This window comes from Pelodiscus sinensis, chromosome 5 (assembly GCF_049634645.1).
Source record: "Pelodiscus sinensis isolate JC-2024 chromosome 5, ASM4963464v1, whole genome shotgun sequence".
NCBI lineage: Eukaryota > Metazoa > Chordata > Testudines > Trionychidae > Pelodiscus > Pelodiscus sinensis.
In genome coordinates, this window is record NC_134715.1 from 12450406 (window position 1) to 12522494 (window position 72089).

General features: G+C 44.0%; 1 long non-coding RNA gene across 1 annotated transcript; it reads right to left on the minus strand.

Moving 5' to 3' along the window:
• Positions 1-13372: 13372 nt before the first annotated feature.
• On the minus strand, positions 13373-44859 carry LOC112544895 (uncharacterized). The gene is made up of 3 exons (XR_003088256.2): positions 44765-44859; positions 40710-40844; positions 13373-13739 (listed from the first exon to the last, which is right to left on the minus strand). It is a non-coding gene; the product is annotated as an uncharacterized LOC112544895 (long non-coding RNA).
• Between the last annotated feature and the right edge of the window lie 27230 nt (positions 44860-72089).

Here is a 72089-nt window from a genome sequence, read left to right on the forward strand (position 1 = left end):
AGAAGCCGTGGGAGTTCTGTACTCTTAGAAACTCTGTATCAGTGCACACTGAGGTCAAAATGTGTGTCACACAACTCCAAGTGTATGATATTTAAGGCACTAGCAGGGGGCTCCCCTGTGTTTGGGGATAAGCAAGCCCAGCTCTCCCCAGGCAGGTGGGGGCCATGCCAGCCCCGGCCGCTCAGCTCTCCCCCCCTTGGCTGCCAAAGAGGGGAGGGCCAGAGGCCACACCAGACCCAGCCACTGGGGAGGGGAGGGCTGGGGACTGTGCCAGCCCCAGGCTCTCGGGCCCCCCTCTCCCCGGCTGAAGCCAGCCCTGGCCTCCTCGCAACTCCCAACCCCCTCCCCGGCCTCTCAGCCTTCCCACCCACCTCCCCAGTCACAGCCAGCCCTGGCCTCTCCCCCCGTTCCCCAACCCTCCTCCCCAGCCTCTCCCTGGCCTGTCACACACACCCCTTCCCAGTTGCAGCCAGCCCTGGCCTCTTTCACAGCCCTCCTCTCACTCCCCAGCTTCTCCCTTCCCCTCCCATTTCCTCCCTCCTGGTTGCAGCCAGCCCCAGCCTGTTCCCCGGCCTCTTGGCCCTCGTCTGGCCATCGGAGGAGGGCTGGGGCTGAGCCAGGGGGCAGCAGGAGCAGCATCAGTGTCTCCTCGCTGCGCTGAGGGCCCCAACACTCCAGGACCCAGCAGGGAACCACCACCTCTGCCTGCTTGGGCCAGGTGCTCTGTGACCACTGCATGCCTGGAGCTCCAGCCTGGAATCTCCTGCAATCTCCCTGCAAGGTTAGCATGCCAGCACCGGCTTCTTCCTGGGAATGGGGAGAGGAGAAGGCCCTGAAGCTCTGTGCCCCACAGCTGGGTTTCCGACAGTGGATATCTACTTCACGAAGGTAGCTACTTGATGATGTCAGTCTGTCGCCTGACAGGAAAAACTTTCTTTAATATATAGAGAGATTTTTGTAGAGGGCTGATGAATAAACTATATTTGGCATTTATGCAAATGCAACATACCTCTCCAAAAAGGCATCAGAAGACTTTTCCAAAAGTGTAAAAGCCTCTTATTCTTCTAATACCTATATGTTAGAAATACCATGTCTAATTTATTTCAGTTTTAACTTATTTTTGGCCAACATATATTCACCCACCTAAGGACCATACAAGAGAGGTTTCAGATGGATTGATTTCCTTCTGGCAAAGTGAGGGGATGCCTGGGCATGTGAGTGATCACAACTGGGTCTATAGTGGTGAAAATTAGTTCTGTTTTAAAATCTGCTTCCTCTGTACCTTAGGAACTCTTCATTTCGATGTCAGAACCCCACATGTCTAAGTCTGACTCCCCTTTTATGATCTCTAGTTTTAACAGATCACCTAGACTACCTGTAACTTGTCAATAGTGTTTTCTTATGTTCCTTTTTCTGTAACATAAAATATGATCAACGTTGGAAAAATTTAGAAGAAGATTCTCACAATTTCCAAAATCAAATAAATAAGCCAAATGTGAAGCATATAAACCTTCTTGCTATGATATAACCAAAACTTCCGATTCGGGGAATAGAGTGAAGCTCAGCAGTTCCACTGATCTGCCAGCATAATTTGGCCATAAAGCCAAAGTAACCCAGTATGAGGGCAGAGAAGGGGCAGGGAGGGGAAGAGCAGAGGAAAGGCCTGGATTGGTGAAGGGCTGTCCTGGCCCTTCTCCAGGCTGGGGAGGGGGTCACATGGCTGGTGGACCCTCATCCCTCTTCACCGATTGCCTCTCAAGGGAAGGGTAACATGGGAACTGACCTAAAAAGCTGTAATGAAACTGCGTAGTTTAGTATGATCGCTGGAATTAGTTTACCGATCGAATGACTGAAGTTCATAGAGACATGGTGAGTGAAGTAATATCTTTTTATTGGACTAGCTTCTGTTGGTGAGGGAGACAAGCATTCACGCTACACAGAACTCTTCTTCAGGTCTGGGAAAGGTATTAATGTCACAGCTAAAGACAAGATCAAACAGTTTGGCATGAGTCGTTAGAATGTGTTCTAATCTGAGGCACCATTCAAGGTGAAGTTCAAAATATTAAGTAATAGCAGCAACTGTTCTGTCTAGAAGCTGGGCCCCAGAACATCCCTGCTGTACTTGTTGTGCACTCATGCTCTGTTTTGTTTTGCTTTAAGTAGCAGGAATGTGATGAATTGGGGGGGGGGGGGGGGATTTTGTGTGACTCTTCTGAATTGTGAATTACTTTATGAACTTACTGTCCTGAAAAGCTGTGTGTGTGTGTGTGTGTGTGTGTGTGTGTGTGTGTGAAGGATGACACCTGACAAGGGCATTGCCTTTGGGATGTTTTATTGTTTTTGTATGATCTGTATCCCTGGGCTTTATTCAATTAAATATAAAGAGCATAAAGGTGTTGAAAAGCAGAAGCTTCAGGGAGTCTGAAGGGTCAGTGCTGTTGTAACTGGCACTAAAGCAGATTTGAACCTGAGACCTAGAGCTTATAGTATAGGAGCCCCTACAGCTTGAGCTTTAAAGCTAGCTAGCTTGCAAGCCCTGCTGTAGATGTCTCTGGCTCTTATCTGTTGCTGTGTTCTAGGTGCCACTGCATGGGACAGTGAAGCACACTAGGTATGTACATTACACTGTGCCCAGAGGGACTAAGTGGCTGGACAGCAGGTTCCACACCCACAAGAAGTGCCCCCCACTTTGTGCTTAGAGTCCCTGAAAATGACACAGTGGATGGGCTCCATTCGGGTTCCAGGAGCTTGAAACACCCTGCAGGTCCAGAGTGCACAGGCTTGGATTCCTCTCTTGCAGTCCGAACGGGTGGCCAGGAAGGGGCGTTGGCTGGGATCTGTGATGAGCCTTGTAGAAGTTACAGGTGGCATCAGCAGCAATCTAGAAGCTGGTAGAATGGGTGAGGAACGGAGATCGTCTCCTGGCTGCTGTAATAGATTAGGCAAGTAGAAGAGTATTGGAAGCCTTGCACACACTTTCAGCAGTACGAGGTTACATGTAATTTGCAAATGAACTTGCACCCAGGGTTTTTAAACAAAAATAAATGTGCACTGCACAAGCATTCCCTTCCGGCTGGACCGTTTTGTCATACAAGAATAAATCATTTATTTGACATTTCCAAGAAAATGAGCCTGCAACTGATCCACTTTGTCCTTGTCCGTCTTGCTAAGGGAACAAGGACTAGGTATGTGCACCCTGTGAGCTACATTCTTAGGAGGAAGCTCTCTCCTCAAGCCCTGAAGCTACCAGGGAGGATCCTGTCCCCACCAGCAGAGAGTTGCCTAGGTAGGACCAAATCTTTGCCCCACCTTGGCCTCCCCTCCACCCCCAGTTTTGAGCACCCTCCTGCACCCCAAAGCTTTCATTCCTGACTCCACCCAAAAGCCCACACCCCAAACCTGGAGCCTCCCTCCCGCATCTCAAATGCCTCATCCCAGCCCTATCCCAGAGCCTGCACTTCTCAGCCAGAGCTCTTGCACTCCAAGCCTATGTCCCACCCCTGTGCCACTCAACCTCAGCCCTACCCCAGCACTCATGCCCCCAGCCGGAGGGCTCACACTTTGGTACCCCAACCCTCTGCCCCAGCCCTGTGTGTGTCTAGACTACGGGTTTTGTTGACAAAAGTGGACTTTTGTCGACAAAACTATACCTGCGTCCACACTACCGCTGAGTTCTGTCGACGAAACGTCGACAAAACTCAGCAGTTTTGTCGATGGCGGTAAATCTCATTCTACGAGGAATAACGCCTTTTGTCAACAGAGTTCTGTCAACAGAAGGCATTACTGCATCTACACTGTCCTTTGCGTCTACAGTGTAGATGCAGCTTGCTTTGTCGACAGAACTGGCTGTAGTCTAGATGCTCTTTGTCGACAGAAGCTTTGTCGACAGTATTTGTCGACAAAACTTCTGTTGACAAAAGCCTGTAGTGTAGACGTAGCCCCTGAGTCCTCGCCTGCACTCAGAATGCATTGCTGCCCCTCCGCCACATGAATTTTGTTATGTGCACCATATAAAGGTGACGTGTCACACATCACCGCCACTTTAGTGCACATAAGAACATTCATTCTGCTCACAGTGAGGAAAATTAGAGGGAATGCTAAGGTTTAGTTCTTGGATGTATCTCAGCTCACAGAATAGTCTTTGTACAATTATAATGAGCTGTCCTCACATTTCTGTCTTCTTTGCATTCTCTGTTTCTAAAGCTCTTCACCCTTCATCCTTGCCCTCTCGAGGTTTGTATCTCATCTTTTGCTGCTAGAACTCACTTTGCTCACTCTGCCAGCTACTTCTTTATTTCCAAATCACTTCCTCTTATTTTACTTCTGAGTCCTCCATTTTTAATGTAATATCGGTGGGAGAGTGCGTGTATTTTCATCACATTTTTTCTCCTGCTTCTGCTTTAATAATCTCAGTGCCGCCACCCAGGGATTGTTTTATGGGCTCTTCCCCTGCAACAGATTTTGTCCCCTGCAACAGATTTTGCATGTTTCTTGTATGTTCTATAAGTGTTATCCATGAGGAGTAACGGTAGTTCAGAATAGGAAGCCTACATGCGGCACGGAGTCCGCACTAGCGGACATTTAAAAATGGCGGCGCCCGGCAAGATGCAAATGAAGCCCGGGAAATTCAAATCCCGGGCTTCATTTGCAACTCCGGTTGCCTACATTACCACCCTAGTTCGAACTAGGGTGGTAGTGTAGACATACCCTAAGTAGTTTAAGGAGATTGTACAGCTCTGTAGGCTAGTACCATGGGATCAGGGCCTGGCTTGGATTGTAAACAACAGTTTTGAAGGGAAATTGTGGAAATATTTAAGCTTTACTGACATATCAGAAGAAAAGCGAAGTCACAGGCCCTGTTTTCTGTCTTATACTAATGTAAATCCACTAACATCAGCTGCTGTGCCTCATTTGCATATGTCACAGGCCCATGTGTCTCATATCCTTGCTCAGGAGGGAATTCAGGGGTTCTCTGGTTCTGTGCTTTGGGGGGTGGTTTATAGCTACAAGAGTTCATCACTGTAGAAAGGTTTGATTTGTTTCTCTTTAAATTCTACACAATACTGACTCTGACTTAACTTTTCTACCACTGGTATTTGAATAGTACTTTAGGCCTGGGACTTAACAGACCCCTATGGTGTGGGAATACACTACATGTCTATGACTTGGATTCTTAGTAGGGGTGGGGCCTAGTCAGACTGGAATGAACCTTTTCTAGGTGTTCCTTTTTGACAGCATGGCAGTCGCTCTTCAACAAGTGACTTTTTTCAATGATTTTTCACCCACCCTCCGGAAGGAAAGCGGGGTTTAGTTGTAGTCTACACACACACACACACACCCACACACACAAAGATCATGGGAGTGAGAATTAGGCACAGTGAGTGCCCTTGCGTGCATGAGTGAAGGAGTAAAAATACGTTGTGTATGTCATGAGTAGGTGTGAACACAGCAGGAAGCTGACAGTGTGTGCCAGCGTGTCATCTGATGTAAATAAACATTGCCACATTGAAGTCAATGGAGTACCACTGACTTACCCCAGCAGAGGATCTGGCCCTGAGTTGCCATGGCCACCCTTGATTCTCCCCACTTCATGCTAATAGGCCCAGAGAATCAGGTCTAGATATTCAACCTAACCTCACCCCTGCAGGAGCAGCCCGTACCTCTGGCTGGCACATGCTGCCATCTCACAAGCTACCCAAACAGTCAAGGCCTCAGCTGAGCTGTGGCACACGGAGCAAAGAGGGAACCAAAAGCACTTTGCAGTCTTAGAGAGAGTTGATTCCCTGCTTCCTTCAGAAGCACCAGAGTAAGTTCCTTTCGCTCCGCCGTGCACCTGAGTTGCAGAGGGCAGGATTTTGTCCTTCCGCAATTACACAGAGAGCTGTGGGTGATATTTCAGCCTGATTTAGGTTTATGACAGTAGTGCATTGAGGGCCCCAACTGACATCAGGGCTTTGTCATGCTGCCTGCCATCCCTGACAGACCCTTCTCCTTTTAATTTGATTTCAGTGACTTGGGGGGAGAAAGTAAAGTTAGTTGGGGGAAGAAGGAACAAGGAGGAAGAGAAATGAAATCTGGCCAGAAGGCTAGAGTCTTTTATCAGGTGCATCTTAGTTTTTCAAGTGCCTATCATATCACACAAACTGCTCTTGAAGAGCCCTCCATTTACCCTCTCCCCTAATTAAATGTGCACTTCATTAATGTAAATTGGGGGTTTAATGCTCTTGTTGAAATTCTGAAGAAAGTGCTATGGCCTTGTGAAATGCTTAAGCATCATTGCAAATTAGATTAGGGACCAAGAAAGGCAGTAAAATTAGAATGATAATGGTTGATGTGGCTTCCTGACAGGCATGACTATTCAGGGATCAATGGGATGGAGAACAGTTTCCCTGAGCCTAAAGTGAAAGGCAGGGACAAACGTCAGCCTACAGATGTGGCTTTTGGAAGCTCTTTCAATTAGTTTAATTTGGTAAATGGTGGGGATTTAGAGGCTCTTAGCCAGTCATACAAGACAAGAATACATTGAAATGTTTTTCACTTTTAACATAAAATAGGATTGGCTACATTTGCATTTCTTAAAGTTTGGGGGGAGGGAGTCTTAAGTGTTTCTGCAAACTTAAAGATTTAAAACAGAACTACGGCTTTCTGAGTACATTAGACTTTTTAAAAATTAAAAATAAAAATGGAGGTAGGATCAGTAATTCTCCAGCTCTTCCCTCGCCTCTTACATTCTCCTCCCATGAGAGAGATCTGCTAATGGACCAGCATCCCCTCCAAGCACCTCTCAATTCTCAAATGATTTATTTAGCCGACCACCAGGAAGGGCTCCTTGGACCATAGCTTGGGAAGTACTGATGCAGGGTGTTTCTTCTAAACTCCTTTCACTGCAAAGCATGAGGAAATGAAACACAAATGCTTTGAGCATTAGACCCGGTGAGGGGCTTGATCCAAGGCCCATTGAAGTCAATGAAAAGACTCTCGTTGCTATTTTTATTTTACTTAAATTCTTTAGCTTTAAATAACTCTCTGTGCAGCATCTGAAAATAAGTTGGCCTTAAGATTCACACCAGCTGTGCTAGGCATGATTTTAATATCCATAGGCTCTTTTCCAGATTGGTAAACTGAGGCATAGAAACTGTGACTTTTCCAAGGATACACAGCATGTTAGTGCCAGAGGAGGACTTAATTCTGATTGCTATTCTTCATTCAATCACTAAAAAATGCTACAGCGTGCTTTTCTGAAAAGCTGATGTCCCAGAATCCAATAGACTGTACATGCAACACACATTTGGAGCCCTAAGGTCTGAAAACAGCCACAGCCCAATATTCCATTAGAGGAACATGCATAACTCATTGAAATCAGTAGGATTTGCATGTGCCGGAGTAGACTGGTGTACATTAAGATGGCTAGTTGCACTGAAGTCAATAGGATCTAGCCTACAAAATTGAGCTCTCTGCTGGAGTTTGGCCTCTTTTGACAAAAGAAATCACCCTCCTCAGGATGTTTGCAAGCATGACGCATTCTAGTCACAAGACTTGTTTCCTATCTGTAACTCTTGACTGAAAACCTTGAGGCTATGTCTGCACTACAAGGTTTTTGCGCAAAAACCGGCAGAGCATCCACATCTCAAGCGCATTTTTGTACAAAAATCCCCCAGTAAATTGACAGGACAGAGGGCTTTTGCTGGTAGAGCTATTCCTCTCCCCACAAGGAATAACTCCTTTTTGCACTACAGCTCTTGCACAAAAAGGTGTGTGTAGATGCTCCTGAGGGGTTTCTTGTGCAAAAAGAGACTATCACAAAAAGCACAGGTGCTCTGAGCTTTCTTGCGCAAGAGTGTCCATACAGTGTGGACGCTCTCTTGCGCACAAGTACATAGCTTTTGCAATGCGCTTTTGAGGTGTGGACGCGCTTTTGCGCAAGAAGTTTTTGCAGAAGATCTTTTCCGCACAAAGCTTCTTGCGCAAAAACCCTGCAGTGTAGACAAAGCCTGAGTTGCTGGATGCTGACAATGATCCTTCAGCTTTACCTGAAGACTTTGGCACTTTTCATGAGAGGAAAGGTGTAAAATGACGCATTGAGAGAGTAGGTAAATATTACCCCCTCCTTTGTGGCTTCCAATACATGTTCAACCTTGTGAAAGTCTTCATGTTTTGCTCACCAATCCATATATTTCTTTTTACAGATTCACTAAACGTTTACTAATGGGCTCACCTCAATCTCTTTTAAGATAATATTGCAGAGCTGTAGCACTGAAAGAGACAAAGCACTAATTGAAAGCTGACTGCCAAACATCTTGAAACAGATGCGCACAGCTTAAAAAGAAAAAATGAGATCTTGTGTCCAACTTGCCAGATCTGACAACTAGTTCTCCCTTTGTACAGTAATTTTAACGCACTAACCTTTTAACTAAGGTTCAGATATACTTTTGTTCTCCTGTTAAATTAATTAGTCCCAGGAGAACATGTAACCATCTCATCAAAGAGAACCTCCCAGCTGGTAGTCCTAGCTCAGGAAAGGCCTAGATTTAAAACGGCAGTATTTTTGAAGCTCAAGAATGAGCTGCATTGTCAGCAGAATGAAGAGACTTGCACAGTGCCTGACTCTAGCTAGCGCTATTGGTCTTTCAATTTCATTAGCACTAAATTCACCTTTTAAAAATTTAATTTTTAAAAACTGCTTGACTTGGCAAGGGCACCAGATAAAAGATCAAGTTACTGTTTGTAAATGCCAGACATGAATTAATTCTGCAGTGCACTTGTTCTGACTTTATGAAAACATATCCCAATTATTAAGCCTTATTTAAGCTTTGATCCTTTGTCTACAATGAAGCTTCTGTCTGGCACAATCAGCAAGCATTCTGAGCCACTCCAAACCTTTTCCTGGGAGCCCTGTGGCGGTTGTCATCAAAGTATGTGCAATGAGTTGCCAGATCTCTGCTGACTACTAAGTCAGAAAACGTGGCACTTATTGGTTGCCTTCTAGGGGCAGCTACTTTCAGGGCAGCTAGGGAAACCCCGAGATGGTGGGAATTACATGATTTTGTCAGTTTACACCAAGTCAAAAAAGTGGCTGATCATGAACTTGGAACGAGAGTTGACACAGGAAGGGGGGGGGGGTCTGTACTCCATTTAGCTTGAACAATGGAGGCAACTGGCGTTCTGTCCAATGGCAATTGTGCCATGTCATCCCCAGAGTGAAAACTGTCACTATAAAAAAGGCACAAGATGTAAAAAACAACACATTTAAAACATATAGCCTCCAGCTCATGAGAAAAGAATGTGAATGTGCTGTCTTCTGTGTCCCTCGCTGTGCTGACAACCATTGCTACAGACAAACCAAACAGGTGAACGTAAGCCATATACAACAACCAGCAGGCAGAGCAGATGGAAAAATAAAAGCTATTTATCCCAAGTGTTCTTTACACAAGTGGTAAATAATGTGCTGTTGTACTCTCTCCCCTGCTACCCTCGGATGGTTTGCTCTGCTGAGCTGAGGTTCTCCCTTGTATAACTGGATGATTAGGTGTGGCCCTGTGGATCACTCTCACTTATTCAGCTGTTAAAGCAGCTTAAACCCTCATAAGAACATTAACATTTGGGTGCCAATACCAGATTGACCTTTATTCATAAAGTGCAAGTAGTTTGGAAGTAGAACAGATTGGTTGCCAGCGATTGCCTTTTATGTGCAGTTTAGAGGCTTTGATTTCTCTCCCCTTTCTTCCTTTAATCTGACATCACTGGCTTGAATATGTTTGCACTCTAAGTAAACAAGGCCAAACCAGGCCTCCCTTTTTGAAGAATAGGTGGGTGGGAGGGGGGAAGATGACTTTAAAAAGGTTTGCCTTGGGAATTAAATGACTTAAGAATGGATTGGAAACACCAGCCCTGAATGGAGCTGTATGTAGATCTTCAATCTGAACTACAAATGAGTCTTTACCATACCCAGCTATTTTGTGAAAACAGCCACGTACATGGAGAATAAGAATGTAAGGATTTATATGAACTTGCCTGACTTCTTTACTTCATGACATACACAAAAGAAAAACTCAGACTAACATATAACAAAAAAGCCAAGGTATTTGAAACTGCACAGAATGCACTGCCTTTCATTCCGGCTATCTAGAAGTAATGTGTTGCTTAGTTAACTATGATGTGGAAGAGGCAAGGCTGCTTAACAGAGGGTTTCATTCTGTTGTCCCTAAGGGCATATTTACATTGACTGCAGTCCCTGACTTTTTCCCCTCTTTAATCATTTTGCATGATGATAGGCCGGGTCATGGCTGTCCCTTATGCAACTGCCCAGGGAGCCTTTTGAAATAAAATATCCTTTCCTGGTTAACCAAAATTAACTATCATGATTTCAAAACTGATAAGCACTTCTGCTGGATTGTCAAATGTCCTGTGGCAGTCAGATCCTTAATTCCTATTGGCTTTGCGTGATTTAGGTGTCTAACTCCAAGAGCAGGGGTGGGGAACCTTTTTTGGGTCGGGGGCCAATGACCCACAGAAAAATCAGTTGGGAGCTGCACACACGTGAGAAGCAAAAAGAAAAAACCAACCAAACCCTCACTGACGTGGCCCCTGACTGAGGAGAAAGACACTCCCCACACTCTCCTTGCACACCAGGGCCTACGGGGGCCCAGATTTTGTGTGCTCCAGCCCCATGGAAGTACAGCAGGGGGTCTGGAGTGCCAGCATGGGCTCCCCAATGCTGGGGGGCAGCACTGAGTTTCAGAGACAGGTTCCAGGCAAGCCGGGGACCACATGCAGCCCCTAGGCCTTAGGTTTCCCACCGCTATCCTAGAGGCTCCATTATTAAAGTTTGGAACTACAGCCGAGAAGTCATATAGCACTTTGCATCCCTAGATCTCAAAGCACTTTACAAAGCTGCACTTTGGCAGGGCCTGACCTTCTGAAATGTACCTGTGAACATACATCCTACAGACAATATAACTATTAACATGCTTGAAGTTAAGCATGTGCTCAGTTGCCTTATTTTACTCTGTTCTGGCTTAGTCCATAAACTGCAGGAATTATTTTTCTCAGAATAAAATTGTATTTATCCGTGCACTTTTGCAACAAATTGCTCTTTCCAGTGAGACTAACTACAGTGTATGCAATTATCTCCAATGGGAATTACGTTAGAAAACTGTCTTCACCACCTCTAACTTACAACGAGTTTTCTTAAGATCATCATCAACCCTTCTGAGAAAAGATTTGGGGGCACTGAATTATTTTGTCAAACATTTCACTGCCAGAAGCACGTGGCAGCACCTGCCACACTTGAGATTTGTTTCTGTGATAGTCCCCTTACTGCCATGTGTGACACTCCCTGGTACAAGTACTCCTCTCGTAGCCTATGCAGGCTCAGTCCCTCTTGCAGGCTAGCAACAGGCATGCTCTAACCCCTGCACCATCAGAGTATCCCGCCTGTGGTGTCGAGCCCTTGTTTCAACTAGTCACCCACAGAATTTCCAGCTCCTCTGTTCGCAAAGGAACAGTGCATACCAACTTACCCGTTATACTGCAGGCCAAGGCACCAATCAGCTTAACACACAGCACCTCGACTTGCTGTCTCTGCAAAGAAATCGGTTTGTTTAACAAGGAACAGAGAGTCAAATGAGAGAGAGTAGGATTAATGGAAATAACGGGTTACATATAAAATCGTAGCATGCATTCAGAGTAACTATCAAGATGCCCTCTTGTCTGAAATATTGCTTGCCCCAATTTCTTCTTTCAGCGTTTTTCAGCTGGGATGGCTGAGAAGCTCCTTTCATGAGACCTGCTGGAAGCGTGACTCCCCCGGTCAAGAAAGCCAGATCATCTCTCTGCACTTTGAGATGAACCAGACCAGTCCTTTGTTGTTCCTCAGTAAATGGGCCCTTTCCCGGCCACTTCTCCTGAGCTTCCTGCAGTCTTGTCATTAGCATTTGACTCTGTATGCAAATAATACTTTCATTGTAAGAGATACAACGATCAGTCAGGGAGCTGAGTGATTTCCATCTCCTTCTGCTAGAACCTGCCTGACCGTATGTTAGCTGTGAATGACCTTCTTTAAACTACAAGGCTGTAAGACAGTGGTCTCCGTCCTTTTTAAGCATGAGATCACGTTTTGAATTTAAGTGCAATCCAGGATTTACCTCAATCCCAAATACCCTTGCTCCGCCTCCGTCCACCCCTTCTTCAGGCCCCACCCCTGCTCACTCCATCCTCCTTCCCCCATCCTCACTCACTTTCATCAGGCTGGGGGCAGAGGTTTGGGGTGCAGAAGGGTTTCAGGACTGGGGCCAGGGTTCAGAATGCTGGCTCCAGCTGGGCACTGCTTACCACAGGTGGCTTCCAGGAGGTGGTGCAATGAGGCTAAGGCAGCCTTACCCCTTCTCTGGCCCTGCACCACTCCCCAAAGCAGCCAGCAAACTCTCTCCATCCCTGCCCCCCTCTGCTCTGTGGAGATGGGGTACAGGATGGAGGAGAGGGGCACTCTGACATCAGCACCCCCCTTCCTCTTCTTCTCATGCCCTGCACAGCAAGCAGGATGCTCCCAGGGGTGAGGGTCACCTCCAAGGCAGAGGGCAAGAGCAGCACGGCAGTGCTGAGTGGGGCAGATGAAGTGCCAACACTTGATAGCCTCCCAGCCAAACCTGTCAGGATCCCCTGTCAAAGGTTCCAAGATCTACCAGTAGATCCCAATCCACTGGTTGTTGACCACTGCTTTAAGAACATAATTTCCAGCCCACATACATATCGCCTTACATGATCCAAGTGATGTAAGGCTTTCAGCAGAAGCCTTACATGACACTTTTAGGTGAACTAGAATGTAAACACCAGACCATGAAGATCCCTGTAATCCTTCTACATGCCCTTGGCATCAAGAAATCCTGGGGTCATACTCGATACAGCTGAAGTTAATATTAAAGCATGGGCACAGACTTCAGTGAAATTCAGCGCCTTTCTTTGGTTCACCAAAAACATGACCATCTGAAAATAGCAGTGAATGTAGTGTTGACCTTTTGCAGGGTGGGGTGGCGGGGAATTTAATAGCGACCATATTATCTTCTACAGATTATTCACAGGGCTCCTGCCAAAAATATTCATTCCACTAAAAGGGTTTTTTTAGAACTGAGGAAATATATCTACATAGCCAAAGGGAAGGCCTGAATGAACATTTCAAGTCTTACTTGTCACAAGCCATTAGCTGAATTGCCTAAAGAAATCCTTTGACAAGTGTAAGTGCTGGTCATGTGTTACATAGCTTCACGATATTGCTCACAAGAAGAAATTCTTTTACAGAAGCCCCTTCTGTTTAATAAAGTGATTTGTTCCAGCAACAGTGATAATAAAATTGCTGAAATGAAACAGGATTGTTCAATAACGACCTGAATCCAATTTGCTGTACTAGTACGATTACACTTTTATCTCTGTGTTTACTCATTTGTAGAATTGCTACCAGTCTTTTTATATGCAATTAATAGGATTAATGGTTCTCAGACCAGAAAGACAGTGTCCAGGAGCACGGCACCTTAGTTTGCATGTCAAAGACATGTTGGCCTCACTCAAGGTATCTTGCTGGAGTACAGTGCAGATGAGCATGCTGCTTTCCTCATTACTCGACATAACCAGAGGGTATGTGTCATGGAAAATTAAATTAGGCCAAGCAGATCTGGTCAAATTCTGTTCTTTGTTGGATCAGCATAAAGTCCATGGAGTCACTCCAGATTTGTTCCTTTCTGCTGTACCTGAGAACAAAATGTGTCTCATTGTTATTAGCTATTAAAGGGGATACAGTAATTACTCGTTTAACACGTGCCTACTTAACATGTTTTTGCAATAGCATGATTTTTTTTAGGGAACATTTTTCAAATAACACAACCGTCCCCGAAATAACACAAACATAATCAAGTGGTGGACTACTTCGCGTGGCGGTATAAGTTGGTGAAAACAGTGGTAATACGCACGAGCGGATGAATACACGTGGCCACAGCACTCCTCCGCTCACTCACATGTTTATCTTTGTGCTTTAACAAACCGCGGGACTTGTGTTGGTAGATATCTTGTGTCGCTAGATATCTGATGTTGACGTTGATGACCCAGCACCAACAAAAAACTGATTTTGCCGCCACCACCACCTGAAACACAACCTCCGCCTTTTCCATTATTTTTAATGGGAAAATTGACCCCGCATAGCAGTTTTCATTTAGCACGAACATTTTCAGAAACGCATCTGTAGTGTTAATTGAGGAATTACTGTATTATATCATTTGAGGGGAGCATTCTTTTTCTTCTGTTTCCCCCCATGGGAATTGCCCAACACAAGGGTTAGGAACCCTTAAGTCTTCAAAAAGGGCTTAAGTGGGACTTAAGTGGTTGCTAGGCACTGAGCTATCCCTATGCACAGGAGTCAGTTCACCCATGGTGAGTATGAATAATTGAAGGGAAAGGGTAGAAAAGATTTAGCAAACCATCTTTATGAGAAGAAATTTTGATTCCGAAATATCTTATTTAAAAGTATCATACTATAAATCATGACAATTTTGGTGATGTCCATGTACATTGGTAGCCTGAAAATGTGCATAAAAAACAAAGCATACCCCGTCCATCATCACCCCAGAAAAGACATAACTATGCCCACAGTGCATATGGCAATCAGAGGAGTCTTGTGGTGTTCACCATGCCTATATTGTGGGGAGGAGACACTGGAGAAAGCTACTGGATGTATAAGCACAGTACAAAAAATAGTCCCACTTCTTTAATCTTACCAACAGGAGCAGGTAACTGTCAGTTATAGAGACAAAAGGGAATTGTCTCACCTGTCTTAACCAGCACTGAAATCAGTGCGCCTGGCATTGGCCTCTGTCGGCAGACAGGATACTGAGCTAGATGGACCTTTGGTCTGACCCAGTGTGTCTGTTCTTATGCTCCCATTAAATTCAATGGTGGTGAATCAGACCCCTAGGTTTGACCATAGGGTACATGAGCTTCCCAGTTGCTGTAAAGTGGTATGACTCCAATACCCATCAGTGGTTGCTGTTGGAGGAGATGATTAGATCCAATAGCTTGAAGAGTTATACTGGCTTTAGACGGCCAAGCCATAGAGAGAACACTAGCAAAAATGCAGTAGCATTACCCTGCGGGAGGTCCAGGTTTATTACATTTGTTCCCTTAATGAAATGACCTTGCATAGTCTCCCTGCAAATTCTTGAACTTTAGCTAAGATTCTTTTTCTCCAGTTTGGGAGCAGGGAGCAAAACACGCTTCACCTTCCACGAGTGCCAACTACCTGGGCCAAAGTGCACTTATGTCTATGTTGTGATTCTCATCCAATATCCAGTTACTAGCCCATGCTTTCCAAGCCCAATAACTATGGGATGGATATTTGAGCACTTAAACTGGCATCATTTGGGGCTTGAAAAACAAAAGCAGCTAGTCTTATAGCACAGTGGCAGAGAAATGGCAGCTCACCCACTCTATAGAGCTTGCTGTGACATTACCTTTGATACAAAACCCTTCTATTCCATCAGTCATTTCAATCCAAGTACATATGTTTTTAGTTCCTAAAGAATAGAAAAAATATCCCACTTAGTTAATATTTACTTGTATTCTAAGAGCACCCAGAATCTACCAAATCCTGCCCATGCTCAGCAAAACACAAACCTTGCCCCAAGGAGCTCACAAGGTCAGAAAAAGTGAACTATCCAAGAGCTTAAAATGACAGACAGCAATCTGGACCTCTGATGGGCTCCTATAATATCAGCCCTGGGCACATTCATATTTAACTATTAACTTGACAGGTTAAGCTGTTATCTTTAATCAGCATACATTTGGGCCCAGAATTGCAATAGACCTCAGTACCCAATAGCTGACATGATTTAGGTACCTAAATAAGTGGTCACATTTGGAACAACTCAGCACCAGAACTTCTATGTTGAGTTCAGTGGGAGCTGTTGAATGTTGAGCACTTTTCGAAACCTGCCCATTTCATTTGGGCCCGGACAGGGCTGGCCTTACCATGAGGCGAACTGAGGCGGCCGCCTCAGGTGCCAGACTGTGTGTGTGAGGGGGTGCCACTAGGACCCGGAGTGTAGAAAATTGTGTCTGCTGCTGGTGCAGTGAGAGAGCATGGGGGCATCATTCGAGCTCCCTGCCTCAGGTGCCAAAATGTTGTGGGCCAGCCCTGGGTCCAGACCTCAAAGGACAGGTTTTCAAATATGCTCAGCGTTCAGTAGAAGTTAGCCTAACACAGTGCCTGCCTCGCAAAGAGAAAATCACGCTGGCCCGTGCCAGCCAACTCCAGGCTTGCAGAAATGAGGCTTACAGGCTGTTTCATTGCTATGTACGCTTCCAGATGAGGGCTGGTGGTCAGGTTTGGAATCTAGCCATCTCAGAAGCCTGGAAGTCTATGAAGCAATGAAACAGCCCCACAAGCCCATGTCAGCTAACACAGGCCAGCTGTGGCTATCTAGCTGTGGGGACATCTTCTGATACACAGAGGCCCCAATGGTGCAAAGGGATCACTGTTCTATACAAGCATCTCCTCTCTCAGAGCTGACAAACTCCCTGCCTCTAATATTCCACTTTCCCAGAATTTATGCATGTGAGGCCTCTACTGAAAGTGTGTAAAGTATCTAGAGTCATAATCACTGTGAGATGTGTGCACAGGTAATATTTAAGGACTAATGTAATTGTATTGACTATTATTCTTATAGGCTACGTCTAGACTGGCATGATTTTCTGCAAATGCTTTCAATGGAAAAGTTTTTCCGTTAAAAGCATTTGCGGAAAAGAGCATCTAGATTGGCATGGATGCTTTTCTGCAAAAGCACTTTTTGTGGAAACGCATCCGTGCCAATCTAGACGCGGTTTTGCGCAAGAAAGCCCCAATAGCCATTTTCGCGATCGGGGCTTTTTTGCGCAAAACAATATTGCGTTGTCTACACTGGCCCTTTTGTGCAAAAGCATTTGCGCAAGAGGGCTTTTGCCTGAATGGGAGTAGCATAGCATTTCCGCAAGAACACTGACAATCTTACATGAGATTCAAGCAGCTAGTGTAGACAGCTGGCAAGTTTTTCCGCAAAAGCAGCTGCCAGTCTAGACGCAGCCTTATGGTTTTGGAGTGAAGGCAAGTCACTTGGGAATCGTGTATCTTGGCAATAACTCATTCAAATGTAAGGGAGTTGCCGCCCCTCCATAGCTAGCCAGTTATGTACTGTCTTTCTCAATTGTCCACCAGCCAACTACCCAGAAAACTCAATGGAAAACCATAAAAAACAAACTATAAACATCAAAACACTTGGGCTATGTCTACACTACAATGAAAAGTCAGAAAATATGCACAAATTGCAGTTCCCAGTTTGCGTCTCTTTTTCTGCTTTTCTTCCAAAAGAGGCTTTTCCAACATTTGGCCCATCTACACGGAGCCAAATATCAGAACAAAAACCTCTTTTGGAACATCCCTTCTTCCTCGTTAAACAACGTTTACAGGATGCCGACAAAACGTGTCCACTTTTCCAACATTTTTTTCAGAAGAGCAGACATGTGTTCCTTGGATGCAGCAGAGCTTTTCCGGGATACCAGAGGTATCCCGGAAAAGCTCTGTAGTCTAGACATACCCTTGGTTGTGAAAAAGAATGATATGACAGTGAAGGTAATGCCATGTCTGTGCATAAAGGGAAAAGACAGATTCCGTGACAGAGTGGAGAAAAACTCTCTGTAGCCATTCACTGTGGAGACATCTTGTTGAGCAGGATCATGTTCCATGAAACACTGGATCCTGATCCCTGAAAAACTAGCCAACTCTGCAACACACTGATCTTTTGGGGTGGGAGGGAACCGTTGCCTCTGACAGGAGAGCAGGGGAAAAGGGGGCAGCTGCTCCAGGGTCTGGCAATTTTACAAGCTCCGCCAGTCCCTTCAAATCACCACCAGATCCCTGTGTGGTGCAGTCCAGGCAGTGTGGAGGGACAGCTGGGGGAGGTGGAGCACAGTCCAGGCAGCAGTGAGGGCTGGCTGCCTCTAGCCCTGCCTCTTCCAGAGGCTCCAGGGCTGAGCCCCACCTCCAAATTGCCCATGGCCCAGCAGTCTATTATCAGCCCTGGGAAGAACCTACTTTATATGAAGGGAAAGGAAAAAAATTCTTTTAATTGTTCTGTATTAAGCCATTTGTTTCCATCACTTTATTACTTCTAGTGGAACCTCTATTCTTTCTTAAACCTTTAGTTTTACTACAAGCTCTCACAAATGCCTTGTGTTATACAGGAGCAGTGTTTTAAGGTAAAACTGGTTAACTGGGGTATGCTGCTCCTTTCGGAGCAGAAGACCTGGGATCTCTCAGAGCAGCTAATCTTGGGCTAGAAATCACTGAGCAATGCTTCAAGGAGACTGGGTACACCTCTTGTTAACCAGCAAGGCATAGCCTGGGCTGGCATAGCTAGGAGGAGAGTGCTTGAGTGGCTATTCTCCCCCAGGCTAATGCATCATGTGCTTTTTTACACTCTTAATTAGACAATCTGTCTAGAGAGCCGTCACCGTTCTTGTCTGCTTGTCATGGAATTTTCAACTTGCCCCTTCTGCGCACACGCCAACACAGCCGCCTCCACCAGCTCCTGCAGGCGTGCTCTGTGCGAGCTCTGCTACCTGCCTGTCAATGTGGCAGGCTGCCCCTGCCAGCTCCGGCTCCACCTGGCTTCGTGCCGGCAGCTCCAGCTCCCAGCCCCCCCGGCAGGCCGCTGACCGGCTCCTGGACCCCCAGCAGGTCGCCCTCACCAGCTCCAGCTCCCGGAGGGCAACCGCCCCAGAGTTGGGGGGAGGGCAGCAGCCCCAGAGCCAGGGAGGGAATTAGCCCCAGAACCAGGAGGGCAACAGCCCCAGAGCTGGGGGGAGGGCAGGATCCCCAGAGTATGTGTGTGGGGTGGGGGGAAGTCAGCAATCCCAGAGTGTGTGTGGAGGGGACAGAGCAGGCCCAGAGCTGGGGAGCAGCAGCCACAGAATGGGGGAGCAGCAGCCCTCTGGGGGGGAAGAGAGAGAGACAGCAGTCCCAGAGTATGTGGGGGAAACAGTGCCCCAGAGCTAGAGGTAGGGGCCTGCAGCCCCAAAACTGAGGGAACAGCAGCTCTGGAGCCAGAGGGACAATAGCCCCAGAACGGGCTGGGCAGCCGCAGTGCCATTGTGACAATAGCTCCAGTGCCGGGGGACACCCCAGAGTTGGGTGACAGCAGCTCCACAGCACGGGTAGCAGTAGCTGCAAATCCAGCCAGAGTTTTTGGCTATGAAGTTAGGAGAAAGATTGGATGGCTAAAAGTTTGCAACTACCTTGAATCATGCTTAGGCATCCAATCTTTCTCCTAACTTGGTAGCTGAAAACTTTATTATTACTCTTTTGGTATGCTTTTAGAAAGACTGTCTTTTTAAAAAGTTTTGTATATTTTTTTTCGTTGGATTTGAATCTGGAATACCCTCACTCACATGAATTCTTACATTGGTAGATAGTCTTGTTAACCCATGGGACTGCTCATGTGAATAGGGGTTGACATAGCCACCACCTCAGCTGTGGAGGGTATTGCTGTATTTAAGGTCTACAGCTGCGATTTACAAAAATGACTAGTGATTTTTTCAGTGCCCAACTTCAGAGGCCTGATTTTCAAAAAGCACCCCCTCAACAATTATTTTAAACATTTCGAGCCTATCAAAATGTCCTAAATTGGACAATCAAAATCACAGGTCACTTTTGAAAATCTCAGCCTATGCTTATACAGGTAAATAAAAAAGTCATTTAACAACATGCCAGGCAGTTTAAAAAAAAGGGGGGGGGAGGTTACTTTAGAAAGCAAAAAAGAAACAATGTCAATGTTTTCTAAATAGAATTGCCTGGTGGGTGATGATGAAGAGTGGTGCAAAGGTAACAAAATAAACTTTTTAGATGCTGGTTAGCTGGCAGTGTTTTTATTTGGCTTAGTTTCAAGGGACTTAAGAACCTTTAGGAATCTCTGGCCAAGCAAACTGCATGAAAACTATGCCAAAATGCTGCTATTCTATGAGCCCTGGTCTACACTAGGGAGTTATTTCAAAATAACTCCCCTTATTTCTAAATAACAAGCAGAGAGTTCACTACCAAGCCTGTTATTTAGAAATAATGTACTTGCTATTTCAAATTAACAACTCCTGCTTGTGAAGAGGAATAAGCTTCTTTTAAAATTGTTATTTCGGGAGTTATTATTTTGAAATAAGTTGTGTCAAAATATCCTGGTAGTGATAGCCCATCAAACCCATTATTGTGAAAACAGGGGCTGGTTATTTCAAAATAATAACTCCTGCTTTCCACGAGGAATAACACTTATTTTCAATAGTTATTTCAAAATAGCGGTAGTATGGATGCTCCACTGCTGCTATTTCAAAATAACTACGCCCAAGAGTCATTCAAAGTAATTACTCCCCAGTGCTTCCTGGGGCTCTAAGTTGAGGTAGCATGTCTACATTAAGGGAGCCTGTCTTGGACTAATTTTGAAGCTTCCCTATAGTGTGGACAAGTTATTCTGAAATAATTCCCTAGAGGTATGTCTACACTACCCCCCTAGTTTGAACTAGGGGGGGTAAATGTAGTCATACGGAGTTGCAAATGAAGCCCGGGATTTGAATTTCCCGGGCTTCATTTGTATGAAGCCGGCCGGCGCCATTTTTAAATGCCGGCTAGTTCGGACTCCGTGCCGCGCGGCTACACGCAGCACGGACTAACTAGTTCGGATTAGGCTTCCTCGAGGCGTACAGCTAGTTCGGATTAGGAAGCCTAATCCGAACTAGGTAGTCCGTGCCGCGTGTAGCCGCGCGGCACGGAGTCCGAACTAGCCGGCATTTAAAAATGGCGCCAGCTGGCTTCATGCAAATGAAGCCAGGGAAATTCAAATCCCGGGCTTCATTTGCAACTCCGAATGACTACACTACCCCCCTAGTTCGAACTAGGGGGGTAGTGTAGACATACCCTCGTATAGAAATACAGGACTATGTAGCACTTTAAAGACTAACAAGATGGTTTATTAGGTGATGAGCTTTTGTGGAAGAAAAATCTGAGGAAGTGGGTCTGGCCCACGAAACCTCATCACCTAATAAACCATCTTGTTAGTCTTTAAAGTGCTACATAGTCCTGTATTTTGTTTCAGCTACACCAGACTAACACGGCTACATTTCTATCACTTCCCTAGTATAGACATACCCTTCGGCATGTTACAGGAGAAGATGTTTTGGTTTAAAATTAAAAGAAGAAATTAATGCACGCATCAGAAGCAATACCAACCCAATGAAATTGGGGAAAAATCAGCAAGTCCTTAGAGAACAAGCAGAGAATAAAAGAAGGTAAGGAAAGAAACAGAAATCCATTCTTCACATTTTGGCTTGAAAGTGCTACATTCAAGTGCCATTCTTTAAACAAATTCCTTCAAGCCACAGATTGGCCACTTCAGGTATATTGATTTAAACATACCTTTATGATTTGATCAAGCAGTAAAATGTAAATATTTTTACTCATGGACCAGAGCAGGGAAAAAAAGCCCGTTTAAGAAGGTTGATGTAAGTTTCTGAAATAGCGAAAAGGAAAATATGCGTTTGTAAACAAAATACATATAAGTACCCTTCTTACTTCACACCATTAGCGATAAAAATAAAACCCTTGATCTGCTTTCTCCTGGAATGTATGATGAAATAATACAGGCTTTAATACAAATCTGTAAGGTTAAAATATCTGGATTCGGTTCCTGGCTCTAGCACATCTTTCATGTGCAATTTTGTGTATGTCACTTTGCCCCTCAGTTGCCTGCTTATAAAATGGGGATGATGATGATGATAATCTGTTCTTTCTACCTTGTTTCTCTAGCTTGGTGTCTATAGAACACCCAGAACAATGGGACCCTACTTTTTGGGGACCTCTAGCTACTATAGAATCATAGAACCATAGAGCTGGAAGAGACCTCAGAAGGCCATCAAGTCCAGCCCCCTGCCCAAGGCAGGACCAATCCCAATTACATCAAGCCAGCCAGGGTTTTGTCAAGCAGAGACTTAAACACCTCTAGGGATGGAGATTCCACCACTTCCCTAGGTAACCCATTCCAGTGCTTCACCACCCTCCTAGTGAAATACTTTTTCCTAATATCCAAACTGGACCTCCCCCACTGTAACTTGAGCCCATTGCTCCTTGTTCTGCCATCTGTCACTACTGTGAACAGCCTTTCTCCAGCCTCTTTGGAACCTCCCTTCAGGAAGTTGAAGGCTGCTATCAAATCCCCCCACTCTTCTCTTCTGCACACTAAATAGACCCAACTCCCTCAGCTTCTCCTCATAGGTCATATGCTCCAGCCCTCTAATCATTTTGGTCACCCTCCATTGGACCCTCTCCAATGCGTCCACATCCTTCCTGTAATTGGGAGCCCAGAACTGGACACAATACTCCAGATGTGACCCCACCAGAGCCAAATAAAGAGGAATAATCACATCTCTGGATCGACTGGCAATACTCCTCTTAATGCAACCTAGTATTCCATTAGCCTTCTTGGCTACATGGGCACACTGTTGACTCATATTCAGCTTCTCATCCACTGTAATCCCCAGGGCCTTTTTTGTAGAACTTCTACTTAGCCAGTTGGTCCCCAGCCTGTAACAATGCTTGGGATTCTTCTGCCCTAAGTGCAGTACTCTACACTTGTTCTTGTTGAACCTCATAAGATTTCTTGTGGCCCAATCCTCCAATTTGTCTAAGTCACTCTGGACTCTATCCCTGCCCTCCAGCGTATCTACCTCTTCCCCTAGCTTAGTGTCATCCGCAAACTTGCTGAGGGTACAATCCATGCCCTCATCCAGGTCATTAATAAAGATGTGGAACAAAACCAGTCCCAGAACCAAACCTTGGGGCACTCTGCTAGAAACCAACTGCCATCCTGATATCGAGCCGTTGATCACTACCCGCTGGGCCCGACCTTTCAGCCAGCTTTCTATCCATCTTACCGTCCATTTATCAAATCCACATTCCCTTAACTTGCTGGCAATAATATTGTGGGAGACCGTATCAAAAGCCTTGCTAAAGTCAAGATTATCACCGCCAATGACTTTCCCATATCCACAGAGCCAGTTACCTCATCATAGAAGCTAATCAGATTGGTCAGATACGACCTGCCCTTCATGAATCCATGCTGACTATTCCTGATCACCTTCCCCTCTTCCAAGTGCTTCAAAATGGATTCCTTGAGGATCCCCTCCATGATTTTTCCAGGGACTGAGGTAAGACTGATGGGCCTATAGTTCCCTGGATCGTCCTCCTTTTCTTTCTTAAAGATGGGCACTACATTTGCCTTTTTCCAATCATCCGGGATCTCTCACAATCTCCACGACTTTTCAAAGATAATGTCCAAAGGCTCCTCAATGACATTTGTCAACTCCCTCAGTACCCTCAGATGTCTTAAGTCCGGACCCATGGATTTATGTACATTTAGCTTTTTTAAATAGTACCTAACCTGTTCTTTCCCCACCAAGGGCTGTCCATCTTTGTCCCATATTGTGTCACTTAGCACATTAGTCTGGGAGCTGACCTTGTCTGTGAAGACAAAGGCAAAGAAAGCATTAAGTACTTCAGCTCTCCCCACATCATCTGTCACTAGGTTACCGCCTTCATCCAGTAGGGGCCCCACACTGTCTCTGATCATCTTCTTCTTGCTAACATGCCTGTAGAAACCTTTCTTGTTATCCTTCACATCCCTTGCTGGTCACAATTCCAATTGCGCTTTCGCCTTCCTGATAACTCCCCTGCATTCTTGAGCTATACATTTATACTCCCCAGTCATCTGTCCAAGTTTCCACTTTTTGTAAGCTCCCTTTTCATGCTTAAGTTCAGCAAGGATTTCCCCTGTAAGCCAATCCGGTCTCCTACCATATTTGCTTCTCTTGCTATGCATTGGAATAGTTTCTTTCTGTGCCTTCAATAAGGCTTCTTTAAAATACTGCCAACTCTCCTGGGCTCCTTTCCCCTTCATGTTAGCATCCCAGGGGATTCTGCCCATCAGGTCTCTGAGGGAGTCAAAGTCTGCTTTTCTGGAGTCCAAGGTGTGCATTTTACTACTCTCTTTTCTGCCTTTGGTCAGGATCCTGAAATCTACCATCTCATGATCACTGCTTCCCAGGCTGTCACCCACCTCTACTTCCCCTTGTTAGTTCCTCCCTGTTTGTGAGCAGCAGGTCAAGCTGCGCATGGTCCCTGGTCGGATCCTTCAGCACTTGTACCAAGAAGTTATCCCGAACATTCTCCAAAAACTTCCTGGATTGCCTGTGTACTGCCGTATTGGTCTCCCAACAGATGTCAGGGTGATTGAAGTCCCCCATGAGAACCAGGGCCTGCGATCTGGAAACTTCTCTCAGCTGTCCGAAGAAAGCCTCATCTACCTCATCCACCTGATTCGGCAGCCTATACAAGACACCAACCACAACATCACTGCTGTTGCTTACACCTCTAAATTTGAGCCATAGACTTTCAACAGGCTTTTCTCCCTCTATATACTGGAATTCTGAGCAATCTCAGTGCTCTCTTACATACAGTGCAACTCTTCCTTTTCTCCCCTGCCTGTTCTTCCTGAACAGTTTATACCCTTCCATGACAGTGCTCCAGTCATGCGAGTCATCCCACCAAGTCTTTGTTATCTCAATCAAATCATAGTTCTTGGACTGGGCCAGGGCCTCCAATTCTTCCTGTTTGTTACCCAGGGTTCTCACACTGGTGTGCAAATATCTTAGCTGACCAGTTGTTCGCCCTACCCTCCCTGTTTGAATCAGAGGTCCTCCTTTGTTGCTCATTTCTCTTTGCATTTCTTCCCAGTATTCAACTTCCCCACTCTCCTCAGGGTTTTGGTCACCGTCCCCCAACGAACCTAATTGAAAGCCCTCCTCACTAGGTTTGCAAGCCTGCCCACGAAAATGCTCCTTCCTCTCTTTGTTAGGTGGATCCCATCTCTTCTTAACAATCCTTGTGCCCGGAACAGAGTCCCATGGTTGAAGAAACCAAAGCCCTCTCTCCGACGCTACCTGCACAACCATGCATTTACTGCCTCAATTCAACGATCCCTAACCAGACCTTTCCCTTCAACAGGGAGGATAGACAAGAACACTACTTGAGCTCCGAATTCTTTGACCCTTCTTCCCAGCTCTACGTAATCCGCAGTAACCCGCTCAAGGTCATTCTTGGCCATATCGTTAATTCCCACGTGAAGAAGAAGGAAGGGGTAGTGATCCAAAGGTTTGATCAGTTTTGTAAGACTCTCAGTCACATCCTGAATTCGAGCTCCCGGTAAGCAGCACACCTCTCAAGATTCCAGGTCTGAATGGCAGAGGGATGGCTCAGTCCCTCTTAGGAGGGAGTCCCCGACCACCACCACTCATCTTCTTCTTTTGGGGATGGTGGTCATGGAATCCCCATCCCTAGGACTATGTATCCTATGCCTTCTAGTAGAAGTGGTTCCCTTCCGATTTCTTCCTTGTGAGGTCCCTTCCAAAGCATTCACCATTCATCATTCACTATAACAATATCATGAACCACAAAAGTTCCTTCCAAGAATCCATCAAGAATCACTCCCTACAAAATCACAGCTCTTAGACTAAGCCCTCTGGCTGAGTATGGAATTGCCCGATTTACATTGCAGTTTGCAACATTCTGGATATTTATAGAAGGAAACTATTAAGCCATGCGCTCAGGTGTATATAACCCAGCTAGACTTTGTCAGGTGGAAGAACTTGATGTTAATTTTATTGTATTTTTGGTATGAGTTCCAACTTTTAAATAGAGAGCTTGATGGAGAAAAGATTTTGTGGCAGGCCACTTCTGACTTTTGTTTTTAATTGGCTCAGTAATTATTGTCAATGTCAGGGTGCTCAGGTACCAACACTGAGGCTGGAGAATAAGAGGAGATCACTTTTTACTGTATGGTAAGTTCTGTGCACTGATAGAGTGATTGCATCTATACCCACCTCATAGAAGTCGTAGAAAAAGGCTTGCACATAAAGCTTATGCAATGACTCCAATTACATGGAATTTCCCCATTGAAATTGTTAGGAAATTCAAAATGTTACAGAGGCAAATAATCTATTGGGCTCTTGGAGGAGATGACAGGACTTAAACAGTTCTAAAAAAGAATGTGAGACTTTTTCATGCTCCATGCTTGTTTGTTTTATATGTCAGAAGAACATTGGAACTATCTGTTTTCCACCACCACTGAGATGATGGCTAGTAGACATTCCCTGAGCTCCCAGCTTCTTCACAGAATTCACTCTGTTGAGCCATGGGAAGTGAAACTTCCGGGTAGGGAGCAGTTATACCGATTGAAGCATTCACAATGTGGGGGCATACAAGCCATGCAAAAGTACTTAAATAGCGTATGAGAGAGAGACAGAGCAATTGCAAAGTTGCATCAAGAGGCAAACTGGGACAGAAACAATTTTGGGGCCAGATTTTTAAAGACATTTGAAATCAGCGAGAGTCGGGTACATGGGTGCTTTGGAAAACTGTACAAGACACCAGTCTGCATCCTAAAGGGCACCTAAGTAGCTGTAAAAGTCTGCTTCTTAGAGACTGGTCTGAGATCCTGAGGTGAGACACTGGCAGACTATAGCCCAGGTCACCTGATTCCCAGTCCCTGCTCTAATGACTAGATGGTGCTGACTCTCTGAACTCTTCCTCTTCACTAGGCCATGATGCATGTCATCTCCCATAAAGGTTTTACAATAGAAGCTTTACAAACGGATTAAATAAGTAATAAATACATAGCATAGGAATGCATTAAAGGCAAGGCAAGCTACATGCAATCCCAGACCAGTTCTAAGCTGTAAGCTTTCCTGGATGAATGCAGGCAACCTACAAGATATGGTGCAATAGATTTCTCGCTGTAAGATGACTTCTGTCACTTGTCACTTTCCTAAGGAGCTTTACACGGCCTATCTCCCACCATTGTCAGCATTCTGATCAAAGAATATTTCTAATTTATTGACGATAGCTGTCAATATTTCTTTTAGTACTGATGCAATGTCGCTTCTGAGTGCAGACATAATGGTATATTTGCCAAAGTATTCTTACAGCATCCAGTTCAGTTACATTGAAATGAATTTAATTTAGTCTTACAAATACTATGCATTATTTATAGAGAGCCCATTTCAAAATTGGTTATTATTATTCACGTTCTGAGAGAGAATGTGATATGGGGGAGAATGTCAAGGCACAAAATGGGTCTCTTTCCCTATTGTCTGAAGTCAATGGGAAAACTCCCATAAAGAGACATTCAGTTTTGTCAGTGCCATGCATTGCTTTTGTTCTCTGCTCTACTCCATGCTGCACTACAGATATTCATATGCAGACCCTTTCAAGAGCTCTGTGACACTTCAGCTGGTGGAATGCGCGCTAGCAGAAGGATCTGAGCAGAGCCCTCTTCAATGAGGATCTCACTGGATCTAGGATTAGATGGCTTGTTGTTGTCAGCATCCGTATAGACCAGGAGAGTTCATATTAATCTCCAGTGAAATGAAATCTGCTTCTGGTCCACTGGTTTTGAGGCATAACAGGACTTTGACTATAGATTCTAGTAGAAGGTGGCTGAACCAAGGATGTTTACCAACATAAGGGCTAATGCACAGACATGCTGGGTCCATGAACATCCTCTGAGAGGCAGTGCAGCTACCATATAAGGCAGTGGAATAGGAAAATCCATTCCTGATTTATCACTTCTGTGGTGACAGTTTTACGAGATTATACTAAGCCTGTTGTCATGATATGTACTACAATAGCACCAAGAAGTTGCAACAGAGATGAGGCCCGACTGTGCTAGGCACTGTACAAACACATAGGCAGAGACAGCCAACTTTGACATGGGAGACAAATGGAGAGAGGGAAACAGAGGTGACTTGCCCAATGTCACACAGCAGATCAATGGCAGACCCAGGAATACAACCCAAGTGTCTTGATTCCCAGTGCAATGTCTCAACCACTATTAGACCATACCACCTCCTGGGTTAACTGGGGCAGAATGCATTTACAGCTCAGTATGAAACCTTTATACACCAGCATGGTACTGTCTAACTAGGATTTTCTACCACTCCCAACCCTACCATATTAAGTATCTTTTTACCTATTCTCATTGGCCCACTTTTGTTATTGTTTGCACAACTTTCTAGCTAGTCATTTTGGGTATGTCTAGACTGCATCCCTCTGTCGGCAGAGGGATGCAGATTAGGCAGGTCGACATTGCAAATGATGCAGGGATTTAAATATCCCGTGCCTAATTTGCATAAAAATGGCTGCCATGTTTTGCCAACTCAGCACTTTGTCGGCAAAAAGCAGCAGTCTAGAGGGATCTGTTGAGACAGAAAGCCCTTTTTGACAGATCCCTTCTGCCTTCTGCCAGGAGGTTTACAGGATCTGTCAAAAAAGGCTTTCTTTCTCGACAGATCCCCCTCTAGACTGCTGCTTTTTGCCAACGAAGTGCTGAGTCGGCAAAATGTGGCAGCCATTTTTATGCAAATTAGGCACGGGATATTTAAATCCCTGCCTCATTTGCAATGTCGATCTGCCTAATCTGCATCCCTCTGCTGACAGAGAGATGCAGTCTAGACATACCACTGGATATTAAAAGAAGCCCTGCCCCCAAAGGCAACCAGGACCTAGTATATTAGAACTGAAAGGATTTCTCTATAGTCACGTTAATCAAATGGGCTTTCAGTTTCATCTTTTTTCTTAACAGGATGTAACTGAGGCTAGTATCTGGTCCTCGGAGTCTCTCTCCCTGAAAACTTTGGCATTCTTCTGAAAGGCGCACACATAACGTCCCTAATCACAATCCACCACTTAATGTCCATCCAGAGTATCCATGCTATTCCATGGAGCTTTTGTGAGCCTGGAGAGCAGGTCAGCCCCAAAATTCAAGCAAACCTACATGCTATCTTGATGCACTGCCTGAGCAAGCTGTTGGGATAGGGAGTTGAAATCTGCTATCAGGAATTAGCTACATTTATTTTGAATAGTTTATCACCTCTCTACTTCTATCACTCCATCAAAGTTGTCAGTGAGCTCCAGGCACATGATTAGATCTTCAAAGTGCCAAGCCCAGACAATGGGGAAAAAGACCCATTTTGTGCCTTGATACCCTCCCCCATATAACATTATCTCCCAGAATGTGAATAATAATTTGAGTGTCCAGTGCCTGAGTGGAAAGATGACATTTTATGAAAGTAAGAATATATGATGTCTAAAAATGTATTAATTAGCTGCCTGAATTGGACTTCTACGATCTCAGTGATTATTAAGCAGCTCACTCTAGTTTCCCTTCACCTAGCATGGCAAGAATGGATGGTCCACACAAGGCAGGATCAATTGTAAAAAGTGGAATTAGTCATTCTAAATCATGCAGCTGTGGTCGAAGGGAGCTCTTCTAAAAATCATTAAACAATCATGTATTCCTATTGATTTATTCAAAATACCTTGAGGGAAAGCAGATTAAACACAAGGTAAAAGTAAACTAATGCAGATTAAATGGATGAAGGATGGGCCGATAGTTCCCTAGGTAGTTTTTGTACTAATGAGAGGAAAATTATATGTACACTATTACCAGGATAAAAGGGTCTATTAGAGGTCTTTTGCTTGACATATTTATGTATTTCAAATACTAAGTAGCACAGTGAATTAGGTTTACTCTGGACATTTGTTATTTTTATTGCAGCTCCAAGTGATAAACATGGTTTTCTGTTGAGGGCAGCATGCTGCTTTGCTCAAAAAGCAAAGCCTTTATTTGCACAGCAAAATACTGAAACCACTGCAGCTTATTGGATGTCATTTATTAGCAACTCAATGTATGTTTATGGCTCTCTCTTAAAGTTCACAGTGTTCAGACTGAACACACTGTACATAATCCACTTTTTTGTATTTCTTTTCCCACCTTTCCTTGTTTCAAGTGGAATTCATCCAAAAGCTATGTGATTAATGAGATAATATCCTGATTACATCTTTTTTTAACCCTCCTCTTACAACACATCTCGGAAACAAAATGTAATACTGAGGAGATAGCATGGCTTCTTAGAACAAAATGAAATTATAAAAAGACACAAAATCCTTCCTCAACCACTCCTTGCATTCGAGAACAATTAGTTCAGCCCTTTGAGAAGGTATTAGATGTAACTCCAAACAGTATTCATTTGCAGTCAGGCCCTATCCGGGGGGGGGGGGGGGGAGGGAGGGGGGGGCGGGCCAGGAGGGCTATTTGGCCCAGGCCTCAGGAGACAAAGGGGTCTCAAATTTTGACATTTTTCTACCAAGTTATTTCCATTTATTATACTCCTTGCAGTTATAACAGAGACAACAAAAGAAGCTATATATCCCTTCAAAAATTGATTTAAATCATTGTGGGACCTTGGACCTTCCAATAATTTTTTGGTCATAGGCGAGTTTTTATCTCCATGACTGGAGACTGGAGTAGCTTCTGTGATTAGTGAGTCTACATTATGAAACTATGTTTACGGTCTTTGCATACTTTAAAGGTTTTGAAAGTTGAAATTAATTCTGTTACTGTAAAGTGATTTTTCTTGGTCTGACGATGAGTTTAACCTTTAAATTAGATGTTTATCTCCAGGGCTCGACAAATAATACAATCTACTCACCTGTGGCGAGTAGATTGTAACCCGGAAGAGCCGGGTTCGGGCGATCTGCACATGCGCAGATTGTCGGACAGCGCGGCTGGCGAGCGGGGCTCGCTGCGGTTCGTCGAGCCCTGTTTATCTCTGTATAGGAGATTTTCATAATACTGTTTTTCCTTATGTGTCTTTGTATACAATAACCATATCAGGCTCAGCTGTAAGCTACCTCTTCATGCAGTTTTAGGATTTTGGGTGATAATAAACCTTTAAAGGATTTTGTGTGATAATAAACTTTTAATTCTAGTTGTTTAATAAACTTTATATCTAATCTGGCAATCGCCACGGGTTCATATTCATAATAACACACCAGTTATTAAAGGAATTTAATAATGAGAACATGATAGCAGATTAAATTTCAAGACTTTAAAATAAGGCTATGAGGGCCATAGTAAATAAAACCTCCAACCTGTTGTTATATAATATTCATTGCAAAGTATATACAATTAAAATTTTGTATAACCAATAGCCTTTAGTGAATTAATTTAGTGTGTATTACTATGTTTTAAAAGAACTCCCTTATAAAAATAAAATGAAGATTTTATTTTTGAAAGTGGTGCAAGTAAGAGACAGCAAAAACAACAGAGTGAAGCAGCAGTTGAGAGTTTAAAGCCAATAACATCATTTCTCGTAAAAAAGACGCCTCAGACATTAGACAGTGACCATGCTGACAGTGACACTTCCAGTTCTGATGATGAAAACTTTGTACCCACAAATGACATTTCAATGCCACTGCTTCAAAATGAGGTCATTAATCAAGACACAGAAATGCCAACAGTAGTGATAGATGCAGAAACTACACTCAATTTAGAGACTGTGCAGGCAGAAAATGAGGACCTTAGAGATGCTGCACAGCAAGAGCAAGAACTTATGACTAGCATAGGACACAGTGTAACAACAGTGGCATCAGAACCTGATATTGGACATCTTGATAAGAATAATATAAACAACGAGAAGTCCTGTGGCGCCTTATAGACTAACAGATTTATTGGAGCATAAGCTTTCATGGGCTAAGACCCACTTTGTTGGATGCATGTAATTGAAATTCCAGAAACGCATCTGATGAAGTGGGTCTTTGCCCACAAAAGTTTATGCTCCAATAAATCTGTTAGGCTATAAGGTGCCACAAGACTTCTCGTTGTTTATGCAGATTCAGTCTAACACAGCTACCCCTCTAATAAGAACAATGTTGCTCAAATGCAGTTGTTTCTCAAAGTTAGTTGTTTTCAGATTCCAAGTAATATATCGAATGATGCTGAAAATCATGCTTTTCCCTCGTCTGCTGACAAAAACTCTTCCAAATGGAGAGATCTACACAAGAGACTGGTTCTGCTGGGGCATAGAAAAGCAGGTTCTGTACTGTGTACCCTGTTTCATTTTTAAAAGGAATACTTCAAATGCATCAGTACTGTCTGATCCATCTGGTTGGAGCATCAGTAGAGGTTGGAGGAAGTTGAAAGACCGAATACCTGCACGTGACACTTCAGTATTGCATAAAGATAACTATTTTACATGGAGATCAGCTAGTAGAGCAGCACTAGCTGACCATTCAATTGAAAACTTACTCCTGAGTGAAATAAACTTTGGAGCTGATAATTGGAAAAAAACTCCTTGGGCGCATATTGAATGTCATTCTTTTTCTTTCTGAATGGGGATTGGCTTTGTTTGGTTCTAGTCAACATATCGGTGACCCTACAAATAAAAACTTTCTTGGTATACTTGAGCTTCTTAGCATGTATGACCTACTTTTATCAGGTCGTGTTAAGTGTGTTTGTGAGTCACAAGAGATTGGAAAAAGCATGTGTGATGGGGTAAGGTCACAGAAGACCACTTGGGGGTGCTTCCCAGGGTGCTAACAAGGCCACTGCCACTCACCTTCCTGCTCTCTGGGGCTTCTCACTGCCCTGTCCTACTGGGCCAGCTCCCAAGTATTCCCCAGCCAGTTCACACAGCTGAGCTCACTGCATGCCCGAGGAGCCGTACGGACACTGAAACGCTTCAGGTCCAAGGAAAATGCAGTTTTGGGCCCAGCTTCCCAGGATACCACTCCCCAAATCGGATCGGAACCCCAAATGAATTATTTAGGTAAGCCCCCTTTAGCAATGAAAGGAGGATGTATATACGATGGCTCCCCCAGGTAACAATTATTTACCCTGGGCTTGATAGTAAAGAAGAGTGATTTTATTAAGTACAAGCAGTAGGATTTAAGTGGTTATAAGCGAGAAAAGACAGAGCAAAGTAGATTATGAACTTAAAATAACAGCCAACACTTAGCTAATTCTAACACTAAAATCTCAGTATAAACTTATTACAAACCTACCCTCAAACTGTTTTTATTCCAGCTAAGCCTTCAAACCAGGGAAGTTCCTTCACCTTGGGGTTTTTTGGATCATCTTCTGGGGTCTGTCACACCAGCCAAAGACAAAGACACTACTAAGCTTCCCATTGTTTTACAGATTCCATTTTTACATGGAAAGTTACCTGACCAGTCCCCACCAGTTAGTGAAGTCACATGAATTCCTAGGACCAACCACTGGACAAAAGGACAAAGGGCCTTAAAGGACAAAAGAGGCTGTTTACATACGACTGCCCAGACATTGAGGCGTCCCAGCCTTGGAAACACCCTTGAATCCTTGATGGCTTTCATTTGTACATTTAAAAACCATAAACCATTCCATATTCCATAAACCTAACTTTACACACAAGAATAATACATACACCAAAATAAGATATGCAGATCCAGCAGATTAAGACCTTAAGATTGATAGGTTACATGAGGCAATTTGTCCCAAGCATCTTCGAGTTATGCATATTTGTGTCCATAAGTCCATTTCATAAAGCATGGGAGAGGGCCGGCCCACAACATTTTGGCACCTGAGATGGGGAGCTCAAATGATGCCTCCATATCCCCTTGCTTGGGCCAAAACTTTTAAAGGCCTCAATTCTCTGGGTTCTCATGGCGGCTCCCACCCCCCCCCACACACACAGTCTGGCACCTGAGGCAGCCGTCTCAGTTCGCCTCATAGTAAGGCCAGCCCTGGGTCTGTCACAGCATGCAAGTCCATTATTTGTTTATCAGAATACAAAACAAGTATATTGAGCTGTGTGGGACATTTGTGCAAACAACAATTCTTGAAGAGATACAGCATGCAAAGTACTTTTCAATTATTATTGATGTAACACCAGACTGTTCTCATAAAGAATGATGACCTCAGTTGTTCAATATGTGAAAACTGCAGGCAGTTCAAAGGTTTCAAAAAAACTGGAAAAGAAATTGCCGCTCATGTATTAGAAATTCTAGAAGACTTCAAATTAAATTTTCAAGTCTGCATTGACCAAGCCTAAGACAATGGCTCCAATATGGCTGAGAAGTACAGAGGAATATAAGCAGCCCTTCTTGAGCAAAATACAAACTGTATCTTCTCCAGTTGTGGCAACCACACAATAAATCTTGTTGGAGTTGATTGCACTGAAGCATACAAGGAAGCAATCACATACTTTGGAACAATCAAAAAATTTGTACCACCTCTTCAGTAGCAGTCCTCAAAAATGGGAAATTCTGAAGCAGCATCTGCCTGTTTCCCTTCACGGTATGTCAACAGTGAGATAGTCAGCACAAACTGATCACATTAAATCAGTTGCACAGCATTTGGACTCTGTGAGAAAGGCTTTAAGTTAGCTTGAATCTCTTACTCTCATAGCACAGGCTTACACTGAGCTTAAGTCAATTCAGAAGTATACATCCAAAATTGAATGCATTTTAATGTCATCCACGTGGAAGAAGCTGCTAAAAATGATCCACAAAACTAATTTTGTAATTGAAGGATGGAATACTACATTAGATGTTGAGAAGGATAACACTGAACAACTTCTTAAAGATATTCAAAAGATTCGGGATCAATGGGACTAAATCTTTTCTGAGTCCAAATCAGTATCACAGTGGATTGACATTTCAGCTGAATTTTCCACCTATCACAGCCTAACATCTCAATCTGATGCAGAAAGGCATCAATTTTTTTGGATGAAAATCTATATTCAGTGGCTGAACAGTTTCAACAAAGATACAATAACAAAATTTCAAGAGATCTCTGTGACGAGATCATCTTCCTGAAATGTATACATTCCACCAACTTTAAATCGGACTGCAAGCCAAATGAACTGCTTCGAGAAATATTCGATCTCGGCCTGTTGACTGTATTTACTCATATCACAATTGCATTACATATTTTTGTCAGTCTCCCTGCATCAGTGGCTTCAGGTGACTACATAGTCAATGTGTTAAAACAATTAAAGAACTATCATCAATCTACCATGGGATAAGAGTGTTTGAATGGGCATGCAATGCTTATCATTAACAGTGATGTTGCAAGTAAATTAGTTTTTTCTTCAATTATAAAAGAGTTTGCACACAACAAATCCAGAAAAGCATTCCTAAAATGAAAAGTTTTGCTTAGCAGTGGAAACTCACAATTAAAGTTATATTTTTAATATACATGCTATTGGTATGCATGCTATTGTTAATAAATAACAATAAATTTAAATGGCTGCCCTGCTCTGCCGATCAGCTATTTGTCGGCAGATCAGGGCAGTCTGGACGCTCCCCCTGTCGACATGAAAGCCCTTTATCGACCTCCCCGGTAAACCTCATCCTACGAGGCATAATGAGGAGGTCGATAAAGGGCTTTCAGGTCAGCGCAGGAGCGTCCAGACTAGCGTGCTGAGCCGACAAACAGCTGATCAGCTGTTTGTCGGCTCAGCGCGGCAGCCATTTAAATTTAAATGAAGCCGCGATTATTTAAATCACGGCTTCATTTCCCTCTGCCGATCAGCCTAATCTACATGGCTCCATTGACAGAGCCATGTAGTTTAGACACACCCTAAATGTCTCAAGTGTTCATTTTCATATATTGGATCCATGACCCTGTGGATGAGAAGTTAGATACACTGGGGCTTAGGGCTGGGGCCTCTAAACTCAAAGACTATGTCTAGGCAGGGAGGCTATTTCGGGATACTGGAAGTATCCCAAAATAGCAATTCCGCATCTTTAAACATATCCATTATTTCACAATATATTGCAAAATAATGGACACACTATTCCAGTATCCCTGAAAACCTTGTTCCATGAGAGTTAAGGGCTACGTCTACACTGGCCCCTTTTCCGGAAGGGGCATGTAAATTTCATGAGTCGTCGTAGGGAAATCCGCGGGGGATTTAAATATCCCCCGCGGCATTTAAATAAAAATGTCCGCCGCTTTTTTCCGGCTTTTAAAAAAGCCGGAAAAGAGCGTCTAGACTGGCCCCGATCCTCCGGAAAAAGCGCCCTTTTCCGGAGGCACTTATTCCTACTTCAAAGGAATAAGAGCCTCCGGAAAAGGGCGCTTTTTCCGGAGGATCGGGGCCAGTCTAGACGCTCTTTTCCGGCTTTTTTAAAAGCCGGAAAAAAGCGGCGGACATTTTTATTTAAATGCCGCGGGGGATATTTAAATATCCCCCGCGGATTTCCCTACGACGACTTATGAAATTTACATGCCCCTTCCGGAAAAGGGGCCAGTGTAGACGTAGCCAAGATGTTTGTTGGAATAGTACTTCATTTTGAAATTTGGTACTGTGAAGACAGCGCCAAATTTTGAAACATGCTATTTCATAATAACCTTGAAATAAGTTATGCAATTTGCAGAGTGCAAGTTGCATAGCTTATTTCTAGGTAAAGCTGCTGTGTAGATGCACCCAAAGTGGCGTGGGACTCTGTCATTCTCTGAGGGTACATCTACACAGCAGGGCTAGTCGAATTAAGCTACGCAACTTCAGCTACGTCAATTGCATAGCTTAAGTTGAAATCGCTTAATTCAGCTTTTGGCGCTCTCTATACAGCAGGAAGTCGAAGGAAGAGCATTCTTCCTTCGACTTCCCTTACTCCTCAGGAAATAAGGGCTACCGTGAGTTGGAGTAAGAAGTCCTCCAACTCAACACTATTTCGAAATGAAGGCATGCAGTGTAGACACACACTATGGTATTTAGGAATAACATCAGTTATTCCAAAATAATGCTGCTGTGTAGACATACCCTGAGAGGGCCTGTCTGCATCAACTGCATTTAATAATCTCAAACTCCCTCCTTAGTTTGACTACTTATAGCCTCAAAGGCTTTTTAAAATGTAACTAATAGACTTTTCATTGGTTGTGTTCTCTACATACCCTGATAGTTACATGCCAAACTTCCTTGTCCTCCACTCCTCATTGTTTTTGCAGATACAGACTAACACAACTATCCCTCTATTTAGCAGAGTCTGGATAGAAAACTATACAGCTTCTTTGTTCTTCATGACACTGGCTGCAACCTGTCATATGTACAGTATTATATATTTTTTCAGCATTGATTTTGAGAGTTACAAACTGTGACAATCTGTAGAAAACACTGAATGAAAGGAAATGGATACAGCATAGGAAGTAAAGTCACCAACCATGATTAATCAATAGTTACATTTACCAAATATGATGAACACTGTCATGCTGAAGTAAGCCACTTGCATAAAGCCATCGTAAATACTAATAAAAAGTGTCTTGTAGCTTGAATATTTCACAGAAGCAAGTGCATGCCTGATTATCACAATTCCTGTCATATGGATTACATGTCATTATGGTTACATAGAAATTATACCACATGTTTTATTTCCTTATTGACTGGTTTCTGTAAACTTATCCAGACTACATAAATGTCACATATCGCAACACAATATAAAAGTCACACTGGGCTGGTTAGTTTCTTATGTAAGTTACAATTAAATGAGTTACAGCTACATAAACTGCAGATGTTAGTTACAGAACTTGTAGTATAATCAGCATCATGTGATCATTATAGTTTTTCAGTCTTTCGCTCATAAAAGATTAAATTTACAGAGGGACAGAACTAGGCTTATCCATCACTTAAGCCCTCAAAATAGGGTAAGCACAGTAAATTTCATCCAGGATATTCAAGAATAATTATGAATAACAAATACATTATCATTTGTCAAGCTCTAAAGTAGACTAAGGACCAAATTCTAACTACAATATGGTTTCAATGTCTGTAATTGGAAGCAGAATTTGGCCCTAAAATTTGCCTCCGTACAAAGAACTCTTCTTATGTGAAATGGCGCCACTGAAGTCAAAGGCAAAACTCCCATCTCTCATTAGTATCACTTTTCTGTTGGCAAGAGACCTATTTCCCTGCACTTACCCGCTCTGTTTGTATGAAAGAATGAGAAAATGGCTCAAGACTTCCAATGAGAAAGTTCGGGAATGTTATCTTTCACATTTCACCCTCAGCTAGTGCCCTTTGTAACGTTATTTCTACTTCTAATCGAAAACATTTCCCTATTTTTGACAGAAAACTGGGTTTTCATCTAAATGAAATGTTTTCATTGAAAATGTCTGCTTTCCATGGAAAACTTTTGAGTGTTCATTGAAAACTGAAAACTATTTGGCAGAAAACCAATGTATTTTTTTCAATTCAAAATTGAAATTATCCCCAGGGCAAGAATGGGAGGGGAACACTTTCTGACTAGCTCTAATAATTTATCTAAATTTAAACTAAAATCTAAGGCCAGGTCTACATTACAGATCTATATTGATATACTGACCTCCATGTTGCCCATGGCTATGACTACTCTGAATGGTGTAGTTCTACCCAGCTTTGCCTGTAGATGTAGCTGCTGCCTCTCCCAGAGGTGGAGTAACATGCCTCCAGGAGAAGCTCTGCCATTAGTGTAGGAGTGTCTTCATATGCAACTGCTTCAATGCAGCATTTGAAGCGTAAACCTGTCCTAAATCTAACAGTTGGGGAGATGATAAAAGGAATGTCTATAAACATATGACAAGGGACTAAGGCCTGGCCTCACTAGAAAATTAGGTTGATTTAACTGCCTTGGTCAGGAGTGTGAAATATCCACACCCTTCTGTCAACGTAGCTACCGCTCTCAGGGAGAGGGATAGGTAACGCTGACAGCAGCACCACTCTTGTTAGCACAGGTAGTGTCAACACAGCAGTAGCACAGCTGTGCAACTGTAGCATTTCAAGTGTAGACAAGCCTGGATCATTAGGGCAATATTGGAAGAGTAACAGAACAGAGCAGCCGCTGCCGGAGCAGTGTGTCTCTGTGTGTTCCAAACATGCCATTGCTTTACCCTATGTGTTCTTAAACTGTAAGCTCCCTGGGGCAGGGACTTTATATTCTGTAGGGGAGCTAAATTGCTTCAGCAGTTACTTGGCAGAGTAGAGGAGTAAAAAGAAATAAAGCCTCCCTTACTCGGACCTGCTTAGATTGTGACGATAGCCACAGGGCGGAGAGAAAGGGTGCTTGACCAGTGTCTCCCAGTGCTAACCAGGGGGCAGGGAGGGGTAAGAAGTGAAAGCTGCATTGACTTCATGCCCCACTTGCCACCCAGAATGGCTGATCAGGCACACACTAGGGTACAACAGCTCTACAGAAAGGGGTAAAGTAATTTACTCCCTCTGCAGTGCAAAAGGGGAGCAGGGACGGAGTTGTGACCAATTTGTAGTCTGATCTGCTCCTAGGGCAGCATAGCTGTGCATTTCCCCTTATTCAGGACAGATGTAAAGTTACAGTCTAGCTCTGTTCTCTGATGATCCTCCATAAATATTCATCATAAATATAACATTGTATAGAAACCTGTAAAGCTGACTAGAGAAGGAAAGGTCTCTGGCATGAGGATTTTACAATCTAATCTAACATATTTTACAGTGTGCTAGTATGATTGGTGCTGACTTCTCTAATTTATTCTACCTCATAGCTACATTCTAGGAAGCATGAGGAGACAAGTAAAAACGGACACTAACAATTACTGTCCCACTGTATTTAGTGGAAGGAAAAAGCATTGTAGGCTTCTATTTCTTTATATCTCAGAGCCTCCCAGGCAAAAATCCAAGCGGTGGGGAAATGTAACTTCATCTAAATATCTCACAGTCTGAAATAAGCGCCTTTTAAAATAACCTCAGATGTAACTGGTAATGCTGAAAGGAAAAATAACAGCAGCAGCATCCAACTCCAAGAGCAACTTAGCCACGAGCACCACCCCCCTTTTGGTGGGAGGGGGGAACCAAGCCGGTTTGTATGTCTAGATTTTTAGTCAGGTGGGGCCACTCTTGGAAGCTGTCCTGCCTGCAAAGAATCGGCTCCATTCACCACTGTTCTTTTTCAGAGCTTTACTGTTCACATTCCCTTAGAAGATCTCAGAGTTGTAAAATAAACACTTTCAAGATTGTTTTCTTAAAGAACTGGTCCAACATTACCCTAAAAAAAGCACTCACTTTCCAGAGCCCTCTGCTCAAAACTGTTGCATTTAACCTGAAACACATCTTCAGTTTTCACTTCTTCAGCTTGCTCATTATTTTTGTTAGCTTAAGGGCTGATATTTTCCATCAAGTTCCCTCAAATAGCTGTGTTGACCTCATAAACTCAGCATCTCTGGCATCACTCCATTGTGAGATATTTATTTATGTATTTAAGATCTGTGTTCAGACAGATAGGGACAGTGGATTGCAGGAACTTCGTCAGCAGGGGAGATGTGGTGGCAGCAGCTTGAGCAATGCCATAGTCGCATTCCCTGTGAAAGCATCACCCTAAATTAGCAATTATGAGCTACCTGAAAGAGGTCATGCAATACCACACGGCTGTTAGATTAGAATTCAGGATCCCAGGAATTTCTAGACTGAGGAAACAGAGTGAATAACAGCCACTAACCACCTTATTAAAATCTAGAGACAAGAAGAAACAAGAGGAAAAAGAGGAGTTTTGGCATAATTAGTCAAAAAATGTCAGCAAATCTGTAAAGAAAACAGCAGCCCAATGGACCTTGGAATTCACACATCATAAATCACATGCTTTTATCCTGCCAATCAGAATGCAATCATGCTCAGCCTGTGAAAGTTGCTTTTTAAAGGACAAATTCAATATTAAAATATTGAAAACAAGTCGTTGCTTTTTAAAAAGTAAAATATATTCTAATCTTAACATAAGTTATTACTTTGTCTGTGACCGTAGTTTTGTTTCTCTTGGCTGCTCAAAAGCCAGCTGGCATCAGCTTAGTTTGATTTTGCACTTTTCATTAAGCTATCCTGTAGTCAGAAATTGCCATATTGGGAGCATTCAGTCAAGAATCCTGTCACCAACAAACCAAAAAAGTTAATTTTCATTTAAGGTTGCAAATTAACGTTAAAGCTAACATGAATTACATTTTTAAAAAAACCTAAGCATTCAAAAGTATAGAAATTCATTGAGCCTCTGACACTTTTATATACTGAATCATACGCATTTCGTCTACCCCTACAAATCACCATCTGCCTTCCATTTACCCTCTTCGAGCCATCCATTTTGGGCAAGAGAGGCAAACATCTTTACTCTTTCCCTCCAGGTCCAGAGCAAAGTCTCACACCTCCTCCATTTCAAATTTACACTGTGATCATAAGACGACAACATGTCCATGAATAGTCCATTAGCAAGGCTATCCACCATTCTTCCATGAGGCAGAAATACCACCCAGAAATGGAACAGCCCTAAGTGTATTGTTTATGTCGGTCTCTGAAAGACACTGGCAATGAATTTACAGGTGTTTGTGTAGAAAATAGAGAAAAGCTTGAAGAATCAGTCAGAAGTGGAATGAAATGCAGCAACCGTTTTAACAACTCGCACCAACATGGCATGAGAAGAAGCGGAGACAGCAAGAAAGAATGTCATGCAATTAATCAGTTCATAATTAATACTTTGCACTTATATAACATTTGCACAATACACTGTACTAAATTAACTAAGAATATAATCTAATGGACACTGCAAGGGGATTACGGACACATAATAGGTGGAATATAGCCCAGATCACTCAGGCTAACCTTAATCTTGTTAAAACTGAAAGGAAGATCTTTTTAATGACCTTTGCTCATGAGATCTGCTCGCGATAACATCACAAGACACTGAGGATATGTCTAGACTGCATCCCTCTGTCAACAGAGGGATGCAGATTAGGCAGGTCGACATTTAAATATCCCGTGCCTAATTTGTATAAAAATGGCAGCCGCGTTTTGCCAACTCGGCGCTTTGTCGGCAAAAAGTGGCAGACTAGAGGGGGATCTGTTGAGACAGAAAGCCTTTTTCGACAGATCCTGTAAACCTCCTTGCAGGAGGAATAAGGGAGCCTCATTTGCCGACAGAGGGATGCAGTCTAGACATACCCTCAGAATGTAATAGATTATAACAAGTGTGGTGTATCCACAGAGCCAAGAAAAAAAAATGTAGTACAACTAACATCAGTTACGTTTTCATGCCACATGCTTCCTTACTCTCTCTGACAACAGCTTCTGCACTTCAGTGTCCTGAAAGGCTTTTGGGAGAACTGTCACGGAAATGTGAATTATTAGGAAACCTGAAGAATGAGGCTTGATTTGTTAGGTTATATGTTATTCCGTGTAGAACAGGCAATAATTCTATACACCCAGAAGGTGTCATCTCAGGGCCTTCCATTGAAGGATGTTAGGCAAAACTCAGATGAGTTGACAGGAAGTGTTTTCTATCTAATGAGTGAGGCAGTCAGTTTGTTACAGCCATGGCATCGATGACACAAAACATGATCTTTAGGGCTTTTTTGTAAAAAGGTATGTGTTTTTGTCATGCCCACAGCTGCACGAGTGTTCACAGATTTAGCTCTCTCTGGGTATGTCTACACTACAAAGTTAATTCGAACTAACAGACGTTAGTTCAAATTACCTTTGATAGGCGCTACACAGGCAAACCGCTAGTTCGAACTTAATTCGAACTAGCGGAGCGCTTAATTCGAACTAGGTAAACCTCATTCTACGAGGACTAATGCCTAGTTAGAATTAACTAGTTCGAATTAAGGGCTGTGTAGCCACTTAATTCGAACTAGTGGGAGGCTAGCCCTCCCCAGCTTTCCCTGGTGGCCACTCTGGGCACCACCAGGGAAACTCTTCTGCCCCCCTCCCGGCCCTGGAGCCCTTAAAGGGGCACAGGCTGGCTACGGTGCCTGTGCCAGGTGCAAGCCTGCCAGCACCCAGCCAGCAGACCCTGCAACTGGCACGGCTCGAGCCGGCCACCCGATGCCCCCCAGCCCTCCCCCTCTTCCCGGGACCAGGCTGGCGGCTCCTGGGAGCATGCCCAGGTCCGCAAGAGGCGGGCGCCCGCCTGGTCTAGTGCAGACATCGTGGATCTCATCCACGACCTCCGCACTAGGCACAGGAAAGTGGCCGTCTAGGGCAGGATAGCTGCCAGCCTGGCCACCCAGGAACGGGTTGGCATGAAAATCTGGGTGGTCCACTGAGACCCCCGACCCTGAGCCCTGAGCTTAGAATGGCCATACTGGGTCAGACCAAAGGTCCATCTAGCCCAGTAGCCTGTCTGCCGACAGTGGCCAATACTAGATACCCTGGAGGGGATGGACCGAAGACAATGACCAAGCCATTTGTCTCGTGCCATCCATCTCCAGCCTTCCACAAACAGAGGCCAGGGACACCATTCCTACTCCCTGGCTAATACCACTCCATGGACCCAACCTCCATGACTTTATCTCACTTCTCTTTAAACTCTGTTCTAGTTCTAGCCTTCACTGCCTCCTGCAGCAAGGAGTTCCACAGGTTGACTATTTGCTTTGTGAAGAACTTTCTGATGTTAGTTTGAAGCCTGCTACCCATTCATTTCATTCGGTGTCCTCTAGTCCTTCTATTATGGGAACTAATGAAGAACTTTTCTTTATGCACCCTCTCCACATCACTCCTGCTTTTATAGACCTCTATCATATCCCCCTTCAGTCTCCTCTTTTCTAAGCTGAAAAGTCCCAGTCTCTTTAGCCTCTCTTCATATGGGACCTGTTCCAAACCCCTGATCATTTTACTTGCCCTCCCCTCTCCCACCCTCTCTCTTCCCCTCTCCCACCTCCTTTTCCCAGTCTCCCCCAGTTTTGTTCAATAAAGAGAGTTTCTATTTTTGAACACACGTGTCCTTTATTTTGAACATCAGGAAGGGGGGCTAGGGAGGAGTAAGTGGAAAGAGGTGAGGGAGGAATGGGGTACGAGCCCCCGATGGGGAGGACTGGGCTGGCTCTGCAGGCTCCTCGGGGTGGAAACTCTCCTGAAGCCCCTTGATTGACCCCCCCCCCCCCCCCTCCGGATGGCAGCCTGCGGCAAGTGCAGCCGGTCTGATGGCCGAGTGCTGTGATGTGCCGAGTGTGGGCACTCAGGACACTCCAAGCCAGGACTGCTTTGCAAGCGGGGAACCCTTGAGAACTGTCTGTCTGGGGTGGGGGTCGGGTCCCTTTAAGCACAGCCCTTGGCTAGCCTGAGACAGCAGCTCCACACTCTTAAGTCCTAACCTGATGCCCTGCCGGCACTGCTTCCGGCCATCCTTAACCTCGGTTCAGGCTCCACTCAGTGTGGACATGGTAGTTCGAATTAGCAAAACGCTAATTCGAACTAGTTTTTAAGTCTAGATGCACTAATTCGAATTAGCTTAGTTCGAATTAACTAATTCAAACTAAGTTAGTTCGAATTAGTGCTGTAGTGTAGACGTACCCTCTGTGACCAGTGTACTGGAGAAGGTTGTTCAAATGATTTTATACTGTTAAATGCTTTAAAGTATTTTATTGTAAAACAAGTTTACCCGACTTTTCTTTTGATTTCCAATGACCATGAACAACCCGACTTCCTTATAGCCAAATCTCTACCTTATCTGCAGACAATACAGAACATATGAACAGCACATTTTGCTCTGATTTAAAACTGACCGAGTTGATACTGTCTCTGTGACCGAGTTTGTGTCCCCTTTCCTTCTGATTTTTGCTGTTCCTATCTCAACACATGAGAAATTGAAGGTCCATCCACTCTGGCAGAACAACTATCCCAGTCTAAAGCCTGTCCTATAACATCAGCAAATAAAGGAGCCAGATGCCAGAGAGTCTGTGCTGCTCTACCTCCTTAAGGTAGGTCAATTTGAAAGAAGTGATGACATGATCCTCCTGAGGAAAATGATCAAACACAGCACATTTAAATCCATTCAAGGCTTGACCCAGAGCCTCACCTCCTCTCCACTGACTTCAAGGGTCTTTGGATCGGGCCTTCTCCTCTCATGTGGTTGTCTGGTTCACTTTTGCCTTGTTGCCACAATTATCATAGGGTATGTCTACACTACCCTCCTAGTTCGAACTAGGAGGGTAATGTATGCATACCGCACTTGCTAATGAAGCCCGGGATTTGAATTTCCCGGGCTTCATTAGCATAAGCGGGGAGCCGCCATTTTTAAATCCCCGCTGCTTCGAACCCCGTGTAGCGCGGCTACACGGGGCTCGAACTAGGTAGTTCGGACTAGGGTGCCTATTCCGAACTACCGGTACTCCTCGTTTCACGAGGAGTACCGGTAGTTCGGAATAGGCACCCTAGTCCGAACTACCTAGTTCGAGCCCCGTGTAGCCGCGCTACACGGGGTTCGAAGCAGCGGGGATTTAAAAATGGCGGCTCCCCGCTTATGCTAATGAAGCCCGGGAAATTCAAATCCCGGGCTTCATTAGCAAGTGCGGTATGCATACATTACCCCGCTAGTTCGAACTAGCGGGGTAGTGTAGACATACCCATAGATATTTGTTCATTTCCCCCCTCTCAGGCCATCTTTCTCTGCCACCCTGGTGCTCTGGAATCAGTTGCAATTCCCAGTTCTAAGATCCATTCATTTCCATGGTTTAAAGACTGATGTAACAAACACACAGCTATGAGCTCACTGCAGATTTAAGAAGCAAAGACAAACCCTGCTTGTGTAAGGAACAGAGCTAGTATTCAAGCAAAACACCTTCAACAATAGTAAAGGGGAGTACTGAAAAAATTAGTGGCAAAGTCAAGAACTTTCTGTATAAACTTTTAGTCCTTTTGGAATTCTGTAACTGTTGCATTTAATGCACCATTGTTTTAAATATGTCACTTCATAAACATCCATCGTCAAAGTCATCTAATGCCTTTGCCTATTTGAAGGTAAAGAGAAGCACATAAAAGAGTCCACTTTTTTTGCTGGAGAGGTCTTTCTTAAAGCTCACACTCAACATTCATTGATTTTTTTAAAAATTTCCTGCTATAACTTTAATTCCACCTTCAAATACTCACTCCCACAGACATGATATAAACCAGCTTGGCAGCGAACTAGCTTACAAATGTTCTTAGAACTGAGTGGAAATGAGGAAAATAGATTTCTGAGGTAGTTATAGTGGGAGAAAAAGAATGGACAGTTAGCCAGTCTAAGTAAAGAACACTGAAAAAGTCCGAGTGGCAGCGTACATTGTTGGGTCTAAAGTGGTCAAAGCCTAACAAGAACAGAAAAAGACAGGAGGCACCACTCCAGTTCTAAAGAGAACTGAAATCATGCTCATTGAGGGTGTGACTACACAGCAAAGTTATTTTGGAATAACAGCCTTTATTCCAAAATAACTATGCGAGCGTCTACATAGCAATTCCATTATTTTGAAACAATTTCGAAATATCAGACGGTTTATTCCGACTTCTGGAAACCTCATTCTATGAAGAATAACACCTATTCTGTTATTTCAGAACAGGGGCTGTGTAGACAGGGCAACAGTTGTTTCAAAATAAGAAGCCTCCAGACCTTCCAAGGGTGCCCTGCTGGCCGCTCTGTCCACACTCAGCCAAACTCTATTCCACCCCACTCCTGTCCTGGAGCCCTTAAAGCTGCAGCCTCAGCTGAAAGGGCTTGTGGCATGCAGGAGACCCTGACAGTTCTGAGCCAGCCTTCAGCTACCCTTGCCTCGCTTTTCCCAAAAAAATGGCCCAGTCTGCTGCTCCCACCCAGTGCTCCACTACTGCCAGAGAACAGTCAGACAGCTTCCAGGAGCCTGCCAGGGACTGAAAAAGACACGCGCCTTCCTGGTGTGGTGATGAGATCCTGACCCTTAGGGGTCATAGTGGACCACAAGTTGAATATGAGTCAACAGTGTGATGCTGTTGCAAAAAAAGCAAATATGATTCTAGGTTATATCAACAGGTGTGTTGTAAGCAAAACTCGTGAAGTCATTCTGCCGCTCTACTCTGCACTAGTTAGGCCTCAGCAGGAGTACTGTGTCCAGTTCTGGGCGCCACATTTCAAGAAAGATGTGGAGAAATTGGAAAGGGTACAGAGAAGAGCGACAAGAATGATTAAAGGTTTAGAGAACATGACCTATGAAGCCAGGCTTCATGAACTGGGCTTGTTTAGTTTGGAAAAAAGAAGATTAAGGGGGGACATGATAGCGGTTTTCAAATATCTAAAAGGGTGTCACAAGGAAGAAGGAGAAAATTTGTTCCTCTTGGTTTCTGAGGACAGGACAAGGAGTAATGGGCTTAAAGTGCAGCAGGGGAGGTTTAGATTGGACATTAGGAAAAAATTCCTAACTGTCAGGGTGGTCAAATATTGGAATAAATTGCCAAGGGAGGTGGTGGAATCTCCCTCTCTGGAGATATTTAAGAACAGGTTAGGTAGACATCTGTCAGGGATGGTGTAGACGGAGCTTGGTCCTGCCTTGAGGGCGGGGGGGCTGGACTCGATGACCTCTCGAGGTCCCTTCCAGTCCTATGATTCTATCTCATTGAGGTTTGGAGTGACAAGACCAGCCTTCAGGATCTCCGCATCAGATGCAGGAATGCGGATGTCTATGGCCAGATGGCTAAGAGCATGGCCACAAAAGGACACATCCGCACACAGGAGCAGATGTGGATGAAGGTAAAAGAGCTCTGCCAGGCACATGCCAGGGCCAGGGTGGGCAGCTCCTGCTCTGGGGCAGAACCCCACATCTGCCCTTAATTCAAGAACCTGGACTACATCCTGCAGTGTGGGGAAGTGCCTCCCCCTCTTCCCACCCATTTTAGACTCCGGGCTTGAGACGCCAGTAGTCAACCTCGCAGGGGTAGAGACGAGGAGGAGGAGGAGCCGGATGAGGCCAGCACCAGCACCCTCCTGACCCTGGAGCCAGTACCCCTCCCTATGGACATGTCCCAGGCACCATCTGAGGCCAGGGATGGAACGTCATGTGAGTGCCATCACTTTCCCTTCACACGGGGTGGGCGGTGAGGGGTAGCTGGGTGCTTCTCGCTTGGCCCTTGCGGCCTGGGGATCACGCAGCAGCCTGTGCTCTTGGGAGTATGTGTTGCGCCGCTCCTGACCACACAGCCCCAGGAGGCTGCCACAAAGGATCCTTGTGCCACAGAGTGTCTGGACAGGCCTGCCATCTCATGACCCCTGGGTGGGACACCCCCCCTCAACAAACCACTTCTAGCAAAAGGCTGGGGACATTGTCACACACACACACACACACACACACACGGGGCACACAGGCATGCCCGCACTCTCGGGGCAGTACACGCTCCCGGGCACATCTGGGCCTCTGTAGGAATGGGCCCACTGGCCAGGGTGCACGTGGCCTTGCTCCAAGCACGTCGCCTTCAGCTTAGCTGAGAACTGTCGCTCTTGGCTCCCAGATGAGTGCGAGGCTTCAGGCACGATGACCCCTGGAATGACTGACCACCTCTCTTTATTCTCCGCAGCCGGGCCAGCTGCGAGAGGGGGATGGTTGACACCACCCAGGACAGCCTCCAGAACCTGGGGGACCTGCAGGCACCACAGATCCATGGACGAGTTCCAGAGGCAGCACCTCATGGCACACGGATCCCTGCAGCTCCTGAAGGACAACCAGCTGCAGTGAGACACCTGGCGGGAGCTGCTGAAGCAGGGCCAATCCATGCGTATGACTGTGCACTCCCTCATTGCCAGCATGAGGTCTGCTTCTGCTCCTGTTTCTGCGCCCACTCCTGCCATCGCTGTAGCTTCTCCTCCCACTCCCTCTCCCATTCCCGCTTCTCCCCCAACACCTTCCCCACCCCCCATGGACACCAAGGCCCCCGCACCGATGGCGGTGGGATCAGCAAAGCCAGGCCCCACGCCCTGAGCCTCTCCTCACCCTTCCTCCCCCTCCCAGCTTCCTCCTCCTCCCTCCAAGGTTCTCATCCCCCCTTCTCACCCTTCTCTTCTCCCCTCTCCCAGGTTCTTTCCTCAGTCTCTCTCCAGTTTCTTGGACACCAAATAAAAAATACAGAGTTTTTAGTTTTTCCAAAACTAATTTTTGGTTTATTTTGTTAGCAGGGAAGGGAGGAAGGGAGGGGAAAGGAGGGGTTGTTGGAGGAAAGTCGGTGAGGTGTGAAGCAGAAGCCCCTGGTGGGGTGGCCCAGGGAAAAGTGTCACTGGGCCCCTGGGGAAAAACTCTCCCTCATGGCCTCCCGTATGCAAACTGCCCCCTGATGGGCCTGCCGGATGGCAACCATGCATGGCTGGTCAAAGGCCCAGCCAATGCGGTCAGACTCCACCCCCCACCTTGGAAGGAATGCACCCCCCTTTTGCTCACACACATTGCAGAGCACACAACACGCAGCCACCACATGTGGAATGTTGTGCTCCCCGAGGTCCAGCCGGGTGAGGAGGCATCTGAAACACGCCTTCACATGGCCAAAGGTGCCGTGCTGATCTTGGCATTGGACAGTTCTCGGGAGGGGTTGAGGTGGCTAGTGTATGGCTTCATGAGCCCAGGCAGAAGGGGGTAGGCTGCATCCCCACTAGCAGACGGGCATGTCCACATCCCTGACCATTATGGTGTGGTTGGGGAAAAAAGTTCCAGCATGCAGCTTCTGGAACACGGTAGAATTCCTAAAGACACGTGCATTGTGCGCCTTCCCCGACCAACTGACATAGATGTTGGTGAACTGGCCCTGGTGGTCCGTCACGGCCTGCAGGACCATTGAAAAGTAACCCTTCCAGTTATTATAGAGAGATGCCCGGTGGTCGAAGGCCTGGATGGGGATGTGGGTGCCATCAATAGCCCCCCCACCACCGCAGTTGGGGAAGCCCATGTCGGCAAACCTAGTGATGATGGCGTCCATGTCGCTAAGGCGGATGACCCTGCGCAGCAGGATGGTGTTGATGGCTCTGACCACCTGCAGAAGGAGACAAACAAACAGAGATTCACGGGGTGCCAGGGCCCCTGGGAATTCCCCCAGACCACTCCACCCCATTCCGCCTCCCCGCCATTCACCAGGAGCAAACCCCTGCCCCCTGCCCATCGCATTAACCCCTGGCAGAGCTTTGTGAGGGCAAGACTGAAAAAACCTCCCAGGGCTTGCACCACCACTACTACCCACCACCTCTTTCCCTAGGGAAGCCCATTCCTTCAGTCTATCCTCCTCCTGGGACAACAGCCCAAGAAGGCCATACCTCCATGACAGTCGATTCTGACAGTCCCTACAGTCGATCTCCCCATACCAAAATGGTTCCCCACGGATGGGTAGATATCCGCGTGAAGAGCTTCCAGGAGGTGATGGCGACATACTTCTGGAGGGGGATAGCAAGTGCAGACGTACCCTTTAAAGTGCCATTCTCCTCTGTAAAAGAAAGCTCTAAAATGATCTTAATGGGATTCCCTATTTCTCTGATCTATATCAAATTTGTTTCCAGGTATAGAGTTGGAAAGCTGCCAGTCCTACAACATCAGTCTAGGATCTGAAGGACAAGCTGGATCCTCCTTCTTGCCTATCCCTCACACACATTATAATGTGGCCCATTATCAGGGGACAGACTTTTAATGTGACAGTGTTACAAACACTTATTTCAAAGAAATTGTTTATGTAGAGTTAGACTGTGAGGCTATGTCTACACTACAGAATGGCCATCAGAGCACCTGTGCTTTTTCCAATAGGGGTTTCTTGCGCAAAAACCCCTCCAGAGCATCCACCCCTCAAGGATGTTTTTGCGCAAGAAAATCAACAGGACAGAGGGCTTTTGCTGGGAGAGGAATAACTCCTCTCCCCACAAGGAATAACTCCTTTTTGCACTACAGCTCTTGCGCAAAAAGGCAGGAGTGGATGCTCTGGAGGGGGTTTTGCGCAAGAAACCCCTATTGGAAAAAGCACAGGTGCTCTGCTGGCCATGGCCAGGGCTCGACAAATCAGTGTATCTACTTGCCTATGGCAAGTAGATTTCAGCCGGTCGCCCCATTCACCGGCGGTGTGCACCGGCGGGGCTGGCGAGTGGATTTCGCCGCAGCTTGTCAATCCCTAGCCATGGCAATCAGAAATTTATTGTGCAGGAGTGTCTATTCCGTGTGGACACTCTTGCGCAAAAGCGCATCACTTTTACAATGCGCTTTGAGGTCTGGACGTGCTTTTGTGCAAGAAGCTTTTGTGCAAAACCTCTTGTGCAAAAGGCTTCTTGCGCAAGAACCCTGCAGTGTAGACTAAGCCTGACTGTGCATGCACTCCCGAGTAAAGGGCATCTCAGATGCTCTCCTGGTTCTCCCTTAACTCCAGGGACAATAATCTGCTGTCATCCTAGACCAGAATCAGATTTTCCTCCTCACAGTCTTCACTTCACTAGCCACTGAGTTGGGCAAGAGGAGCCAGGTTGGGCTCAGATCTCACCCCTCTGAGCCCACACCCTGACCACCTGCATGTGGAGGGGAGCGTAGCAGCTCATGAAGCAGGCTCCTTCATCTACACGTGGACTAGTAACTCAGAGAAGACACAAGAGGGAACATATGGGCATGTTACACCCCCTTGTATCCTTGTGTTGTTTTCAATGGCAACTCATAATTTTGCCCTTAACGTTAAAGACAAGGATGAGCAAGGGCTCTGTCGTATTGAAACAGGGATAGGGGGATAGGGGGTGACATTCTTTTTTTCCAGTGCAGCACAAATTACATGGACCTTTTAAGTCATTAAAAATAACAGAACAGGGAACTCAGAAGACTCTGAAGCCAGCTTGCAAAATCTCAGTTCTATTTCATCCAGGTCATATATTTTACATTCATTAAGTTTTAACGCCTCCTTGTTGCACCTCAGTAGCTTTCATTTTCTCAGAATAAATTGTTAGCGTTTGGGGAATGTTGAGCCGGTGCTTCAGGAGGCTGACTGAGAGTATGTTGCTCTGAAAGGGCTTTTTGCCTTTGCAATTATAGTTAAAGGAAGAGTAGGTAGTGGTGGGGGGCGGTGGGGAGGCAGAGGATGGCTCCAGGGAGAGGATATCTATTTTATTTATTTCAGTTCATTTAGAAAGTGTCAGTCTAGTGTTCTGGGTTCATATATGAAATTTAAAAAACTAAGGCATACCAACTGGAACCAATGACCCCCACTGGAACCCCTCCCCACATCTGAGACACCTGCCTACTAGCACCACCCCGCTCAACCCTCCTTTCCAGCTAAAAACCTGCAATGGGATCAAAAGCAAACAGGCAATCAGTAAAAGATCAGTAAAGGCTGGGGTTAGCTGTCTGAATTCTACTGTGGTGACATCAGCGGGAAGAAGTGGTCTCAGAGAAGCTCGGACGCATCTCCTTCATTCCCATGCAAAATGAATTGGAAGCCAAAGCAAATTGCAGAGCACAGTTGTCATGTTCTTTCTGCAAGAGACATTGTTATGCAAATGAGCAGCTACATTCTGTACTAGCTGTGGATGGTTTGCAGTGTAAAGAGGGGGAGAATTCTCTGGCTCTAGATCTGAGTTTGAATCCAGCCCAGGTGAGTGAGTCATTAGCATAGTATACTACTTATGTTAAACAATCTGTTCTCACTCCAGTTCCTGTTTGGAGAGGTGCATGCACCTCCATTGCTGTTAGCAGGAATTCTCACTGACAGTCTCACTAGAGATGCCAAAGACATGATAGGCAGCGAGACTGATCTCTCCTCTGATACCTTGAAAGTCATCCCTACAGAAGAGAGCTGAAAAATGGTGAGATAGCGTAAGAAAACTGACAGTATCCATGGATCACCTGTGGATAAGCAGCGCTTGACTGGAGAATAGCATGACAATAAATTGGTTCCAAACACAAACAATTACGCTTTGTTTCCATGATGCCTAGCACCAATCCCAACTGTGGCCGCTGGTCAACAAACTGACATGCTGGCTGGAAGGCTCACAGTTGTGCGTGCCCACCTCAGGCAGACTGTTAGACACCAGGGCACAAGTCCCAAACTGGTTTTGTGTTCTGCAATTAGATTTCACCAAGTATTAAGTCTGAACTCCTCAAGCACTATGTCAGCCTCAACATGGAGCCCTGGACACTCCGGTCTATCTTGATGCCCAGTCATGTCAGTGTGTGTAAAAGTTGGTCTCTTTCATCAAAAAGCACAATAATATTTAGGTCTCTCCCGGTACCAAAGGACCAGTCACTACAGGTCAGTTGCACCTCAGAGCTCATACCACAGACAAGCCTTGTAGCCAATCCTAAAATAGACTAACTAGAGATTTATTAATTAGGAAAAAGAAATAAGAGAGTTGTTTACAAGGTTAAAGCAGATAAACACACAAATGAGTTACAGTCTTAGATTTCAAAAGCATTAGAACCTGCTGAAATATGTAAGCTCTATATCTCCTTTAGGGCTAACCTATGCAAAATAGCTGGGAGTCCTTTGCTTATGATTCCAGAAGGCCAAGCAGCATAAGGAGAATAATTTGTTCTCGACAGGGATTTTTAATCCCTTTCCCCAGAGCTCAAATGGATGGGTGAGCATTTGTGCACATCTCCTCCTCATATGTGTGGAGAAGCAATCAGCACAACCTTTTGTCCACTGATTTTGTACAATGGCCTTGTCTGATACCAGTAGACCTCCATTTGTTGGGCAGGAAATGACCCCTCTTTTGATAAATTAATATTGCAGTTAGGAAGGTTTCTTTCCTGATTATGGTGATTTTGTTTCAAAACAAACATTTTATAGTTACAGAGCAAAACCCCATTATCTTATACAATGGAATACAGATATTATAAATACAATTAATGCATGCAGTAAATCCCAATAATTTCATAAGTTCTAAAGACGTTCCTATCATTTTAATATCATTTTAATGTTAACGATATTAGCACCCAGGTGAGCCAGACTGGCTTCAAGCTATGTATTTGTCAGTGTTTAGCAAGGCACGGGGGCTTTGGCATGAGCTGGTCTGCTATCATCACACACATGTCAGTAACAATACAAATTAATAATAATATGCAATAACAGTAGTTCTTGTTCTCTTAAAACAGATGTGGGAGGTTTCATTTACAAACGCACACACACTCCCAAATGTATCTCTTCCATGAAAAACCATTCTATCTGTATAATAAACTTTCAACTTACTCTAGAATGACCCAATCCTTGCAACTAAGTACATTTTCAGTGTAGATATTATGGAAGAGATACCAAACATTTAAGCTAAATAAATGCCAATAATGCAAGACAAAATTTGACTTTTCCTCATGAACCAGGGTGAATCTAACCCTTAAGTATGTGCCTTACCACTGTGTAATTGTTTCTGAGCCAAGTTCAAGATGCAGGACCCTCTCTGCATTATTGCTTCTTTCACATCTAACTGAAATGGCAATGACTCTGACTTAAAGGGTAGCCAAACTATCACTCTACTGAGTAGTAGAGTGCACCTTTAGACTCTGATAGATTTTCTAAGTCTCAGAGCCATCATCATATTGCGTATGTCTCTGTCTGGAGCTGTATCATTACTGGATCAACATGACATGACATGATGCAATCAACTAGCACCAGTATGATCAAACATATTAAAGGCAGGAGAGTGGGAGTGGGGAAAAGCCAAAGTTGTTGATTATGGCAGGAAGCAAGCATACATCAGTAAAGAAAAATACATCCTAATGCCAAGTATGAGCTTGCCGATAAATGAGAGTTTTGTGTTATTAATACTGTTAGGGTACGTCTACACTAGCCCAGTAGATCAATCTAGGGAGGCTAATGAGAGCGACCAGAATTGCAAATCAAGCCCGGGATTTAAATATCCCGCGTTTAATTTGCATGTTCCCGGACGGTCGCCATTTTAGAAATTGACTAGACCGAAGTAACTGCCCGCGTCTACACACGGCAGTGAGACGGGATTCCGGAATAAAGCCCTGAAATCAAATTAGGTTGTATTCCTCGTGGATTCAATGTAGGGGCTTTATTCCGGAATCCTGTCTCACTGCCGCGTGTAGATGCGGGCAGTTACTTCGGGCTAGTCAATTTCTAAAATGGCAACCGGCTGGGAACATGCAAATCAAGCGTGGGATATTTAAATCCCGGGCTTGATTTGCAATTCCGGTCACCCTCATTAGCCTCCCTAGATCGATTTAGGGGGCTAATGTAGACGTACTCGAAGTGAGAATTATTCGTGGCTGTGGTCTGTACAAGGAGGCTGACGTTTTGTAGATTTCCTACTCATGCATTCAATACAGTTGTGGCCAAAGCTGCACACCACATCTCACACATACACATCTGAAAGCAGAAAAGATGCTGTACGTCAGAGAAGCTCATGCTGTTTGCCAGAGGTCTTAAGGGGATCTTCTATTTCATTCGGTAGTAATGCCCTTTTTGTTGACAAAAGTAAATTGATGACAGTCAAGAGGGAGGCATTTGGTGGAAAAATTCTGTTGACCCTTCTCAGATTGAATTTGACCACAGAACAGGATACCAGCAGTTGCAGAAATGATAGATTATTGTAATGACCGGCAGAATGGCCTTTTGGCATGTTTAAATGGCAATAAATTTCACCAGGAAGAGGGTAATTTAACTACTTTAGGGCAGCAAGGATCCTCTTTGTTTGAGGTGTAAATAAATTGCGGTTCATTAACAACACACACATTACATGCATGGCACAACACAAAAGCTAAGGGTGTTAATATTTAATTTCATTTCATTTAAGTAGATTTGCTTTGCTTACTTGAGGTTTTTATTCCAGAGTACAAATTTCCCTGATTTCTGGATGATCATTTTCAGGGGCTCCTATCACTGCTAGGCTTCAGAGAGAGAGACTGTCTGGTTTGTCCCTAATATGCTAGGCTGGCCAACAAAGAATAAATGTGAAAGCTCAAATCCCCCAGGTGGTGTAAATCAGTGTGCTCCATTAACACCAATTTACAATAGTCGAGGATGTGGCCTCATCAAATACAAGCTGAATTGCCAGGAGAAAGACATTTGAGAGAAATTCCACTCTCTATTACACCAGTATGAAATGAGGTAACCTCAATGACTTCAATGGGATGTTTCCAGATTTAGATGGGTGTTGCAAAAAGGAGAATTCAGCCCAGCATCGTTTACATTTATTCCAAAATTTCCTCTATCCCTTATTCATTAATCTGGCACCATTCTCTGCTGAACTCTGCCATCAGAGAAGCTGGGCAGAGGAAAGTACCCAATGAAGTCTGACATTTCCTCAAAAGTGATTGTATTAAAATCCACTTACATTTACATCGTCCTCTCATTTTAGAATGCTAATAAGTCATTGCTTCATCAAAGTAAAGGGAGTGAAATCTAATCAAGCCAAAGACCAGCTCATGTTGCTCTTAACTATGTTCCTAAAATATCATTTTTAAAAGGTTGCTTTTAAATATAGTTTAAAATGCAAAATTTAACAAAAGTTTATTAATAACCCTGATACTTGATTGCATACCTCCATCTGTAATAAGTTAATTTAATTGCTTTATTGAAGATCTGGGTGTAGAGTTTCAGAGAGCATCTTTTGGAGCCATGACAATTCACATCAGCTAAGGATCAGACCCTAGGATTAATATTTGAGATACACCAAAGCAAGAGCACTTCACCAAGCCCGATTCCCACCACTGAGCTTTGAAACAATACTGCTTTTGTTTTGCAACACCAAACTCTACTGAGGTGGCTTTTGAAACTAAAACTGTTTCAGGTTCAATGGGGTTGTGTCTGAACATGGCTTTTTTTTTTTGCAACAACTCGTTAACATTGTAAAAAAAATATGTTTCAGCAAAAGGGTACCACTTTTCAACAAACACTTTTTGTCTTTTTTTTCTATTGAAAACATCAAAATAGTTATGAAATATTTTTGAAAAATTCTGCATAATCATTTCAATAACATGCTCAATAACACAAGCAATTAAATTACTTTTAAAAATTATGCAAATTGGAAAAAATTAAAGTGGTTTAATTTGGGGCATTTAAATGAACTTGAAAATTTGAATTTTTCCCCAAACTGCTTTTGGATTTTTCAACCAGCTCTATTGTAAATGACTAGACAAGGTGCAGATTAATGGAAAATCAGGCCAAGGAACTGTAACTGGATAAGGAAAGCAAAATAAATTAACAAGAACTAATTAGGTTAACACAATGAACGATTAAACAGGCATAAACAGTTTAGCTTTTTTTCTTTTAAATCAGGCACATGCATTTCCCTATTTTAAATCCAACCCATTTTGCTGCTTTCTCCTCTGTCTCTTTTGCATTAAGCTATGTCTTCATTGCAAAAATGTTTGCTTATACTTTGATCTCAACAGAAACAAGACACAAGATTAGTTTTTAACCTTGATACAGCTAGTCAAGGTCAACTCTGTCCCCATGCCCTGGAATTTAATTTCTCTTCTCATCACTGTAGTATCTGAGCACCTTCCAGTAGTGTATTAAGCAATGTGACTAATAGCAGTCACACAGTTAACATGCATTAACACAGAAGTATGGGAAAGTGGGCTAAAAAGGCAGAAATGAGACTCTGTAATTGAACTCTCTCCTCACCAAGCCAAACTCTTGAGCAGAAAGTTAAGACATAGCTCTGATTAATAGGGTTTCAAGCAGCTACTACATATGGACAAGGCTCCCCTCTGAGAAAGCCTGCATCTGTACTGCTGCCTCTCCTCTCTTAATAGGAATCCACTGATAGTGTGTTTGAGTTGGTGGGGACAAGCAGATGACTGAAAAAAGATATGTGGGCTGAAAGGCCCAGACTGAATGATGTTGTTAGAGTTTGGCATGTGGGGATAACATGCAAGGTCACTTAGATAAGATAAATTCAAAGGGCCAGAAATTCATTGTTTTAACTAGAAGCCAAATGGGCCAAATGGGAATTCATCGATTTGGCTTTTCATGTTCAGATACATACAGTCACTCGTATCGGTCTTACAAGCCTGCCTATTTCTTATGGACTTGCTTTCATAAATGTCCTGGCAATCTCCTTTCCAGATTCCTGACTAGAACTTTGCAACAAACTAAGACTTCCCCAAAAGACTCCACTCCAGATTTATACTGACTCCTGCGCATTCTGGGAAGGTAACAGCGCTTTGGGCGTCTAGTCAGGATGAAAAGCTGTGCAGGCACAAAGCTAACTTTTCTGCTGATACAGTATTCTGTGATCATGATTGTTCATAATATACAGTATCACCTAGTAATCCTAATCAAGATCTGACCCGTTGTGCAAAACTCTGTATATATTCATAGTAAGAGACAATCCCTGATCCACAGAACTTATACTCTAAACAGAAAAAGCTGGCAGAGGGAGAAAGGAATGATTATTCCCATTTTACAGATGAAGAATTTAAGGCATAGAGAGTTTAAATGACACACTCAAGGTCACACAGGAAGCCTGTGTCAGAACCAGGAATTGAATCTAGATCTCAAGAGTCCCAGTCCTGTCTAAGACCTTAACCACGGGATCATCTTTTCTTTAAACGCTGTGTGTTCCTTTTCTGTTCAGGAAATCTGTAATGTTAATCTCTCTAATTAATAGTCTTTACCTGTTCAACCAATAAAACCCACCAGTCTGATGACTGAAGATTGCTCTCATAAAACTCCAGACACTTGATGGCTATTAGTTGTTACCTTTTATATAGTTCCAGTGAGGAAAATCACATTGTTAGATTCAAACCTTTTGGTTGCAGTTTAATTTATTCATTCTCTATTTGCCTATTGATCATTAAAGGCTTGTGCCATCTGAAAGGACAGGAGTTTTTGTCCTTCATGATAACGTATGCAACTAAAAAACAGAAAGAAATACTTGTATTTGAATTTAATTATTTTTCTTGTGCACATATCTAGAGAAGTGAATAACTGTCCTATATGTTGGAGCTGAATCATAGAATCATAGAATACTAGGACTGGAAGGGACCTCGAGAGGTCCCCTGCCCTCATGGACATAGGTTTCAAAAATCATTGTATTACAATTCTGTCCAGATTTTATTCCATTTCATCTTGAAGAGTATATTTTATTATTTATTGATTATTTATATTTATGTTAATAATTATTTATAGTTGCTATTATTATTTATACTTATTGTTTATTTATACGTATAACACACTCATCATACAATATTAACCAAACTATAACATTGACACTGATAGCTGGGTTTTTTTTCATTACCCCTCTCATAAATATTTCAGATTGGACTGCCCAATTCTCCCATTTATAAGAGCTTTCAAAAGTACAATGATATGAAATACTGACAATACTGAGTCACATACTCTGAATGCGGTTTGTTATATCCGTCCATTCTTTTTTTACATGTAAGTTACATTATAAGCATTTCACACACATTTTATATATCAGAATAATTTATCAAAGTGTCTATAATCAAGTTGGTATCAAATAATCTAAGATTTAATCACTTGCTCAGAAAAATCCTTTTGGGGAGGGGGAAGACCGGAAATCATCTTTGTACTTTTCCTCATTTTAATAAGAATAGAGGTTTTCATTGCAGACTCTGATTTCTTAGACAGTCTCATATATTTCAATGTTTCAGACATATTTTGGCTGTAACTTCAGCCTTAGTAACATAGGAATTGCCATATCGGCTCAGATCAGTGGTTCATCTAGTCCAGTCTCCTGTCTCTGATACTTCTCAGTATCAAATATATCTGAAGAAGATACAAGGAACCCTACAGTAGGCACGTATGGGATAACCTGTCCCCAGGGACAGTTCCTTCCTAACTCCCTCCTTTAGTGACCGGCTTATGCCCTGAGGCATGGGGGTTTATATCCCTTTCAAGTCAGTTGAGGCTATAACCATGGCAGCTTGTCGTCCTGGTCCCTCTCGTGGGATTTGCAGACCCAAAGCAGAGTTGTCATTGCCTGACACTGTTTAGCATGTATGGAAAATGCTTAGCTTCTAGTTTCAACAATTGTTCTGTTAAGGTCTATGTTAGGAGGACACAGTCCTTGTAAACTAGACTTCCTACCTTTTTCCATGGTATAATACTATACATCAATTATCCTGACAAGATCAGCTAATCATTTGGGGCCAAATCCAGAAACGTGCTGGGCACCTGAGGCTCCATCCTACTTGCATTAAAGTCAATAGCAAAACTCCCTTTGATTTCAATCGGAGAATTGGACCACTGCTACAACCAATGAGAGTTTAGCACCACACCACATTGAGTGTTTTGCACAGATGTCTGTTTTTACACTATGCCAGGAGTATACGTGGCAGTATAGACCAGATGTGTCTTTGCAAATTAATGAAAGGCCTTTTGAAATGCTTTTAAGGAAATAAGAGTTAAGTTCATGCTAATTGCATTAGCCCCATGGGAAGCCTTATCTCTTTAGAGCTTCATGTAGTCATTTTCTGCCTTGTTTGCAAAGGTGCTGAGCACCTCCGCAAATCAAGACATTTGTGCATGAAAGGGAGACTGTGGCAGGTGTATTCAAACAGTTTGTGCATTTGAAAGAAAGGTGGGAGGGAGAAAGACAGAAAGAAACCCTTTAAAGTTCATAGGAGTCTTGCCATTGACTTCAAAGAGCTTTGGATCAGGCCCCAAGAGATGAGAAAGGAGAAAATTAAAAAGGTGGTGCAATAGAGGGAGAAAAATGGAAGGAACCTGGCAAGATCAAGAGAGAAACAAAGAGCCCAATCCTACAAGAAGCTCAGCAGTTCCTGAAAGGTACTCAGCCTCCTTCATTCCCACTGAAGTCACCAGAAGCTGAGAGCATGAGCACTCAGGCACTGAGAAAGAAAGTGTGAGAAGAAGATGGAAAGAAGGAGAGTGAAATTAGAAGGCTTCTCCATCACCAATACCACCTTCTTCATCTTTGTCTTGGTCTACTTTCTTTTTTCAGATGGCACTTTGACAGAAGATTAATTCAAGTCAGCTGCTGAAAATAATTATTGCATTATGGGAGCAGTAATCATTATTTAGAACATGATTAAATATGTCTGCATCTATTGACTCTGCCTATGATTTATGTGTTTGTTTAGTCAATAGTCTAATGTAAATGATGTAATTAATTATAGATGGTGGTGTCAGGTCATTGGTAAAAACAATCTGATGAGAACAAGGACTCTCTTTTTTTTCATGACAGACGCAGGGAGGAGGGAGGGAGGGACCGGCAGAGTTGAGGGAATTCCAGGGGAACTTTTTCATGTGTGAATGGCGGCTTGGCTCTCAATTTGCATGTTGTCTTTCTCTTGTTCAGCATTCGTTTAGAAATTGAAATAACTTGTTAAGCAAAGGGGAAGGGAACACATGATTGCAAAGAGGACACCTGGGACTAGTGACGGCGAACAGCTAAAGAGCCAGCTGCTCCCTAACATGAGAGAGCGTGCCACTATCATTTACCGCTTCATAAAATTAAATGTTTTCCAAATTAAATCAGTAGGCAGCATGCAGGAGGGCCCACTATCTCTAATAACAATTTTTCAATCAATATCGGGGGGCCTGCTGATATGAAATCAGAGCGGAGGAGTGTGGGATTGGCTGTAGAATGGGGGAAGGGAGGTGATAGGTTGCAGGGGGGAAGGTCTGAGCACTGGAGCTTTCAATCAAACCCAAAGTTAAAAAAAATATATATGCATGGTGGGTTCTCCATCACTGAGAGTCTATTCCCCATAGATTTTTCTCTTAACTGATAATTCGGTCAGTCACATTCCTCAGAGGGAGGTCATAGGTCACCCCAGCCCCTGTCAGGCCTCAGAGAAACCATTTCCATTTTAATGCCACAGCTATAATCTATCAAAGATGTGATGTACAAGATACAATGAATTTAAGTGGTCTTCATATATCACGGAGCTTTCATGCCTTCACCTGGGTAATAGTCTGAATTACTCTCCCTACCTCACAATCTGTCACCCCCAGTAAAATAACTGCCACACTGGTGTTAATGACAGGTTTGTCCAAATTGGGGCCATGGTAGCTGAAGACATTATACATCATAAACTTTAGCATTCAGTTCTTAGCCTGTAGGCATTGGAAATGTAAAGTTATTCTGTAAATACTTTGACAGAGAGTTATTCTGTTCATGATTTTATTTATACAAGCTAAAATCAATGTAGTTGGGTCAACGCAAAAACCAACTTGGTACGCATGGGTGCATGCACATATACCTTTACAGAAACACCCAGGCATATATGTGCATTCATGCATGAGCACACGCACACACACACACCGGTTTGCCATTAGCCACACATCTACATCTAACAGAGCTAACAGCTTTTCCCTACATTATTAAATTTGGCTGGAAATATCCATTTGGAAGTAAACTAATTGGAGTTTGCTGCACAAGCGGCTTCCCTTCCAGTTTAGATGTTAATCCCTCTTTTTAATTGTTTCATGGCAATCCCTGTCCTTCAGTAGCTAATATCAGATTTATTAACTTTATCGATATCAATTAATAGCACCATCGTGAGAATATTTGAGAAAATGATAACATAGGCTGTTACAGTGGCACTTCCATAGTCCTATGCAAGATAAATTGATCCCAAATTCAGTCTTACACTCCCAGATCCCACAGGTCCATCTCTAGAGAGATCAGCTATGGCAATCCCTCTTATAATTACACCTGGATAGAGGGATTTGGAGTTCTAAACATTGAATAAACTCCCACCGGAAGCTGTCGGCATTTGAGTGCAATTCAGAATTTTGCAATATCGAAACACGTTGATGCCACCTCTCGCACAATGGACTGAACAATTAGCTCTCACTGGGTGCTGACCAGCAAGTAAAAATACAATCCCCACCCTGAGGAACAAGGTAACTGCTATTAGAATACGGAAGGCCAGATTGTGTTTATAAAGCATAGCAATAGTAAAGGGACATTGCAGAAGCACACTACTCCAGAGGGAGCACTGAAACACACACCCTCTATACTCCTTCATGGGACTTAACTTCCTTCCCACTGACTCCATCTCTTACTCATACTTTCCCAGTCCCTGTGAGGCACTGTGTGCTCCTATGGGAGTAGGGCAGCCAGACAAGCCCAAGATAATACAAAGCCTGCAATGTTGCCTTGCTCTTATGCAAGCTGCACAGGAGGCAACTCTGCAGCCATGTACAGGCCAGGCAAAAACTCTCCCACAGAGAGCATCCCACCCAAAGTGGGTGGCTGTGGTTTCATATCTGATACCGAAGTTATGTTACATGCACACCACAGACATCTGTGTACTGAGATATTTCCAAATATACTACATTTGTTACACTGATTACCACAGTACTGGTCACTCCTTGCACTTCCTATGAGTATGGGCCCAGCTTTTAAATGTCCCTGAAGAAAAGCAATAAACAAAGCCATTATTGTGAAACACCAAGAAAAGACTGGCAAATTCTTTGGTTGAATATATCCCAATATAGTAGGGAGACAGTAGGTCAGATCCCGTAGATCGGCATAACTCCACTGAAATCAAAGGAAAAGTGCTAGATGAGGATGTTTCTATGGGAGGATAATGGCAGAGAGCTGCCAAAAAAGATTCTGCACAGTTTTCAGTACTCCTCACTTTCGAAACCTCATTTTTTGAGGAAAAGCGGCTTTTCGAAAAAGGGCGGGAATTGCTGAAAAACACATGTCTTGACTACTTTCGCTTTCAAAAGCTCTGTTTTCAAAAGTGAGATCGGAAGAAGAAATGCAAATTCCTGTGGAATTTGCATATCTTCTTTCAACACTTTAGCGTAGTCTAGATGAGCCCTCAGTGCTGAGGCCTCCACAAATGAGGGTTACAAGATCTTTTGAGATGGGGCATTTCTGTCGAACGATCCCCGTCTTGACCGCAGTTTTTTTTTGAAAAGCAACTTTTCGAGAAAAAAAAGCCATGGCCACCATTATGTAAATTAAGCACGGGAAATTCAAATCCCAGCTTTATTTACAATTTTGATACCTCTAATTTACATCCCTTTATCGAAAAAGGGATGTAGTTTAGATGTACCCTTAGTTTGGTGAGATCTTTTTTAAGCTTCACAGTCTGCTTTGGTCTTAACTATCCTGAGCAGTTTGGTATCTGCAAATTTTGCCACCTCACTGTTTACACCTTTCTCCAGATCATTTATAAATAAGTTGAATAGGATTGGTTCCAGTACATACCCTTGGGGGATACCACTAGTTACCTCTTTGATTCTGAAAACTTACTATTTTTTCCAGCCCTTTGTTTCCTGTCTTTTAACCAGTTATCAATCCATGAAAGGATGTTCCCCCTTATTCATGACAATTTACTTTACTTAAGAGCCTTTGATGAGGGACCTTGTCGAAGGCTATCTGGAAATCTAAGTATCCACTGGATCCCCCTTGTCTACATGTTTGTTGACTCCCTCAAAGAAGTGTAGTAGATTAGTAAGACATGATTTCCCTTTACAGAAACCATGTTGACTTTCTGCCAACAAATTATGTGCATGTATGTGTCTGACAATTTTATTCTTAACTATAGTTTCAACTAATTTGCCCAGTACTGATATTAGACTTACTGGGCTGTAATTGCCAGGATCACCACTAAAGCCCTTTTTAAATATTGGCGTCACATTAGCTATCTTCCAGACATTAGGTACAGAAACTGATTTAAAGGATAGGTTACAAACCACAGTTAATAGTTCTGCAATTTCACATTTGAGTTCTTTCAGAACTCTTGGATGAATGCCTTCTGATCCCGGTGACTTGTTGCTGATAAGTTTATCAATTTGTTCCAAAACCTCCTCTAACAACACTTCAATCTGGGACAATTTTTTCAGATTTGTCACCTAAAAAGAATGGCTCAATTTTGGGAATCTCCCTAACAGCCTCAGCCGTGAAGACCAAAGCAAAGAATTCATTTAGTTTCTCTGCAATTACTTTAACATCTTTGAGTGCTCAATTGTCCATGGGGCCCCACTGGTTGCTTAGCACTTTTCCTTCTTCTAATGTACTTAAAAAACATTTTGCTATCACTTTTTGAGTTTTTTGGCTAGCTGTTCTTCAAACTCCTTTTTGGATTTTCTCGTATTTTTACACTTAATTTGACAGTTTATGCTCCTTTCTATTATCTTCACTAGGACTTAACTTCCACTTTTTAAAATATATCTTTTTATCTCTCACTGCTTCTTTTACTTGGTTGTTGATATATATGCATATGGATATAGATGCATGCCAAGATTTTCATTTAATTTCTGGTTCCCCACTTGAAACATTTTAAAGGGGCCTGTTTTATCAGAAAGTCCTTAGTACCCACTACATGAAAAACAGGTCAGTTTAAAGTGACTGAAATTGAGGCACCCACATTTCCTACTCACTTTTGAAAATCTTGCACTATACTTTAAATCAGCATTCTTATAATTCCATACTCCCTGGGCCTTGTTCTTTCTCTCCAACACCACCGGAAATGAGGACTAATTCCTCTGATCTCAGATGGTCTACCAAGATAAAACTAGTAGGCGGGGTGAATCAGGATCATGTCCACTCATATTTATTGCATCCAAGCCTCCCTAAAAAGAAACAGGGACTAGAAATGAACTTTATCTTGTATTAGCTCAAAGCTAGATTCTTATCCCCTACTCAGAGGGGGTATGTCTACACCACCCCGCTAGTTCGAACTAGGAGGGTAATGTAGGCATACCGCACTTGCAAATGAAGCCCAGGATTTGAATTTCCCGGGCTTCATTTGCATAAGCGGGGAGCCGCCATTTTTAAATCCCCACTTGTTCGAACCCCGTGTAGCGCGGCTGTACCGGTAGTTCGGAATAGGAACCTAGTCCGAACTACCTAGTTCGAGCCCCGTGTAGCCGCGCTACACGGGGTTCGAACAAGCGGGGATTTAAAAATGGCGGCTCCCCGCTTATGCAAATGAAGCCCGGGAAATTCAAATCCCGGGCTTCATTTGCAAGTGCGGTATGCCTACATTACCCTCCTAGTTTGAACTAGGAGGGTAGTGTAGACATACCCAGGGTGCGTTTCAGAGGCTTACAGGAGCGGTTGACAAAGGCTTCCCTTGTCAATCGCACCGCGTCTAGACAGCCGCGCTGTGCTGGATCAGCTGATTGTTGGCACAGCACAGCGGCCATTCTTATTTTAATGAAACGGGGATTATTTATATCCCCGCTTCATTGACTATGTTGAGTAAACTACTTTACATGGCTCCTTCGATGGAGCCATGTAGTCTAGACACACCCAGAGAGAATACACCACATGCTTCTTTCGGAATAAACTATTCTGGAAAATATCTTACGGGATATCTTATTTCAAAATAGCTCATCTACTCACAAAAAGTGCACTGAAATAGCAATTTGTTATTTTGTAATAGAGCAGCCACACTAATTGGATGCTAACTCGCATTTAAGGCCACCAGTTCAGGCAGGGCATTAGGTCAGCAGTGACTTCCTGGAGCTGCTGCCTAAGGCTATCTGAGATGTGTGCTTAAAGGGACACCTTCCTCCCTCCCGGACAGCCATTTCTCAAGTTCTTCTCCTGCTTACCTACGTCTCTCAGGGTCAGCAAAGCATTTGCACTGTGTGCTTTGGTTACCCTGTGTTTGAACACCACAGCACACCCTGCTACGGAGCCAGAGCTGCCTATGGACATGTGATGGCCCCGGCTGTTGTGCCACAGTTTCTCCAGCAGTTTCTGCAGGCTGCCCTCCAGGCCCTGCAAGAACACAATCCCGAGCTATTTGAGGAGACCCTCAACATGTGTCTGGGAGCACAGCTCTTTCAGCTGCACCCCACTATGGAGTGCCGTTTCTGGTGGCTGCACACGAGTTCTGACTGGTGGGACCAGCTCATCCTGGAGCAGTGGGATGACCAGCAATGGCTCCATAGAATCATAGAACCATAGAGCTGGAAGAGACCTCAGAAGGTCAGCAGATCCAGCCCCCTGCTCTAGGCAGGACCAATCCCAACTAAATCAACCCAGCCAGGGCTTTGTCAAGCCGAGACTTAAACACCTCTAGGGATGGAGACTCCACTGCCTCCCTACGTAACCCATCCCAGTGCTTCGCCACCCTCCTAGTGAAATATTTTTTCCTAATATCCAACCTGGACCTCTCCCACCACAACTTGAGACCATTGCTCCTTGTTCTGCCATCTGTCACTACTGAGAACTGCCTCTCTCCAGCCTCTTTGGAACCTCCCTTCAGGTAGTTGAAGGCTGCTATCAAATCCCCCCTCACTCTTCGCTTCTACAGACTAAACAGATCGCCATGACTTTTCAAAGATAATGTCCAAAGGCTCCTCAATGACATTTGCCAACTCCCTCAGTACCCTCGGATGCATTTAGTCTGGACCCATGGATTTGTGGACGTTTTGCTTTTCTAAATGGTTCCTAACCTGTTCTTTACACACCAAGGGCTGTCCATCCCATCTTGCATCACTTAGCGCATTAGTCTGGGAACTGACCTTGTCCGTGAAGACAGAGGCAAAGAAAGCATTGAGTGCTTCAGCTTTCCCCACATCATCTGTCACTAGGTTACCTCCTTCACCAGTAGGGGCCCCACACCCTCTCTGATCACCTTCTTCTTGTTAACATGCCTGTAGAAACCTTTCTTGTTATCCTTCACATCCTTAGCCAGTCGCAATTCCATTTGCGCTTTCGCCTTCCTGATAATCCCCCGGCAGTCTCGAGCTATACATTTATAACCCTCCCTAGTCATTTGTCCAAGTTTCCACTTTTCGTAAGCTTCCTTTTTGTGCTTAAGTTCACCAAGGATTTCCCCTGTAAGCCAATCCGGTCTCCTACCATGTTTTCCTCTCTTCCTACGCATCGTGTTGGATTCTTTCTGTGCCTTCAATAAGGCTTCTTTAAAATACTGCCAGCTCTCCTGGATGCCTTTCCATTTCAAATTAGCATCCCATCAGGTGGGATTCTGCCCATCAGGTTTCTGAGGGAGTCAAAATCTGTTTTTCTAAAGTCAAAGGTGTGTATTTTACTACTCTCTTTTCTGCCTTTGGTCAGGATCCTGAAATCTACCATCTCGTGATCACTGCTTCCCAGGTTGTCACCCACCTCTACTTCCCCTATTAGTTCCTCCCTGTTTGTGAGCAGACAGTCAAGCTGCGCACGGCCTCTGGTCAGATCCTTCAGCACTTGTACCAAGAAGTTATCCCCAACATTCTCCAGAAACTTCCTGGATTGCCTGTGTACTGCCGTATTGATCTCCCAACAGAGGGAGAAGAAGGAGAAGTTCCTGGAGCTGTGTGCCTGCCTCACCCCATATACTGAATACCTTGACCCCAGCAATGACCACTTCAATGGCCACCTGGGCAGGGCCCACATGCAGGCGGAGTGCCTTTGAGGGTCTGAAGGCGAGGTTCAGGTGCCTCCTGACCCTCCTAGACATGGGGGGTCAGAACATCCCCCAGGTGATATCTGCATGTTGTGTGCTCCACAACACAATGCAGTAGAAGGGGGAGGCCTTCCTTCCAGGGTGGGAGGCAGAGGCCGGCTGGGAGGGAAGGGCCTTTGAGCAGCCGCACACAGCTGCCATCTGGCAGGCCTATCAGGTGTGGATGAAAATCCGGGAGGCTCTGAGGAAGAGTTTCTCCCAAGGACCCCAGTGACACTCTCCCCAGGGCCTCCCCAAAACGGGCCTGTGCCTTGCACCCCTATGCCTTTCCTCTAACAGCCCCTCCCTTCCCCCCTCCACCCTTTTTCCCTACAGACACAATAAAAAAAACCTGTTTGGTTGATAAAAACAAAACTGTGTTGTGATTTATTTGGGGTAGAAATAACTGGGGAGGACAAGCAGGAGAGGGGGCTGGAGCAGGGTCAGGCATGGAAGGGGGGCGCAGGACCGGGAACTGGGACTGGAGCAGAAGCAGGAACAGGAGCAGAGGAGCAGGAGCTGGTTCCAGGTGGGTGAGGAAAGCCTGCACGGTCGCGCACATGTTGTGTGTCCCTGTTGCAGCAACTCCGTCCATATGTCTCTCCACCACAAGGAGCCCTGGTGAAATTCAAAGGAGCAATTGGTGGAGTAAGCTGCTGTTCACCGTAAGCAAGGGAATCAGAATCCAGCCCTGAGAGCCAACTGCGAAATCAGGAAGAACAAGGGCGAGGATTTAGTTGGAAAAGCTACTCATTAAGAAACAAACTGGTTTGTACTTCCCCTGATAAACACACAGGTTGACAAAGACAACACTGTGTGCTGATAAAGCTTGAAATGTCCAGGCAGTTTTTCCTGTGGGAAAAAAACTTTACCTTGTGTTTTTTTTAAAAAAGGACATGATGACTATGCTTCTTATGTGACCCCTATGTTTGCTCACTTTAGAAGTCACAAAGCTCCTCTCAGTCTCTCAGGGTCAAACCAGCAAACAAAAATCAAGCTGGATGCAGAGTTTTCTTCCCCACAATTTTTACATATTCCAACATTAGATCCTGTCTCTCATTATCAACAACATTCCAGCATCAAAGAAAATATTTGTTGTGACAAATGTGACTCACAGCTTGACAATTCTAAGACATATTTTGTCCCAGATATTTCCAAGATATTTTACTTTGCTAATAATGGCAGGAGGTATTTCTGTGAATATGTTAGTTAATGTGATTATTGCAGCAGCAAAATAGTGTCAAAATAAAAGATCCCCGGTAATTCTTTTTTTCAATAATCCAGGCTCCAATTTAGTTAAGCATCTACTTAAAGTTAAGTACATGGTTTAATCTTTGCTGATTAGAGATGCTTTCCTGAATCAAGGCCTCAGTTTCCACGGTTATGTTCTTTTACAACTAGGATATTATTTACAATAAATTGAACCCTTTTCTCTCTTGACATATGACACTGATCTATGACTTTACTTTCATTTTGTCCTGTTAACTAGAAGCCCGCTTCATCATGAAATATGGTCCTCATACTTTCTGCTATGTAGTGAGTGAAAAGCATTGATAACCATCATAAATTGTAAAACATTTCTCAAAAGCTTCCTACAGGAGAGGAAAAATAAATGCTAATCAATGGCCACTCGCTCGATAAAATATACACATGATTCATGGAGGAGTATGTAGTGCTGTGCAGGGGAAGCAGCAGCCAGTGCCACGCCCTGTCTCTAGCTTTCTTTAATCTAGACGGCGTCGAATGCTATGGAAAGAGACCACGTGTCTCTGGATTAGGTGATGGTGTGAAATGTAACATTTTCTCATATCTATCTATGTTATGCTATCTGCACCATAGGATTCCAACTAAAATCATACAAACAGCTGTGAATTTCTCCAAGCAGGCCTCCTCAGCATACCTGAAGGATCCTCGACAATAAACAATCTATAGCTCTTATCAGGGTTGGCCTTTCACCCTCCACTGAATTTCAAGTGGGAGTTGTTTCTTTTAAAGTTTAAGGCTATGTCTACCCTGTGGGGGGTGGAGGGGTGGAGGCAGGGTTCGGAAACTGTTCCAAAAAAGTGGATGCGTTCCCTGTATGTGGCAGAGAACTCTGCAGACTAGACATAGCCTAAGGGTTAAATAGACAGATTCACCCCAGAGTATAAACCCCCATCTACCACGCAGTGCACTGACTGAGCCTACTCATACCATGGAATGCAAAGATGCCCTGTCATGGTGAGAACTCGGAGGGATGGTGGCAGTGGAAAACATTACCTGCTCTCTCCTGGGAATGAATCTCACCTCTAGCCCCTGCCATAGAGAGCACAGGGTAGGACTATCCATACCTTTCCACAGCAATGGGGTTGAGTCTTCCCCCAAAGTTGCCAGTAGACATCTCCTAATGTACAAAAGAATCATGCTTATGACTAGAAAAGTTTGAACATCAGGGAACTCAGAGTTAAGAGCAAAGGTGAAATTGAGGGAACTAGAACATTCGGAAACCTACATACTCTAGAAAGGCTGGCAACGTTGTTGTGTTATGACACCACAGCACTTGCAATTCAGCCCCCATTACCTTCACGTGCCCCTCCCCGCCCCCAAGCTGCAGTGAGAGAATCCCACTAATTGCCCTTTGGCCACTATTAAGTCTCATGTGGCCAAAACATTTTTGGTATCAGGAAAACTGAAATTTGCTGTCCACAGTGCAAGGGAAAGAAAATCCAGTCTCAATTAATGCTGTAGATCAAGATTCTTGGCCTTGAGCAAATACGTTCCCCATAAGCTGGGGTGGGGTGTGGAAAGAGGAGGTTCATAGACACCATTTACTTGTCACAAGCCTGCTCTTTTTACTGATTTCACCGAAGTTGAACTTCAAGTAGCTATTGAAAAGTCTTAATCAAAGATGTACTACATGGTGACACAGACATAAGCTAGAAACACCACGTCATTAATGTCCCATGGGCCAAGTTCTAATTCCCTAAAAAGAAGTCACTTGACAGTAATCAGCAGCTCCAGAGGGAAAGCATACCTTTTATGGTGTGCAACATGACAACGATAACACGGTTCCTGGTACTGTAGAAGGGAGAGGTGAAAATCTCCTCTGTCTTTCCTCCAACAACCTCTTTCCCTCCCAGATATGATTCACTATCATTCGATTGGACATGTCTTAGGTAGTGCTAGCGTTTCCCCCTGCCTGTTTATATGGGTATCAAAGATTTATTGCCTCTTCTGAGAAGGACAGGGGATGCACTGTAAACAGACATTAGTAGTTTCTTCCGTTTTCTTCTTTGTGGCAATGATGTGTCTCCTGTTTATGAATTTACGGTTCAGCCCTTAATCTCTAATCCAGGGTCAGATTTTTCAGCTGGTGAAAACTGGCATAGTTCCACTAATGTCAATGGGGCTTCATCAAATTACACCAACTGAAAATTTGATCCATGCTTTGCAGTGTTCCACCTTCTGAGTCTTCAGTGAAATTAAGATCAATAAACCATGTAGCATATTTTAGAAACTATTTTTTAAAAGTCAAGGTGTTTTAAAAGTGAAAGTTCTTTGCATACAGTCTGACACACCATCATGACATGGTAGGGTTTCCACTAAGCTCTGTACAAGTAAACGAGCCTGATTCTTTTCCTCACACTGGTGTATATCATGAGTAATTCCACTGATGTTGATAAAGCCACAGTAATGTATAAGCATTCTCAAGAGTATGCTGAAGTTTTTGAATATCCTTCCATTGGTTCCATGGGCTTTGGATCCAGCCTAAGTGAGAAGAGGATCAGGTCCAACTACTCCACACAAATAAACAGCACAGATTGCAAGATATCAAACACCAACTTTCAAAAACATATGTACATGCGTTTAGATTGATAAAAACAACCAACGTTCTCACTTGAACACAACAGGCCAATAGTAATTTGCAGAGCAAAGTCTGTGTTCAATTAATCAAAAGATATGTCGACCTATATAGAGCTAAAATACTGCTCCTGGAACCTTGGGTTTCATTGCAACTAATTATGTTCCTGGAAGAGCAATATAACAGATTTATAAACAGAACTAACTTGATGCCAAATGATGCCCAGTCCAGCCTGCTGG